At 36.3% G+C, this 72089-nt stretch overlaps 2 protein-coding genes and 2 long non-coding RNA genes across 7 annotated transcripts; 2 read left to right on the forward strand and 2 right to left on the reverse strand.

Annotated features, from left to right (window-relative positions):
• Nucleotides 1-14867: 14867 nt before the first annotated feature.
• LOC122001282 lies at nt 14868-39492 on the reverse strand. 3 transcript variants are annotated; one of them, XR_006117305.1, is made up of 4 exons: nt 39319-39490; nt 39140-39199; nt 29013-29518; nt 28845-28935 (listed from the first exon to the last, which is right to left on the reverse strand). It is a non-coding gene; the product is annotated as an uncharacterized LOC122001282 (long non-coding RNA). The 3 variants fall into 3 exon arrangements; XR_006117306.1 differs by lacking the exons at nt 28845-28935; nt 29013-29518 and adding an exon at nt 14868-14998 and having other exon boundaries at nt 39319-39492; XR_006117307.1 differs by lacking the exons at nt 28845-28935; nt 29013-29518 and adding an exon at nt 35718-36787 and having other exon boundaries at nt 39319-39492.
• On the forward strand, nt 27166-30769 carry LOC122001281 (L-ascorbate oxidase-like). Its single transcript, XM_042555945.1, has 5 exons — nt 27166-27510; nt 27723-27815; nt 27900-28112; nt 29290-29475; nt 29702-30769. The coding sequence occupies exons 1-5, from the start codon at nt 27241-27243 to the stop codon at nt 30659-30661; spliced, it is 1722 nt and encodes a 573-aa protein (XP_042411879.1). The 5' UTR covers nt 27166-27240; the 3' UTR covers nt 30662-30769.
• Nucleotides 39493-40292: 800 nt separating the features above from the next.
• Nucleotides 40293-52768, reverse strand: LOC122001284 (transmembrane 9 superfamily member 7-like). Of its 2 annotated transcripts, none has more exons than XM_042555946.1 (7): nt 52500-52768; nt 44913-45077; nt 44685-44794; nt 44345-44438; nt 44157-44269; nt 41821-41968; nt 40293-41694 (listed from the first exon to the last, which is right to left on the reverse strand). In XM_042555946.1, the coding sequence occupies exons 1-7, from the start codon at nt 52614-52616 to the stop codon at nt 40537-40539; spliced, it is 1905 nt and encodes a 634-aa protein (XP_042411880.1). In that variant the 5' UTR covers nt 52617-52768; the 3' UTR covers nt 40293-40536. The 2 variants fall into 2 exon arrangements, with proteins under 2 accessions (XP_042411880.1, XP_042411881.1); XM_042555947.1 differs by lacking the exon at nt 52500-52768 and adding an exon at nt 48802-48900.
• LOC122001285 lies at nt 50585-54469 on the forward strand. Its single transcript, XR_006117308.1, has 3 exons — nt 50585-50702; nt 53546-54145; nt 54286-54469. It is a non-coding gene; the product is annotated as an uncharacterized LOC122001285 (long non-coding RNA).
• The last annotated feature ends 17620 nt before the right edge of the window (nt 54470-72089 follow it).

Here is a 72089-nt window from a genome sequence, read left to right on the forward strand (position 1 = left end):
TGGCTTCTTGCCAGAAGCCCTATCCAGATGACCAAAGAGTTCTTTGAGATTGTTCATAATATCATAAGTCGTTGGTTTGATGTCGATGTTGCAATACATTTGACATTGAAGCCAAAATGTAACACCGCCATCTCATCAACTTTACCCATTTCCTATGATATTCAATCTACTCTTGGGTTGATTCACGAGGTGCTTGTGCAAGCCTCGATCAAGATAAATTTATAGCCCTCTAGAAGAAGAACAATGTCCAGGTTTCTTTTCCAATTTATGTAATTTGGTCCAGTAAGTCTATTCTGTTGAAGTATGATGGACAGTGGGTTGAAAGTCATCCTAAGAATCACAAATAACTTTTGGTCAGAACTCTAAATTTAGAATAATATTGATTCCTCAAATAATACTATTTTAAATTAACCAATACCTCAAAACACCGTGAATTTTGTATGCCACGTTAGTGTGGACGTATACAAATTCAACATTTGTAAAAGGAGGGTTTTAATCCATTAATTTTATTATCTTGTCAACCTAACTTTTTGACAAATAAAATTAATAGTTAATGTCTTTTAATCACACAAATAATAGCAGTGACTCTGATGGGGAGGATACTATTAGATGTGTCTAAGTGTATACCATTACTTGACACTAAGTCCATTAATAAGATTATGCCCCTTCCGTTGGGGAAGATCACACGCTCTTAATTAACTTCCTATAGTCATCCAAAAATGGAAGTCTGTTCTAGTGATCCACAAACAAGCTCATCCGTTATGGAGGAAGGCACTCAGAGCCAACGCGCAAGCTTGTTTGCATCACTTACAAACCAATAATGGAGACCATGGGATTTACTTAAAAATCCCTCTCCCACTTAGTTATTTATAAATGAGGAATTTTAACTATGCTAGCCTACTAAACATGTAAACTATCATACACACACAGCACAATATAAAAGCAATAAATAGAAAATCTAATTTTCAACTATTATGGCTTTTATTTCAAGTTGTCCTCCGTGTGTTGTCATCCCAAGCTGCTGCCATGTCTAGCTGTCGCATCCATCTTGCTCCTAGTTCCGCTGCGCCTCTGGTCCTTAGAAGGTTCCACGCTTTGCAAGATTCGATCCGCGACGTAAATAGAATTTTACATTTTTGATCCTATATTCCATAAAAGGAATGTACATGTATCTAGATCAAAAATAAAATCCTAATAAAACTAAATACAGCTCCTGCTGTATTTTTAATACAATCATGCACACACATATAAATGCCCTTGGCATGTCCAAGGGTCCAATCACACACATAATAACTAAAAGTCATAATAGTTGGATCCTGCATCCAGAAAGTTTGCACATCCTACTATTATCCTGCCTAAATTATGTATGACATGTGCATAATTAAACTAATACCAACTACACAGAGGCAAAATCCTAGCTCTGATACCAATTGTTGGTTGCTACTCGGAAAACCTAGAGGTTCCACTGTACAAAAATTTTGTACAAACGTCTGAACCTTTTCCTAGCTACCATGTGTTCTTTTAAATTAAATTTTGGATCGCCTGCGGAACTTAACACGTTTGATCCAAAACTTAATCTATTCGTTCTTTTAGGTTTTGATTTGGGTCTCCTGCGGAACTTAACACGTTCGACCCAAATCACCTTAAGTTATTAATTCCATTAAATATTAATTTCCATAATTGGTTCCCAGTACTGACGTGGCGAGGCACATGGCCTTCTTGGATATGGGAGCAACCACCACCGACTAGACAAAACCTTTTATAGAAAGCTAATATTTAATTTCCTAAAATAACTTTAGGTTAACCGAAAAGAACAATCAAATCACAAGAAAAAATAAAACAAAAGAACACAACATCGAAAAATATATTCGAAATACTAGAATCGTAAGCATCTTGTATTTGGTATTATTTCCATAAATAACTAACATGATGCGGAAAGGAAAAATTACTAGTTATACCTTCTAGAAAGACCTCTTGATCTTCTACCGTATCCTCTTCTAACCTCGGACGTTGTGTGGGAAACGATCTTTCGAGATGAGAAACCACCAATCACCTTCTTCTCCTCCTAGCTAGGTTCGGCCACAAAGAAGCTTTACCAAGGATGAAGAACAAAACATCAACCAAGCTCCAAGAGACGCAAGCTTTCTCTCCTTCTTCTTCTTCTTCTCCAAATAGTATCCGGCCGCCGCAAGAGCTCCAAGGGGAGAGAGAGGTTCGACCACCACAAGAGGAAGAGAGGGAGAGGATGATGATGATGATGGCCGGCCACACCAAGGAACAAAAGAGGGAGAGAAATAATAGAGGTTGTATCTCATGAAGGCACCCCCACCCCTTCTTTTATATTCCTTGGCCTAGGCAAATTAGGAAATTTAATTACAATAAAATTTCCTTAATTTCCTTGACATGATTTAATTGAGAAAAATAAAATAAAATTTTCCAATTTAATCTATATTGGCCGACCACATCAAGGGGAAACAAATTAGACAAGTTTTAATCAACAAATTAAAACTTCCTAATTTGTTTCCGGAAATTTTAAAAAATAAAATTTCTCTTCAAAAATCTCTTCATGGTTGATAAAAGGAAATTTCTATAATTTTAATTTTACAACATGTGAATAATTTTTAAAGAGAAAATAAAATATCTCACCAATCTACAAATAAGGAAAGAGATCTCTTTCTTTAATCTTTTGTAGATCTTTTACAAGAGAGATATTTTAATTTTAATTCTCTTTAATAAATTATATCTTCCACATAATAAAAATTAAAATTAAAATCCTTTTTTAATTTAATATGGTCGGCCCCTCTAGCTTGGGTTCAAGCTAGGGCCGGCCACCCCAACTTATGCTTAGGCCGGCCCTAGCTTGGTTCCCAAGCTAGCTTGGCCGGCCCCCTTTAGGTGGGTATAGAAGGTGGGTATAGGTGGGTATAGTACTCTATAAATAAGAGGTTATGATAGGGACCGAGAGGAGGAATTGGTTTTGGTCTCCCGATAAAATTAAGAATCCCGTGTTCGCCCCGAACACACAACTTAATTTTATCAATAATAATTCATTCCACTAGAGAACTATTATTGAACTACCGCACCAATCCCAAATTACATTTTTGGGCTCCTTCTTATTATGAGTGTGTTAGTCTCCCTGTGTTTAAGATATCGAATGTCCACTAATTAAGTGAGTTACTGACAACTCATTTAATTAATATCTTAGTCCAAGAGTAGTACCACTCGACCTTATCATCATGTCGGACTAGGTCCACCTGCAGGGTTTAACATGGCAATCCTTATGAGCTCCTCTTGAGGAAATTATCAACCTAGTATCTCTAGGACACAGTTTCCTTCTATAATCAACAACACACACTATAAGTGATACCATTTCCCAACTTATCGGGCTTATTGATTCATCGAACTAAATCTCACCCATTGATAAATTAAAGAAATAAATATCAAATATATGTGCTTGTTATTATATTAGGATTAAGAGCACACACTTCCATAATAACCGAGGTCTTTGTTTCTTTATAAAGTCAGTATAAAAGAAACGACCTCAAATGGTCCTACTCAATACACTCTAAGTGTACTAGTGTAATTATACAGTCAAGATAAACTGATACCTAATTACACTACGACCTTCTAATGGTTTATTCCTTTCCATTTTGGTCGTGAGCTACTGTTTATAATTTATAAGGTACTGATAACATCATCTTCTGCATGTGGCACCACATACTATGTTATCTACAGTATAAATTAATTGAACAACTACAACTAAATGTAGACAATTTGACCAAATGTGATTCTTTATTCATAATGAATGTTTACAAAGCTTAGGCTTTCAGTATACACTCCAACAATGGCTACACTCACAAGCACACATGAAAAGGAATACAATCTCTGAACGTGCCGATGACCACAACTGTTAAGCTACCGCAGTAAGTTTCTGATTAAATTTTCTTGGTTTATGACTACAAAGTGCAATTATATTGTTATCTTACCTAGTTTTGTCCCTCGAGCTTACATTTAGGCCAACTAGCTGCGGATCTAGAAAGAGCCAACAGAGTTCTGAAAGATAAAGTGAAGGAATTACAGACCACTCCCAGTCTTCCTAATGATGAACTCATTCAATTACGAGGAAAAGTAAATTTATAAGCTGAGCTTCATTGCTAGCCTAGAGAAGGCTTTACAAGATTATCGTCACTTGGTAAATCCCAAGAAGAAGAAAAGAAAATTTTGGAGCTCCTATTACAACGAAGGGTCCCAACTTCAAGTAGAGAAAGCTCTAAGGGGGTGTTTGGTTAGGGGTTATCGTTGATAACCTTGATAGGTTATCAATAAAAACATTGTTTGGTTTGGGTAATCAGGGATTCCTGGTAATAAGTGATTCCCACCACATCAGCAAAGTCGGCATGCAACCCGGAATTGCATTACCTCCGAAATATAAGGTTTTGGATGATTCCGGGGTTATCATTTTTTTTTCCGAAAATTACCCTCCACAATTCTCTCCCCTCTCTCCTCTTTGCCCGAAGCCATAAAGATAACAGAATTAATTCTGTTTTCCTTCGTCTTTGACTCTACTGCTAGCCTTCTTCTTTGATGGGAGCAGCAGGCTTGGACGACAAGCCAGGCTGGAAGAGGGTAGCTTCTTTAGAGGAGGAGGAGCAGCTTAGAAAGCTCTTCTTTGGCCGGCGGCTAGAAGAGGGCAACTTCTTTAGAAAGCTCTTCTTTGGTCAGCGGCTAGAAGAGGGCAGCCCCTTCCTTTCCTTGGTGTTGCGTGGCGACGACAACCACTGCTGGTGTGGCTGGTCGGCGGCAACAAGAAGAAAAAGGGGAAGCCCCTTTTCCCCTTTTTCTATTCAGCGGCAGCAGCGAAGAGGGGAAGAAGAGAAGTCACGTGTTGTGTGGCTGGTCGGCGGCGACAAGAATAAAAAGGGGAAGCCCCTTTTCCCCTTTTTCTGTTCAGCGGCAGCAGCGAAGAGGGGGAGAAGAGAAGTCACGTGTTGTGTGGCCTCGGCGGCGACAAGAAGAAAAAGGGGAAGCCCATTTTCCCCTTCTTCTGTTCAGCGACGGCAGCGAAGAGGGGGAGAAGAGAAGTCACGGGAGAGAAGAGAGAATAAGGTTTTTATTTAATTAAATTAATTAAAAGGGTCAATGGGTAAATTAGTAAATGTAAAATTAAGTGGTTGCATAACCTAAGTTAAACCAAACACTTAATAGGTTATGTTTTATTTCTGATCACCTTTGTTATGTGATTACTTGGTAATCACATAACCAAGGTTATACATGATGACTTGAACCAAACGCACCCTAAAAGATAAAGCTCTTTTAGATTTATCTCATAAAACTACTCTTTTGGAAAGACGAGTTATCTCACGACTCCGGATCTCCTGAATTGATTTCCAAATTTGCTTTCAAAAACTTTACATTACTACAGCAACAAGAGGAAACAAAAGCCCAAGATTCACAGATAACCTTACTGTTAGAAGAACTAGAACATTCTAAGGCAGACAGGCTATCCTTAAGGGTGAGAGAGACAACCTGCAATCTGAACTTTAGACATATAAGGCAGATGAGGATGAGCGCTGGCAAAGCAAATGCAGATCTTATTTGGACTCCCCCCAATTTGGAGAGGAATATGTCCGGCTCATCATAGGAACTTTCACCCATTCTGCTGAAGGGGTTGTTCAATAATTAAGGGAGGGAGGTTATTTATCCAGGGAACCTTCTCCTCTCTTCATAAATCATCGGTGGCTCAACAAGGAGCTTCCGAAAGATTTTCTAAGCAGATTTGAATGAAATTGTAATCTTGTATTTATACCCTCACATTATCTACTCATTACCTCAAACTACTTACTGCGTATCAAATACTAGTAAGAATTAGTAATTACCTGTCCTTCACTATCTCGTGTGATTTTCCATATCTTCGGAACCATGCATGTACCCATATAAATTGAATTCTTCAGTATACCTTAATGATCTTCGAGCCTCAATGATAAGCTAAGCGCCCTGATTATGTAATGGACCCTCGACTTATCCCATAAACTGATCTGGTATACATCCCCGGGTGAGATAAGTAAGTCGGATATAATATAGTTGTTTCATACAAAATCTCTAGCATGTATGATAGATGGGGCGACCATATGCTTCCAAGTAGAATAAAAAGGCCAAATATAATATGTAAGTCTTTCATAATGAATTTCCAAACTGTATGATGAATCGATTGGCCATGTACTCTTAAATAGAATAAATAGGCTAAGTATAAGAATTCCATATGCCTAATAAATCAGCCAGCCATACACTTCCGAGCAGAATAAACAAGCTAAATATAAGTCTTTCATAATGAATTTTCAGACTGCATTATAAACCGATCGGGCATATATTCCTGAGAAAAATAAACAGGCTGAATATAATATCCACAACCCATAATGAACCTCCAATCTGAATAATGAGTCGATCGAGCATGTATTCCCAAACGAAATAAGATAGGATGAATATAATATAGGTAGAACCAATGTTAAACCTTTTGATCAACTTGTTGAAAGTTTAAAGTCTCCGGTCACCCCTTAAGGGAGCATATCCAGTCACCCCTAAGGTTTTCAATCGACTAATAAGGTTTAAAGTCTTTGGTCACCCCTTAAGGGAGCCTGTCTGGTCACCCCTTAAGGTCGTTGATTGACTGAGAAGGTTTAAAGTCTCCGGTCGCCCCTTAAGGGAGCCTGCCTGGCCACCCCTTAAGGTCGCCAATCGATTAAGAAAGTTTAAAGTCTCCGGTCGCCCCTTAAGGGAGCCTACTTGGTCATCCCTTAAGGTCGTCGATCAACTATTGAAGAAGAACCAATCCACTCGCTCGGGAAAATGTGTATATTTTTTCAAATAATATTACCTGCGCTTTTCATTAACTATACAAAAAAGTTGGGCACAATATATGAATGAGTTAGTTACAAGCGTACTTGTTCGATTCGATAAGGTTGTAAATGGTTAGCACTCCAAGGCCGCTTGAGATCTCTCCCTTCTATATCCTCAGGTGGCATTGCTGCGATTTTTTTCCTGTCTAGCAGATGGAAGTTCTCATTGCACTTAGTCGGACATTTAAGGTCGCCCGACCGATAGTGGTAAGATTCCTGCTTGTGGCTCAGTCGCCCAGTACTCCAGTTTGTGCGGGCTATTTTGCCTTGGATATTGTCGGCAATTTGGAGCTGGAGAACGACGACGATATTGATAATTACAAGCTTGTTGATTCCTCGTAGTATAATAATTTTCTATAATATGAGTATTTGTTTGATGATATGTGCACCATCTTCATAGAGCTTCTTGAGGGACCCCCATATGTTGCACAGCTTGAGGTCGTAGTTCAGGATGATGATGTGGAGGAATTGCACAAGGCTCTCTGGGTGGCTGAGCAGACACCACTGGACGATCCGTATTTGGAGAAAGGTGGGAACAATTTCTTTCCTTCAAGCAGCTTGAGATTCCTCTACATTAATGAACTCAGTTGCTCGCTCAATCAACAGATAAAATTTGGTGGAAGGATTTCTGACCAGATCTTTAAAGAAATTATTATCATTAAATCCTTGAGAAAAGGCACTTACCAAGATCTCCGTAGTAGCCATAGTCACATCTATAGCTACTTGATTAAATCTCTTAATATAAGCTCCCTGCTTGATTGAAAAAAGACTCCAGGGAGTTTTGTGATACCACTGGTTACTAAAGAAATGATGAAGAAATATCTTACAGAAATTCTTAAAATGATGAATATAATTGTTTGGCAACCGCTTAAACCATCTTTGAGCTGCCCCTCCAAATGTAGTGAGGAACATCCAGCATTTAACACCATCAGTAAATTGTTGCAGGAGAGTAGCGTTTTCAAATTTGAGAAGATGATCCTCTGGGTCAATTGTCCCTGAGTATTCTCCGATATTTAAGTTTTGATAATGCTTCGGCAAAGGATAATCCAATATTCGTTGAGAGAACGGAGTAATAATCCGCTCAGGGGAGCTATCGCTGGCTACGATCTTTCCTTTACGCTTGTCTCATATAGGTGCTTCTCTAGAAGATTCTTGGAGGGCTTCCTTTCATCCTCCTTGTTCAAAAGGTGTGCGAAAAAATGCTCGAGAACATCAAGTTGGAGAGAGACGAGCAGGGAGCAAGCAAGCAGGATCATCCTCGTCGATTCCTCTTTCCCTTTGATGAGCGGTTATCGATATTGCCAAATTTAGAGCTACGGGCAACGTGCCACCGGTATTAGCTCATTGTTGTTGTTGTAATAGTTACTGCACTCTAGCGTTGATGAGCAACTCTAGATCTTTCTGCGTCAATGTTACGGTGTTAAGCTTTCCAACTTCTTCCATTTCATAGCTTCATATCCAGGTGAAGATTCCCATAGACGGCGCTAAATTTGATCCTGTCTGAAATCTGTGAGAAGGCGTGCTAGATCCGATGAACGGTGGCTCCGAGGAAGATGAACTTCTCGAGATCTGGAGGAGCTTCTCAACGATCCTGCGCACAGCGAGACGAGCCAACAAAATGTTAGCGATCTAAGACTAGGGTGGGAATCCCTGACTAAGCCCTCCGACACTCAAGTCAGTTCTCTCTCTTCAAAATGGAAGAAGTAGAAGTACAGTAATGAAAGTATGAAGAAGTAGAGTTTCATATGCCAGGGTTTATGAGCGTTAGCATACCTTGCCATCGGAGAGGACTCCCCTTTTTATACTACCTCATATAACCTTTGCAATCATGAGGTGGTCCTCGGTTTGTTAGAGTTTGTTAGAAGATGGAGAAAGTACAACCTGGACCTCTCCCAAAAATTCTTCAAGGAATCTTTTTCATACCCCAGATGTATCTCTTTTGTCATTTATGACACCTCATTTTAATGAAATATACAGAAGAATGTACCCCTGCAACTGAAGAAGCTTCGAGAGAGTATTTCCCGCCAAACTTGCTAAGCAACGTGTATTTTGACCAGACATTCAAGTCGGCAACATATTAAGAATACCTTTTGTGAAGCATATCTCGACCGATCATTTAAGCCGATTATATATTAAGAATACCCCTAAACTCGATTGGGCTTTGCTTGACCGAGCGCATACAAGAACGTTTGTGCTCATTCGACTTTCGCTCGATCATTCATATATTAGAAGCTTTATAGGGTCGAGCACCTCTAAGCTCGGTCGGGCTTTGCCCGTCCGAGCACATGCTAGCATGCTTGTGCTCATTCAGCCTTCGCTCGGTCATTCATATACTAGAAGCTTTATAAGGCCGAGCGCCTCTAAGCTCGGTTGGGATTTTCCCGTCCGAGCACATACAAACACGTTTGTGCTTGTTCAGCCTTCGCTCGATCATTCATATACTAGAAGCTTTATAAGGCCGAGCGTCTCTAAGCTCGGTCGGGCTTTGCTCATCCGAGCGCATACAAGCACGTTTGTGTTCATTCGGCCTTCGCTCAGTCATTCATATACAAGAAGCTTTATAAGGTCAAGCGCCTCTAAGCTTAGTCAGGCTTTGCCCGTTCGAGCACCTTTAAGCTCAGTCGGGCTTTGCCCATCCGAGCACATACAAGCACGTTTGTGCTCATTCGGCCTTCGGTCAGTCATTCATATACTAAAAGCTTTATAAGGCTGAGTGTCTCTAATCTCAGTCGGTCTTTTCCCGTTCGAGCGCATACGATCACTTTTGTACTTGTTCGGCCTTCGCTCGGTCTTTTATATGCTAGAAACTTTATAAGTCAGAGCGCCTCTAGGCTCGGTCTGGCGGGCAAGTGCATTCAGAGAGCCTTTTATTCGGTCTACCTTTGCCCTACTGATCATACATTCGACTAGCTATGAGCATCCCCTTCTTCCTCTCATTCTTGGCTTCCACTTCGAGGGGTTGGCTTATCATAACCCATATTAGCTGACAACAGAGAATCAGTCAACTGATATAGGTGTATCAATCAATTGATACTCTAAAACATAGAAGGAAGGCAAGTCGTTTGCCTATTCTATTCGTCTGATGGCATCAGTTGATTAATAGTTGACATTAGTTGATTGATGTTGATCAAAAATCAAATAGAGGCAAGTCAATTCACTTGTTCGATTTGATTGATGACATCAGTCAATTAATGTTGATCAAAAATCAAACAAGATCAAGTCAATTTGCCTATTCGATTCGACTGATGGCATCAGTCAATTGATAGTTGACATCAGATGATTGATGTAGATCATGATTTGAATAGAAGCAAATTGATTCGACTATGATATTCATCTGATTGCTATCAGTCGATTGGTTGGATGAAATAGTCGATTGATGTTTAAATTATCGACAAAATCAAACAAATTTTAGAAGGTTTAGAAGTAATTCAATGACATGAATAGTTATCGTAGACTCTATCAATCGACTGATGGCGTGCATCAGTTGACTAATTATTAGTGTTGGATGCACAATATTTAACCCAGAGTTTTGATATATGACTAAGGTTAATATTAAATTTGTTAGTGGTATAATAATTTAGTGTCAAATATGAAAATACAGGTTCCTTTACAGTTACAAAGTCTTGGTGAGTGAAGTCAGACAATGAAAAACTCTAGTGAGTAAAGCTAGACAATAATAAAGTCCTAGAGTCAGGCAAAAGCTAAGTCTTGGTTGGGAACCAAGTAAGGAAGTCCTAGCTGTGAGCTAGGTGAATCAAGTCCAAATGTATGAAATCGAATAGAAGTTGATTACTTGGCACAAGTCTAAGTGTATGGAATCAACTATGAGCTGATTTCTTGGCAAACAAGTCCAAGTGTATGGAATTAACATAGAGTTGATTGCTTGGCCACCCAAACTAGATGGATTAAAATTTAGTAAAGTAAATGTGAGTAGCATTAGATTCTATATCCTAGTCATTACGTGTAACAACTATAGGGAAGTGATTTGATGGTTCTAGACAACCGAAAGGAGTTCAGGGCAACTTGTTGGTGATAACTCTGGACGAAGTATTTTGGAGGCTCCATGTGATCGTAGCTGGGTCGGGGTGACCGAAGCTTATGTACAATCGAATTGGCTTCTAAGCAACCGGGAGATGGTGTTTATCAGCAATCCGAGCAAGTTGAGTCAAGATCAAATTTGATCTCCAGGTGATCAAAGGGTTTATGGGCGACCAAAAAAGCTTCGTTAACATTATCTCACGGATATAAGTTGTAGCCACGTCAACACAAATACAAGCACCCGGAGAGCATCTAGGCGATCGAGAGAGTGAAATAAAAGGAGATTTGAGGCAGAGCTTGAAAAACACCAATTTACGATCATTCTTCTATGTTCTTGTGCTCTCTTGTGCTTTTTGTGCTACGACTCGCTACAACTGTAGGACCCTTGGCAACCGACTAGAGGGGGGATGAATAGTCCTGCAAGGAAAAAGAACATTCCTCTAATTTTATAGCTTATTAATTATCAACACTTGCATAAAAATAATTAAAAGACTGAAAAAGACGAGGCACAAAGAAATTACTTGGTTACAACCGGGGAGGTTGTTAATCTAAGGAAGATGTAGAGCTTACTAAAATTCTCCTCTGGGCGGAAAAACCTCTTATAACAGTTAAATCTCACAACTAGAAAGCTAAACTGAAACTGAATCAATTACAAGTATTATTTCTCTCTTTTTCTTGTTATTGTTGGCTTTTGGGAGCAGGGTTACTTTTATAGCCCTGCTCAGGGTGCCTGGAAGGGTTCTAGACGCCTGGAATGAGATAAAAGTTTATCCTCGATGCAGCAGGATGTGTCACGTCGTAAATGGCTAAACTTCTGTTCCGGGCGCCCAGAGGGGTTCCGGGCGCCCGGACCGTCTTGGCACCTGGACTCGGTTTAGGCGCCCTGACCAAGTCAACTTGCAAGCTGACTTTTTGGTCCAGGCCTTCCTCTCCAGTTCTTCCGTTCCAGCTCCACTCGCTTGGGTGATTTTGGCCATCCAGAATAGGGCTCACCCGAGGCCAACTTTCAGCCTTCTCGAGCAAGCTTCCACTCCAGCTTCAGAAATGTCGTGCGCCTCCTTCTCGTCCGCCCGCGTACTCTTCCACAACACCTCGTCCCTCTGATGCACCTAACCTGTCAGTTCTCTCTGGTGTCGTCCTTCTTGCTAGCTACGTCTTTTGCTCGACTTCATGTGCTCCTAAGTTCCTGCACACTTAGACACAGGGGTTAAAACCAACAAGACCTAACTTGACTTGGTTGATCACATCAAAACTACCTTGGAGTACTAACAATCTTTCCATTTTTGATGTGATCAAACCCAAGTTAAGTTGGGTAAACCATAAACAAATAGTTATAATTTTTGCAACAAAAAATTATAAGTACAAAAATAAAAAAGATTAAAATTGTACTACCTCCCCCTAGACTTAGTCTTTACTACTTCTCCTCTTGATCACATTAAAAATGGGATATGTTAAATATATTACTTGGAAGGTCTAAAAAGTCTAAGGGAAAAAAACTAAAAAATATGAAAAAGTTAAGTTTCAAAAACTTTGATTTAAAAAAACTCCTTTAATAATAAAAACTTTAGTAGGGGTTGAACAGAAAAAATTTCACAAAAAGTTAAATTTTTGACAAAATTAAACAAAAACTATTTTGATCACTAGTTCATAAAATTTTCTAACAAAAAAAAAATCAAAATATTGTTTAGATTAACTTAAATAAATTTTAATGATTAGATCTTTTTAAATAAATTTTTCTAGCAAAAAATTTAAAGCATTAGTTGAATGTTTCACAGTAAGTCAATTAAACATTTAATTCAGTAATTGGCTTTCAAGCTGTGGTAAATCACTAAGCCTTCTTGGTTATTGGAGCATCAACCACTTATAGACAAAGACTCTTAAAGAATTTAAACATTTAACTTTCTTTCTGAAAGCCCTAAGAAAGTAATTAATCTAAATATGACTTTGGAACCCAAAATAGGTTCCTTCCTAGAGGATTAATCAGAAATTTCTTAGGAATATATTTTTATGATATTTTCTTAATTTGACCCTTATGGTATCTAAAATATCAGTTTAAATTATTTTATCTCCTAATATTTTGATTATTTTAGCATGCACAATTTTTTAAATATTTAATTTCTATTTTCAGTTTGTCATTTTCTATTTTTAAATTATCAAACAAACCTAAGGAGCATGCATTGGCTAATTATCTTTTCAAGTCTATATTTTCTTTTCTAATTGTACTAAATCTTTGGAAAGAATCTTAATAAATTGAAATGACTTTTTAGGAGATAAGGCATGTACCTGACTTACCTCATATTATGATTCTCCCCTTTCATCGTAGCTTTCCTCTGATGATCCTCCCCCTTTATCGATGCTCATCTCTGAGTTGCTTTCATCTTCTTTTTGATAGTTTGCCATTAGGGCTAGTCCAACGTAGGCTTTGATTTTAGATTCAGATGACGTGTTGTCCCACGTCGCCTTTAGATTATGCTTGGATCGGGCTGGCTTCTTGTTCTTCTCCTTGTCCTTATTCTTCAATTTTGGGAAGTCATCCTTGATGTATCCTTCTTCATTGTAGTTGTCACATCGAACCTTCCTTTTGTTCCGATAATTCTTTCCCATCTGCAATTTAAATTTATTAGATTTAATAAATTTATTAAATTTTCTTACTAATAGCGCTGCTTCATCTTCGTTGATTGACGCTCTGAGTCTGGATTATCCATTCTTGCCTTTAGGGCAGTGTTCTGACTAGGCTTCCTTTTCATCTCTGCACATCTAGATTCATGAAGTTTAAAGGTGGAAAAAAGATTTTTTTTAATGAACTAACTTCTAGGTCTTTAGATATGTAAAATGAGTCGACTATAAAGGTCCACTCAGGTGTCCTAGGGAATGAATTTAAAGTATACCTTAATAAATCTCGGTTCATTGCCTTTTCTTCAAGATTCGTGAGTCCGGTAATGAGTTCTTTGATCCTTGAGTGCAAATGTGCGATTGTTTCACTTTCTTCCTTCTAGAGGTTCGTTAGTTGATTCTGGAGCAAATCTCGTCTCGCGAGCTTTGCTTCGGAAGTCCCTTCTGTTGGGGTTACAAGATTGCAAACATAGTCTCACATTGAAAATACATGAGAAAGATCATGGGTTTATAAGAAAAATGATATCTCCATTGACATGAGACATTTTGGGTAGAGCCCAAAAGGAAAACCATGAGGGCTTAGACCCAAAGTGGATAATATCATACCATTGTGGAGATATCTAAATTCTTTTCGATCCTACAATTGGTATTAGAGCGAGGTCGCTCTTCACCAAACTAACCGCTGGAAGAAGCACGAGCCAGAGCCATGATCCAAGATTGAACCATGTGGGTGAAAACCTTGAACAAAGTAAGGGAGGCCCTGAGCAGGTCAAAGTGACCAGATGCTCGAGGGGAGGTCCTGAGCAAATCAAGAGTGACTCGATGCTTGAGGAGGACGACCCTTTGGTCCTTTATTTGAGGGGGGATTATTGGGATTGTAAGGTTACAAATATAGTCCCACATTGAAAACACATGGGAAAGATCATGGGTTTATAAGAAAAAAGATATCTCCATTGTCATGAGGCCTTAGGTAGAGCCCAAGAGCAAAATCATGAGGCCTTAGGCCCAAAGTGGATAATATCATACCATTGTGGAGATATCTAAATTCTTTTCAATCATACACCTTCGTGTAGTTCTAGGAACTTCTCTCAAAGTTCCTTTGCTTATTCATAATTTTTTATCTTATTTACTTCCTAGGGTGGAAGTACGCTGAGTAGGTGGATAAAGTCTGCTTGCTCCTTCTTGCTCCATTGGTATTCTTTCTTATCATTTCCTTATTAGTCTTTGAGAGCTACCAAACAATATTTAATTATCAGAAGAATTTCAAAATTAGTTTTAAAAAATACCTCCATGTGCTTTTTCCATAACGCAAATTCTCCCTCAAACTTCGACGGGCAAATGCTCGGTCAGGTCATCGTCTCGGTGCTTCAGTCGACGATTTGTTCTTCTGAGGCATTCTGGCTCTGATACCACTTGTACGACCCTTGGCGGCTGGCTAGAGGGGGTGAATAGACCTGCAAGGAAAAAGAACCTTTCTCGAACTTTATAACTTAATAATTATCAATACTTGTATAAAAATAATTAAAAGACTAAAAAAGACGAGACATAAAGAAATTACTTGGTTACAACCGAGGAGGTTGTTAATCCAAAGAAGATGTAGAGCTCACTAAAATTCTCCTCTGGGCGGAGAAACCTCTTACAGCAGTTAAATCTTACTACTAGAAAACTAAACTGAAACTGAATCAATTACAAGTGTTGTTTCTCTCTTTTTCTTGTTGTTGTTAGCTTCTGGGAGCTGGGCTACTTTTATAGCCCTGCTCAGGACGCCTGAAAGGGTTCCAGGTGCCTAAAATAAGATAAAAGTTTATCCCCGATGCAGTGGGACATGCCACGTCACAAATGACTAAATCTTCTGTTCTGGGCGCCCGAAGGGGTTCTAAGCGCTCGTACCGTCTGACACATGGACTCAGTCCAGTCGCTTGGACCAAGCCAACTTGTCAGTTGACTTTTCGATTTGGGTTTTCCACTCCAGTTCTTCTACTCTGGCTCCGATCGCTTGGGTGATTTTAGTCGTCCGGAATAGGGTTCGCCTGAACCCAACTTCCAGCTTTCTCGAGCAAGTTTTCGCTCTGGCTTCGAAAACGCTGCGCGCCTCCTTCTCATTCCTCAGACACACCGAGTCCGTTGGCTCTCTCCCGTGCCGTTCTTCTCGCTAGCTACATCTTTTGCTCGACTTTTTATACTCCTAAGTTCCTACACACTTAAACACAGTGGTTAAAAATCAATAGGACCTAACCTGACTTGGTTGATCACATCAAAACTACATTGGGGTACTAACAACTCTGCGCTTAACTTTGACAACAACATCTAGAGTATATTTTTATTTCTATTGGGTTGCCTCATTTTATAAATTGTACTTAATTTTTATATTCTTTTTTTTTTTTTGTAAGGTTTCTCCATTTATGAAAAATTAGAAAAAAAGAATCATATTTTTTTTATTATTGTTGTGTATGTCTATTTTCTGCTTTGTTGTAATTGTGCTCAATTTGTGTTTCTGATTTAAATTGATAAACTATTGGATTAATATTTATTTTTTTTGTGTTATTACTCTATTTGTCTATTATTTCTTTAATTATTAGTTTATAAAATTCGTAACATTATTCACCCCCTAGCATCGAGTTCGATCCTACACTAGTACCTGAAATGAACCTTGTAGTTCAATTAGATTCAAGCACTCATATAAAAGGAAAAAAGGATTCTGTTTCAAGGTAGAACTCTCATCTCAAGCCAAAGTTTTCGTGCTAACTCCTTGGTGAGAGGTTTTTGAGCTTAACCTCCATCCTTGGTATAGGCATTTGAAGAAGAAGCCAACATCCCTTAAGAAATCATTGTAACTTATTCTTGCTTCATCTCTTTTTGTTTTATGTTATAACACTGCTGTAGAAAATCTCTCCGCCTTCGGATTTGGCTCAAGAAGGAGAAACTCAATAGAGATGGTGGAACTTTAGGTCAGCCTTGGACATAGTCACCTCGGCGAGGTGGTGAATCAAGTAAAATCGACTTATTAGTGTTGTGGTTGTGCTCGGTTGCTTTTTGCTTTGAAGTTTCCGCTATTTGAAACTCGACTAATCAACTTGACTAATGACAATTAATCAATTGATAGAGAGAAACATTCGACTATTTCAGTATTGTAGTGAACAAAGCGTTCTGAAATCGACTATGTGACTCAACTATTTGGATAGCAATCAATTGATTGTTGTCGTCAAAGCTGAGTTAGAAAGAGTTGTTTTGCAAATGCAATGTTTAAATTCAATGGAACAATCAATTGATGGATACTATCAATTGACTATTGATAGAAATCAATCACGACCTGAAAACTATAAAAGAAGGGGTCATAGTGGATTTTGAGCCAATTCTTAAAGGATTTTAAGGAGAGTGTTGCTGTATTTTCAGACTTTTAATAGGCAATCTAAAGCAACTACAATTTGGGATTCATTTGTGTAAATTATTGTTTACATTTTTATTTTTATTTTTTTATTTGTGTTGCTTGTAAGGAATAGAAAATTATAAAAGATTTCTTCCCCTCCGGGAAGTATCCAACCAAGACAAAGATAATGTGCTATCGCTAAAATAGTAAGATAGATCATGGCGTAAGAACTAAAGGTTCCGAACAACGAAAAAATAATTTATCTCTTATGTTTGTTACGCTGTGTATTTGATTTGTGTTTTCAACTGCATTTATGTTTTTTTTAGACGAGCATGATAAACGATAAATACTATTAAAATTGTGAATCACTATTCACCTCTTTTCTAGCGAACTCATTGATGACCACATGCGGTGGATAAACCGTAAACAATTATGAAGCCAAATAAAAACATGTCCAATAAATATTCAACTGAATATTTCAACACTTAAATATATTATATGGCACATCAATATTTTGTCGCACTTTCTAAAGAACGATGCACAATGATTTCTTTTAGAACCATGCAAAACATTTTCTCCATACTCTTCATATTTTAAAATCAAACAATCGGAAAAAAAAAAAAAGAACATAAGAATATTCCTTTTCCTACAATAATTAATCTCAACAAATTGTGGGAATCTAATGGCAACCTAATCATTCAATTCGATCAACTTTCATTCTCTAAAACTTGAATTTTTTTCTTGATTCGATGTAGATACATAAGGTATAATAATTATATTTTTAAACAACAGAGATGAGCATAGTTATAAGTAAAATAAAATTCCAATATTAATAGGGTTTAAACTTTTTAAATCTAAAATAATTTATAAGAATAAAATTAAATTAAATTAAATGATTAGTGTAAATTTCGATTAGTTTTTTTTTCCATTTTAAGAATGAATTCCTGGTTCATTCTTGCTTAGGCCATAGTATGAATGAAAAAATTGAGCATCTTGATGCATTAGACCAAGAACTTTCAAAAAAAAAAAAAAAGTAGATCCGCTATTTTAGCGGTCCCCTAGTGCCGGCCCCACGGATATGGAGGGAGGTTCATACAGGTACACAGGCCATAGGCGCATGGCGGGGTAAACCTCAGGTCGTCAGTTCCTGAGAATCGACCCCTGGCCATTACATCAAAGATATCATACGCCCACCGTCTGCGCTACGCCCTGGGGGCAGACCAAGAACTTTCAAAGATATTATTGTGAGGGGCCAAAAAAATGAATACGATTGATGTTATGTTTAGTTTTCAGTCATATAATACAACTTAAAACAAGTCAATCAAAGTTGATTTGTTAAACTTGTCTATCAAAATTAAGATGAGCTGGACTGAGCTTAACCTTAATCCAATTGGGAAATTAGTATTTACATAGTTATTTGATTATTAAATTTATAGCATGCAAGCGAAGAGAGCATGTGCTCATAGTAAAGCAAAAGATTATTTATGGTGGATCAACTTTAAACAATCATGTAGCCAAATATACTTACAATACATAATTATCCTATCCTTTGTCGAGAGTTTACTCCGGTAAACTTACCAGAGATCGAGGTTGTGTTGATGATCAATAGAGTAGGAGACAAACTCGATATTTGGAATAAGAAGAGGCCCAAAGAGACGACACGACGGACACTTTGAGATCTTGTCTCTTGGCCAACGAGCATAATTGACACGAGAAGTGTCGGATAAGCTCGGTGAGAATGAACGATCGTAATGCATCAACAACTCACTATCCTACTTTTGCATTTGTCGCGAAAGATCAATTCCACGCCAAAAATATTTATTTGCATCGTGCTGGTTTTCAGAGGGGTGTTTGATTGCAAGGTCATTTTGTGAGCAAGGACGTGAAACATGTGAGCAATTGCAGTGACTTTGTCAAGATATGAATGGTTTTGAGATTAAGTGAATTTCTAACATTATTTTTTTTTTCTTTTCTTTTTTATTAGAAAAAAAACAAAGAAGAAGATTTAATGTGGTTTTGATTTAATTTAAAATTATAAGAATTATATTAATCTACATAAGATTTGTTATTTAATTTAAATATTTGCACGTTATAAACAATGGGATTTAAATAATGTAAAAAAATCTAGATTTTTTTAGTTTCATAGTTCTTTTTTATTTTGCATCATTATTTATATAGTTTTTGGCTTTTTGCTCAGTGAAACACGTGAACATTGTCGCCTTTTTCAGACAATAATTTTGGAACTAGTCATCGTGTAGATCTTATTCCTTGAGTAAAGTTTTGTAAGTCTCTTCGGGACCCGTTTAAAGGCTAATGTATAAAATATTGTCATCATAAAATTTAGGGTTTAAATTTTGATAAAATTGAAGTAAATATCTTTCTTATGTATTAGTCTCTATTCCAAAGGCTAGTAGCCGCCCGTGATTTACCTCCTCCGTGTTAGCCCTGGGACGAGTTGGTAGGGGCGCTGGGAGCAAACGTATTCACCTTTTACCACCTTGAGTAAATTTTTTTGACCAGGGTTAATTTATTTGATATTTGTATTTTTGTTTTATTGCTATCCGATAAAGATGAGGAGTCTCACTAAAGATGGGTCAAAATAAAAAGGACCAGTTAACGTAGAAAAGCTGAGCGGATCGGATACAATCAAATGGATCAGGTGAACAGATCAGATGTTGTCGAGCGGATGGTATTAACTAGAGAGAAGCAAACCGGGCTTTGCCCAGTCGAATAAAATTACCCTCCGACTACAAAGAAAGATAAGTAGTACCTGGTCTCGTCAACCTAGCACCACGCCCAATCAGACCGAGATAACTGAGGACAGTTAGGAAGCAGGGAAAGGGACGAGCCAACAGGCCTATGGACACTATCAAGCAAAAGAAGCCCGGCTGAGTGAATGTCAGTCAGCCGCGCATGATCCCGCTAAATATATTATCATATTCTTGTGGGAGTTTGTGCCGTTGAAAGCAGGATATGTTCCGCAGATACAACATACTTTAGAAGTTTTCAAACTGTTGTGTCATAAGAATGCATTGACATGTCCCCTCCTAGGACACTTAGAAAGATGTACTTATGCCTTGAGAGACGTGCACGAGCACCATATTGATACTATAAAAGAGGATTCCATTTATAAGAACTTCGTCTTCTACATCATTTAGCTACAGTTATTCATTTTTTAAGATCATCGGAGACTAATTTGAATATTGAAAGATTAATATCAGGAACCCCTTCTCGGTACAGTACGAATATTTTTATATCACAGGACTATGTAGAATCTTTACCATATCAACTTCAAAGTCGCATCACATTCCTAATTTGTCATTTTCACTGTTTTTGGCAGGATCCGTTGCTAAAATATAATCTCTCTATTTTAATAACAAAATAAAAATTATTTAAAACATATTAACAAAATATTGAACTTTTTTTTTAAAAAAATAAACATTTAATTTATCTTTTTATTTAATCATTAATATAATTAGTTTGTTACTTTTCATGACATTTAAATAAATTAATATTGTTAATCATAAAGAGGTACGATAAAAAAAAAGTTAAAAACTTGAAAAGCACTGATTTTGTTTTTTTTTTCACTAAAATAAATCCACATCTCCAACAGTTCGTTTCGCGTCATTCCCAATGAAACTCGCAAAATTTCAAAGGGTGCATTAAGAGTTTTGTTTTTTTCAATGAGTATCCCATTCCAATGAGTATGAAATTCCAAAGGGTGCATTAAGTGTTTTGTTTTTTTTTTTTCCAAAATGAGTCTGCACTAAATTTTATTTTAAGAATTTTCAAATCATGCCATACATTTTTATTTATAATAATACTAAATAATTAGAATTTGATCTATCAAAATATACCTTGTAAGTCATTATTAAAAATATTTTAATAATATCATCTCTATTTATTAATTACATGTATACATGATCCAGATTACTAGGTAGATTTACATTATTTAGTTTTATGAAAATACATATTTTTTATTTTCAAAATAACTTTTTCCTTTATTGAATAGAATTAAAGTAAATAAAAAAAGGACAATATTAAATGATTAGAGTTAATAAGTCAAAATATATATTTTTTAATCATTATTAAAGATATTTTAATAATATCATCACTATATATTAATTATATGCATCATTATAATTCAATTTGATGAATCTTATTTTGATCAAATAAATTTACTGATAAAAAAATAAAAACTTAATATTTCTTCGAGCACTTTCGTGATGATTTAAAATTTTCATATTTATATTTATGTCAAATTAATATTACATACTCTTAACGATAAAATCATTAATTATCATAATGATTACATTGTTAGTGATCTTTTGAATTTATCCCTTTTTTATTTTTAATTTTAGAATCTTAATAAAAAAATCTTTAAAAAATATTTTTTTAATAATTAATTATAAGAGAAAAAATAAAATAAAACTAATATTTTTTAAAAAATGTTGAACTTGTTAAGTTCATTGATAAATTTTGACCAAAAAAAACACTAATAGTTAATCTTAGATTTTTCTATTTTATGTTTAAATTTGGAGCCATCATAAATAAAAAATTATAAAAAAATGTTAATAAAAAAGTTTAAAAAATCTAAAAAGTGTATTTTTTTAACTAATTAGAAAGAGAAACAAAACTAATAAAAATAAGACTAAAAATAGAAAAATACAAAAGCAAAAAACAATATCTTTGAAAAAAGATACCAACAAGATAACATCAAACATGGGTAATCCATCTACAAAAATGTCTTAGAGCTTAAGACTCAATGATGGATCTACTTTAATACCACTTAATCAAAATGGCTCAAGTAACTCTAAAGATGGAAGATCATTTTTTTTCAAGTTACACTTGATATACTAGTTATGTCAATCAAAATGAAAGTTTTATATTGATCATCGAGATAAATTAAAAAGTGCTCACAGTAGAATAGTTTATCAGTCTAACATTCTCAAGTCAGTCGCTCATTAAGAAAAAGAAACTTGATCATTCTGTGTATAAAAAATTAAGAAGGCATCCTACTCCACTAGGCCTAGGTTACAATTTCCCACTCTTGTGGCATGTGGTAAAAGACGATTCGCTCGCCTCCAGTATCTTCGCTAATCCCTCCCTAAGTCAATACGCAAGAGGTAAATTGTGGATGACCCCACTCTTAATTCATTATCCTTATCCTTTTGAAAAAATTATTCAAAAAATATTTTTTTTTCTTTTGACATAATATCATATTGGTAATTAGATACCTCTGGTTCAATTTATGGCAATACTAACAAATTTCTTGTGCTTTCTTAATTTTATATATGCTAAAGTTTCGAATTTTAAAAACGTTTAAGTTATTAATGAATTATAATTAAATTCAATCCAAATCTAATTTAATAGGTTCTTTTTAGTCTCATCCTACTCAAAAAGTTTATTAGTTTAGAAAAATTATTCTAAAAACTTATTATTATTATTATTATTATTATTATTATTTACTTTTGGATATCATTTTATTTTTTCCAAAACATGTTTCATGATGAATTTCAATCACATAAAGCAAGATACCTTAAAATAAAAAATTGTTTGTTAATTTACCTATTATAAAAACAAATAGTCTGTGAAAATTTTCAAAATTTAATTTGCTAAAATAAAATAATATACAGAGAAATTTTCTAAAAAATCTCAGAAATAGATATATAAAATGATAGGATCCATAAAAATAAAAATGATAGATCATTAATTTATATGTCTATCACTAAACTTATTTTCTAAGATTTTTTCACTCAATCATTACATTTATTAAAAATAGAGAAAAATTAAAATATCTGTATCTTTAGAGTTTTATACTTTTCCATATAATAATTTTCATTGTTAAACCATATAAGGTTGTATAGTCGTTCAAAAAAAAATAGATAAATCGGAATATATAGAAATGTCAAAATAAATAATAATTTAGACCCTCCTAAAACTCACTGTATTTTATTATTTTTATTCGAGTTCGTTCTTTAAGATTATCTAACAATTTTGATTACATGAACTTACAAATTTTACAAATAAGTAATCTACTGTACTTCTCAAAACTTTTTTTTTATTCTATACCTTCATTTTTAATGTTGACCATTTTTTTTATTGGTTAAAAAAGGAAGATCTTTTTATTATATTCTTTAGAGTCTTTTAAGTAATTCTAAAAGTATCATATAGGTCTAAACGATTAAAAAAATATATATTTAAAAAAGAAACCCTTTGTGTATTCTTTGGAACCATTAATGTTATTTTAAACAATCTTTTTCATGTGTTCTCTAAAACTTCTAAAGTCTTAATTTCTAGGTTGTTATTTTTTTTTAAAGTGTTCTAATATTCATATCAATTTCTCTATAATATTTTTAAAATTTAAAATAAATCATCCATCTCATTAAATATAAACAATCATTTTTTACTACACACTACATCTATCCTAAAATTTTCATTATTTTTATTTTTTAATTATTTTCTTCTCTCTTCCATTTTTTTATTATTTTTTTTACTCTATATGTGTAATATCTACTTTTTATTACCAATTTATTCTTTTTTTCTCTCGCAAATTAAATAATATTTTAATATTTAAAGAATAAATTTTATTCCCTAAATTTAGCAAAATACTATTCATAAAATATAAATTTAGAAAATAGATAGGGTAGCTGATATAAAGATTTTTTATATAAAATATAAAATTTAAGGTAAAATTTTGTGTTTAAGAAAGTTGATATGAATGCTCTCAATTTCCATATAATATTTTTAAAATTTAGGATAAATTGTCCATTTTATTAAAATTCATTTTTTACTACATACAACATCAACTACCCTAAAATTCTCATTATCTTTATTTTTTTTATTTTCTTCTCTCTTCCATTTTTTTTATTTTTTCTCTCTCTCCATATAGAATATCTATTTTTCATTATCCAATTCATTCCTTTTTTATTTTTCTCTCTCAAATTAAATAATATTTTAATATTTATAGAATAAATTTCATTCTCTAAATTTAGATAAGTACTATTCATTAAATCTAAATTTAAAAAATAGATAGAATAGATGTAATGATTTTTTATATAAAATATAAAAATTAAGAAAAAATTCATATTTAGAGAAGTTGATGTAAATGCTCTTAGAAGATCATATAATAAATTTGACCAAAATTATAATATAGATCTAAACCAACCAAATTTTAAAAATGAACACCCTATTATGTTCACTAAAACTTCATAAAGTCATTCTATTCTCTTTTATATTCCCTAAAACTTCTTAAAGTTATTCTATGTTCTCACAATAAATTTTGAAATCAATTTCCAGTAAATATAAAATATTTCATTTGGTGTCTAATCTCCCAATGACCACTGCACTAGGATAAATACCTTTATGATTTATCCCCTTCCAAAAAATATCCCCTTCCAAAAAATATGGAGTCATTTTAGAAGGGTTGTTAAGGTGACGATTTTACCTTTTTCTCTAATAGAAGGACATGTAACGATTTGAGTTAAAAACTACTATTTACACCTAAAATAGTTTTAAAAATTAAAAAAATCCTTTAGCTTTTAAATTCAAGGCTAATGTGCTCACCTTGCATTATATGTACATATGTAAGTAGCAATTTTGGTCAAAATTGTCACAATGATCCGTAACTTTAAACCCTAAATCTTGAATACAAAATATTTTAAAATTAATCAAAATCATTTTAATATTAATTAAAATACTTCTAAATTAGTCAAAATTATTAGAATATAGTATTGAATAATATTAACCAACATGAATGATTTTAACTAACATAAAATAATTTTAACTAATGTTAGAACAATTTTAACTAATGTTAGAACAATTTTAACTAACATTAAAGTACTTCTAAGATTTAGGATTATAGATATGTTATCGCAATTTTGATACAAACTATTACATGTGTAACAATTTATAATATATTTGACCAAAAATATTACAATAATATCAAAATAATTTTGTTCAAGTTAAAATAATTTTAATCAACTTGCAACAATTTTAACTAATGTTATTAGACTAATCTTAGGATTTAGAGTTGGGCCAAAAGTATTATAACAATATTTACTCAACCATGTATATAAGTTTATAAAATATCCATTTTACTTTAAGTAGAGAAGTTTCAAAATATAATCAAATCACATATCTATTTCTGATTTTACTCTTATCGGTCGACTGTGTTATGGAGTAGTCGAATCGATTTGGTTCTTTATCGAAACGTCGAATTTTTAATTAAATCAGTCGAATGAGTTTTGAAATCAATAGTTAAAATTAAAATTATTTTTAGATTAAATTGGTTAATAGACCAAATGACCTCAGATTGATATAAAACTAATTCTTATTTATTCATCTATCTCTCTTGATTATATTCATGTCTTCAAATGTCAATTTAACGTTTGGTACATTAACCGATTTTAGACAAAATCAGCTGATGGATCAAATGACCTCAGATTGACATGAAACACGTTCTTATATGTTCGTCTACCTCTCTTTATTATATTCATGCCCTCAAATTTTAATTTGACTCAATATATTGAGAACAATATTTTTTTAACATGAATTGAATTTTTCAAATATATTCGTGTTCAAAAAATTATTGCTCTCAGTCAAATTGAAATTTGAGGACATAGATATAATCAAGAGAGTTAAACGAATATATAAGAACGTGTTTCATGTCAATCTGAGGTCATTTGGTTCATCAACCAATTTTGAACACAAATTAATTTTTTTAAAATATTTTTTATTTTAAAAATTATTGCTCTCAATATATTGGATTAAATTGATATTTGAGGACATGAATATAATCAAAAGAACTAGTCGACCACATAGAATCTAGTTTAATGTCAATCCGAGGTCATTGATCTATTAGTTGATTTTACCCAAAATCGACTGATTGATCAAATGACCTCGGATTAACATGAAGCAAAATCGGCTAATGGACAAAATGACCTCAAATTAACATGAAATTAGATTTTATGTGTTTGACTAGTTATCATAATTATATTCATACCCTCAAATATCAATTTAACCAAATATATTGAGAGCAATAATTTTTTTAAATAAAAAAATAATTAAAAAAATTTAATTTGTGTTCAAAAGCGGCTAATAGATCAAACGACCTCGAATTGACATGATAGATCCTACATATTCGGCTAGTTCTCCTGATTATATCCATGCCCTCAAACTTCAACTTGACCTAATATATTGAGAACAATAATTTTATGAACACGAATTAAATTTTTCAAATATATATATTCGTGTTCAAAAAATTATTATTCTCAATATATTTGGTCAAATTAAAGTTTGAGAGCGTGGATATAATCAGGAGAGGTAGACGAACATATAAGAATCTATTTTATATCAATCTGAGGTCATTGGTTCATCAGTCAATTTTAGGTAAAATTGACTGATGTACCAAATGTCAAATTAACATTTGAGAATAGGGATATAATCAAGAGAGATAGATGAACACATAAAAACTAGTTTCATATCAATCCGAGATCGTTTAATCTATCAACTAATTTAATCTAAAATTAATTTTAATTTTAAAAACCAAATTAAAATTAAAAAACAAATCAATTCGACTGATTTCAAAACTCATTCGACTGATACATAATCAAATCAATTCAACTGCTCCATAACACTAGTTGATAAGGGTAAAATCAAAAATAGATACATAATTTGATCATTTTAAAACTTCCCTACATTAAATGGGTATTTTACAAATTTGTGTACATGGATGGTTCAGTGAAAAAAACCATTATAACAATGTGGAACAAGATATTTTTGAATAAGAAATAAAATGCAAGGGCCTTTTAGTTTTTTTTGTTTTTCAAACCCTCCTTTTGACAATAATAAAAATAAGTCATCTACTTTTTTTATCGACATTATATATCCAATTTATATCGACTAATTTTAAAAATAATTAATTTAATCTCATAAAATTTTTTTTATCAACTATTAAGATAATCAAAAAATATTAACAATGAACAACCCATCAATACAGTATTTAAGTAAACTGTTCATTAAGAAAAACTTGTCTATTAAATTGTTAAAGTTGAGACCCAATTCCTAGATATCTGGAAACTCAGACAAGATTCTATTGCACTATCATCCTGGGAGTAAAAAAATAAATGAATAAAATCAACCTTTTGATTTTGCCCACAAAAAAATTTACCCACGACCAAATCTCACAATATTCTGGTGATACTATAGTGCGCTCCCTTACCTTTTTCCTTTTCCTCCCCTATAAAAAAAGGGCCTGTCCTGCTCACTTCAAACCAGACTTTTCTTCTTCTCTTCTTCACACTTTTTTGATTTCCCTCCCAACCACAAATGCATATGGCGAAGACCTCCCTCTTGTTCATCGCTTGCATCGTTTCACTTCTTTCGCACACCGCCTGCCAAGCCAAGGTCTGGCAATTCGAATGGGAGGTGGGTTATGTATACGCATCGCCGGACTGCGAAGAGAAACTCGTGATGGCAATCAACGGCCAGTTCCCAGGGCCGACCATCCGCGCCAAGGCCGGCGACACGATCCATCTCAAGCTCAAGAATACTCTCGACACCGAAGGAGTTGTCATCCACTGGCACGGTATCAGACAGGTAGTCCATGCTTACTTAACCAGCAGCATCCCCAACTCAAACTCACCACTAAAGAGTCTAAAGCTAAATAACACGCTTACGTTAAAAGGTCCACTAGGGAGTTGTTATACAGAAAGAAGAAACCGGCCACTTTGACATGGACAAGGCTACAAACTAATTTTCCACTACACCTCGAGAAATTTCATTCCTCGTTTTCTTTGTGTTCATAACAGCAAGGAACACCTTGGGCTGATGGCACTGCCTCCATCTCACAATGCGCAATCAATCCTGAGGAGACTTTTAACTACACATTCGAAGTCGACAAGGTTATACTTTTTTTCTATTAGAGAAAGTGGAATGACAAATGCAACTATTGATGCACTTTTTTTCCTTTCCGGACTTGGACGCAGGCTGGCACATATTTCTACCATGGACATTATGGGATGCAGAGAGCTGCAGGGCTGTATGGTTCTCTCATAGTTGATGTGGCTGATGGTGAAGAGGAGCCATTCCACTATAATGGAGAGTTCAATCTACTTCTCAGTGATTGGTATCATAAGAGCATTTATGATCAGATGGTTGGACTCTCTTCCAGACCCATGAAATGGATTGGAGAACCCCAAGTAAGTGATGAGCTCAAGTTTCTTTTGTTTCAACATTAGGACAGCACCATAGGTTTCTAAGGACAGAGGGAAAAGAAATAGTTGTGCTATAAATAAAAAAATTATATTAGGTTTGAAATTATGTAGTAAGATACTGAATTTATTAAGTAACCGTTTTAATATATATATATATATATAGTACATGAAAAAGAACTAATGCTTAGAAAAGGGTAAAAAAGATTGAGGAGGCTAACCACGAGTTTCTGTCTCCTTTACTAATTTTCTTCAATTGTAAGAACTTAAAAATCACATAGAACGAACAGCACTGTGACCAAACTCTTCCTACTAAAGAGTTAGCTCCTACTTTAACCAGACATGGAGAAGTGATCATCCACTAGGCCACAAGTCTCAAGGAAGGGAGGAAATGACTTTAGTAGAGAATATCCATTTTGATAAATTTCATGCATCCAGTGTACCGAAGTGGACGTTAGTATTAATTAGATAAAATAAAAAGGGTAATTTGAACAAGTAGGTTACTGGTCCACCATTCTACCTAGTGAGTCGTGACAACTTCACGCTCCCTTTAAAATCAGGTTACAATAACAGGTTTCCATGGCTGGCACGTTGTCATGTTGTAGCCTCGTTAACAGTGCTCAGAAAAAGAACACAACAAGAAAAAAAAACAGTAATTTGCAATACTGTTCTGACTAGTTCTTTCTTAAAGAAAAGAAGAAGCTATCCGTTTTATCACAAGAAGGTACTCTATATATGTTAAAACATATATATATATATGTATATATGAAAGCAGCTAGCTAGAGCTTCTCCAGCTGTCCAGATATGGAATCTACCAACAATAAGATTGGCAATAGTTTAATGAACAAATGCATGTGGCCACTTAAATATATTCTTAAGCTTACGCACCGGTAATTGCTCCGGTAATCTGAAGACAAGATGTCAAAGATAGATGCAACCAAGAAATAGGCATCAAGAAAAGGTCACATGGGATGAATAACTTGGAAGAAAGAGAACGAACTGTCCTATAAAAATAAATAAATAAATCAGAGTAGTTCCTGTATTTGTGGCCTGAGCTAGCTACAAGAAGGAGAAAAAAAAGTTTTAAAGTAAACTATAAAAGTTTCCAGCACAAAATCATGTGACTTGTGTCCATCCCTAATTTTGGCTTCTTGTTTGGGTGCAGAGTCTATTGATCAATGGCAGAGGGCAGTACAACTGTTCCCTGGCCGCACATCTTATCCAAGGATCCAGCACATGCAAGTTAACAAAAGACTGTGAACCTGTTGTGCTCCAAGTTCTTCCAAACAAGACATACAGGCTGCGAATTGCAAGCACTACCTCACTGGCTTCACTAAACCTGGCCATTGGAGTAAGTAACTATCTAGAATCATCTGGGTGATTAATTTCCATCTCTTTGTTCATTTGAAATTTCATGGCGAAGCCACCGATTAGCAAGAAAAAGCAGCTGATTAGTAGAAACACCACTTCATAAAGGACATAATTGGATATAGTAATCAAAAATGTGTAGGAAATTATTGTGATTCAAACTCATCTGTCATATTCCATGTCACAGTTGGCATTTTTCTTGTTTTCAGAATCACAAGATGACAGTGGTGGAAGCAGATGGCAATTATGTGGAACCATTCAGTGTGGATGATATGGACATATATTCGGGTGAAAGCTACTCAGTACTCATCACTACAGACCAGAACCCATCATCAAATTACTGGCTTTCTGTCGGAGTTAGGGGAAGAAAACCCAATACACAACCTGCTTTAGCTATCATAAACTACCTTCCTAATTCCCCGTCAAAATTACCAGAATCTAGTCCCCCAGTCACACCGGTATGGAATGACTATGCCCATAGCAAATCATTCACGTACAAGATTCTCGCCAAGGAAGGCACACCAAGGCCCCCTCAAAAGCATAATAAGAGAATTGCTTTGCTCAACACACAAAACAAATTGGATGGTTATACTAAGTGGGCTATCAACAACGTCTCTTTAGCACTTCCTACCACCCCTTATTTAGGAGCCATGAAATTTCAAATAAAGCATGCATTTGATCCTCAACCACCACCAGAGAACTTCTCCTCAGATTATGATGTGATGAAACCGGCCAAGAATCCAAATACAACGCAGAGTACCAATGCATATGTCTTCCAACTTAACAGCACAGTTGACGTAATCCTTCAAAATGCAAATGCCATAGCAGAGAACGTGAGTGAAATACATCCATGGCATTTGCACGGGCATGATTTCTGGGTGCTAGGGTATGGGGATGGAAGATTCCAAGAGAAGGATGTTTCCACGTTTAACCTCAAGAATCCTCCGCTCAGAAACACAGTAGTGATTTTCCCTTATGGTTGGACAGCATTAAGGTTTGTGACAGACAATCCTGGAGTTTGGGCATTTCACTGCCATATAGAACCACATCTGCATATGGGCATGGGTGTAATATTTGCAGAAGGTATTGAATATGTCGGGAAAATTCCAAGAGATGCTATAACTTGTGGGCTGACTGGAAAGATGTTAATCAACAACCATCTCCCTTAATTAATGCACCCTGATCCAGTCATTCGTCTATGAGGCTGATCAATCAAGTTGTTTCTTATTAGTATGTCACTTTTTAAGAAGAGCAACTAGGAAATGATTGGGACCAAAGCTGTCAGATTATGAACTTGTATGGAATATGGTTTTGATAACTCACTAACCTTGAATTAATAATGTAATCAGATGATAAGGCAGAGTTTAAATTTTAAGAGAAAATATAATAAACTGATTACATCAATCAGGTAGGTCTCCATCAATTGGATATTTAGTCCTATAGGTATGATTGCTTTATATGAATCCATTTTGCAGTAGAAGTACCTCTTATATTGGTCTAGCCTACCAACATAGGGATGTAACTTTCCAATAAAATTAATTGTTTGTTTGAATCAACTGAAATAGATTGAAAATGATCAGAAGATCATAAGACTAATGAATATGAAATATATGAATGTAATCCAAAAGATTTCTGTTTCTTTGTTGCAGATCAAATACCTTTAGTTCCAAAGGTACCAATTGGGTGATGTTATAACACTAACAAACATAGCTTCCATTGAATCTATCTGGATTTGATCCGCACAAAAACAAAGAATGTAAGAGCAACTTTTTTTTAAGTGATCAATATCAAGAAAGTCAAAATTTGTTTAGCTGATTGATTTGTCTTTAATTCTTGGCTAACTTCATGTAAACCCAAGGAATCTATTTGATCATCCATGTGAAGTAGCAAAGGTTGTTAGAGATGCATAAAGTTGTCACCTACTAGGAAATGTACCTATAGAGAAGGTTATGCATGTCATCTATGATCTACCACCCAGTATTCTTGTTTCTTCTATAGTTCAACAACAACAACAACAACCAAGTTTTATCCCATTAAGCGGGGTCGGCTATATGGATCATTTTATGCTATCGAGATCTATCTCCTACTATATCATCATCTATACTTAAATAAATTTTATCATGTTTTATTGTTGCTAACCAAGTCTTTTTTGGTCTTCCTCTTCCTCATTTGATATGTGTGTTTGTCATAGTTTCACATCGCCTAACTGGAGCATTTATTGATCGTCTAAGTACATGTTTGTACCATCTTAAACGTGTCTCTCGGAGTTTTCCCTCAATAGATACAACTCCGACTTTCTTTCTAATGCTCTCATTTCTTATTCTGTTCATTCTCATATGTTCACACATTCATCTTAATATTCTCATCTTTGCAACTCGCATCATCTGGTCATGTGCTCAAGTCAGTTCAACATTCAGCTTTAAACAATATAGCAGTCTAACTGTGATTTTGTAGAACTTTCCTTTAAGTTTTAAAGGTACTTTACAGTCAAATAAAACACCTAACGCTCATCTCCATTTTAATCATCATGCTTGTATTCTATGTAAGACATCTCTTTCAATCTCTCCATCGTTTTGCAAAAATGATTCTAAATATTTAAACCTCTCGATTTCGGATAACTCGTCATCTCCTATCTTAACAATTGTTTCATTACGTCTAATATTACTAAACTTAAATTCCATATATTCTGTCTCTATTCTACTAAGCCTAAAGTCTTTCTCTTCTAGTGTTTCCTGTCAAGATTCTAGTTTAGCATTTACTCATTCACATATTTCATCTATCAAAATAATATCATCTGCAAACAACATGCACCACAGTACTATGTCTTGAATGTGTACAGTGAATTTGTCCATAATTAGTGTAAAAAAATAGGGATTTAGAGCTGATCCTTGATGAAATCCTATTTTTATTAAAAATGCTTCAGTTACTCTACCTGAAGTCTTTACTCTAGTCATTACATCCTCGTACATATCCTTAATTAGTTTAATATATATTACGCTAATACCTCTTTTTTCTAAAATTCTTCATATAATTTATGAGACTATCATAAGTTTTTTCTAAGTCAATGAATACTGTTGGTGCAATTTCCAATAGGTCAAGGTTAACCTAGTTGACCAAGCGTAAACCTTGGTCATGGTTTCGATGTTTGACAATACAGAAAGACATGTAGACATGGACAATGCAGGTGCAGTTGTCCATGCGGAGAGATACTAATCAGGGTCTGATCAGGTTGGATGAAGAAGAGTCAAGTAGGTCAAGGTTGACCGAATACTTGACAGGAAGCCAGGCAGTGGGAAAGTCTGGTGAGTGAAGCGAGCGGAAAGTCCCTGAGTGAAGTCCCAGTCCCGTGTGAGGCAAGGGGAAATCGATGAGTGAAGCCGGTGAAAATCCTAGTGAGTGAAGCTAGGTGAAAGTGAAAGTCCCGGTGAGTGAAGCCATTGGAGAAAGTCCTAGTGAGTGAAGCTAGGCGGTTGTGAGTGAAGGCAAGGAAAGTCCTGAAGGGAAAGTCAGTGAAGCCGGTAGTTAAGTCCCGTGAGTGAAGCTGGAAATCCAGATGGGTCAAGGTTGACGGACATCTGGTGAAATCATGGAGCTTGGCGCGGAAAAGTCCAAGTATGGAGACTTGGCACGAGAAGACCAAGATGGAGACTTGGCACGGAAAGTCGGAGAGGGCTCGATCTCTGGACCGGACAAAGTCGGAGAGGGCTCGGTAGCTCGTTCTCCTGACTAGGTCAAGAGAGGGCTCGGTAGCTCGTTCGGGACCATTTAGGGTTTGGGCTCGGATCGATCGGTGACCCGATACCTTTATATCGATCGGTCGATAACCGATCGATAACAAATGAAGGGTTCTAGTCATCGATCGAGACCGATCAGGAGTCGATCGGTCTCCACGATCGATCGAGACGCGACCACCTCTCTTCAGAGGTGGGATCGACCGACGATCGGTCTGGATCGGTTCTTTCGATCGGTCAGCGCCACGGCTAGTCTTCTTCTCTTCGCAGTGCGGTGCGGGTTAAGTGAGTTATAAAAGGAGTTCAAGGGCTGCTCTTCTTCTTCCTACTCCTGACCGTGATCAAGCTTTGCTGAGCTCTTAGCTTACTGAACTTCGTGTGAGCTCCTTCTTGAAGCTTCGGTGAGCTTTCCTCGACTGTTTCCTGAAGTTGCTGCTTCGGGTTCCAGTCGACAAGAACAGTAGGCAAGCTTTGTTTTGTACATTCATATTGTCTTATGTTTTGTGCTGTATTTTTGTACACCTTTCTTGCTGTTGCAAGAAGTTTCTGTGGCGAGGTTTCTCCACCCAGAAGGAGTGTTCTTATTAGCCGGTTTTCCGGGGACTCATCCACCGACGGATTGATAGGCTTCGTCCACCTTACGGACACGCCGAGGAGTAGGAGTTTCATCTCCGAACCTCGTTACATCGACGAGTTTGAGGTTTGTCTTCTTCCTTTTCGTTTCTACGGTTTCATTTCCGCTGCGCTAACCCTAATCGTAGGAAGAAAAACGAAGAATTTGGGGCGGCTATTCACACCCCCCCTCTCTAGCCGAGTACGACGATCCTAACAAATACCATGTGTAGATCTTGTTTTTGCTATGATATTTTTCAATTAGTTGTCTAAGAAGATGTATAGCTTCTATTGTCAACCTTCCAGGCATGAACCCAAATTTATTTTCGATCACCGTGGTCACCTTCCTTAATCTTTTTTCTATTATTTTTTTTCCAAAGTTTCATGGTATGACTAATTAGTCTAATACCCTTATAGTTTGCACAATTTTATACATCTTCCTTGTTTTTATATAAGGGAACTAGAGTACTTACCCTCCATTGATCATATATTTTTTCCATTTTTAATATTATGTTAATTAATTTATAAGACATTCAATACCTTGTTTCCTTAGACACTTCCATATATCTATCGGAATATCATATGGTTCAACGGCTTTTCCATTCTGCATCTCATTTAAAGTTTGTTCTACTTTTGAAGTTGAAATTCTATGATAAAAATTTAAATTTCTATACTTATTTGACCTACTTAAATTACCTAATTTAATTCAACCCTCATTAAAAAGTTGATACAAATATCCACCGCCCTTTTATTTCTCCATCGTTTACTAGTACCTTATTATATTCATCTTTAATACATTTATTTACATAAGATCTTAACTAATCTATAAATGTCTCTTTCCCGTTCTTTTGTATCCAATTTTTGATATAATCATTCAAAAGTTTCATTCTTTACTTCATTCACTAGTTTCTTAGCCTCTTTCTTGGCTATTGTATATTTTTTTAAGTTTTCCTCATTCTTACAAATATATAATTCCTTATAAGTGGTTCGTTTTTCCTTAACTTTCTCTTGTATTTTCTCATTCCACCACCAAGATTCCTTACTTAGTAGTGCATATCTCTTTGACTCATCGAGTACACTTTTAGCTACTATTTTCAACTTTGATATCATCTTATCCCATATTGTATTAGAGTCACCATATATTTCACCTAATGTTGGTACTCTTACCTTCTCCTTAAATATATTTTACTTCACATCCTTTAACTTCCACTTAATTGTATGAGTCGTATATATTTTCTTTCTATTGATACTAATACTTGAGACGCATATCCAACACTACTAATCTATTGGGTAGTTAAGTTTTCTCCGGGATGACCTTACAATCTTTACAAATCTTTTTATCTTTTTTTAACCATAAGAAAGTCAATTTACGATTTATTATTTCCACTTTTGAACATGACTAAGTGTTCTTCTTTTTTCTTAAAAAACGTATTAGCTAACATAAGGTCATATGCTATCACAAAATCTAATATAGTTTTCCCTTCTTCATTTCTTGTTCCAAACCCATAACCTCATGTACCCTCTCATATTTCTCATTTTTCACTTGGGCATGCTCATTTAGATCACCTCCTATTAAAATCATTCATTTGACAAAATGTTTTATAATAATTCATCCCTAGCGCATCACTTCAAGTTATCCAGTACACAATGTCTAAAAACGGATGACGAGATCCAAGAGATGTCAAAGGTTCCTTATGTCAGTGCAGTTGGTTGTCTGATGTATGTCATGGTGAGCACGAGATCAAATTTGGCGCAAGCAGTTAGTATGGTAAGCAAGTTTCTCTCAAATCCTAGTCGACCACATTGGGATGCAGTGAAGTGGATTTTCAGATACTTGAAAAATACAACTGATTATGGCATTATGTTCAGTAGACAACCGGAAGATGCTTCAGTTGCTGGGTACGTAGATGCGGACTATGCAAGAGATTTAGATAACAGGAGGTCTACTACAAGATACATGTTCACTGTGGCAGGAGAACCTATTTGTTGGAAATCTATGATACAATCTATTGTTGCATTGTCTACTACGGAGTCGGAGTACATGGCAGTAGTTGAAGCAGCGAAGGAAGCTTTATGGCTTACAAGTTGGTCAGAGAATTGGGTGTTCAGCAATATGGAGTCAAGTTGTTATGCGATAGTCAGAGTGTTATCTATTGGACGAAGAATCAGGTGTATCATGCGAAAACCAAACACATTGATGTGAGGTTTCACAAGATCAGAGAGTTGATTGCTTTCAGGGAAATTCAACTTGAGAAGGTTCACACTGCAGACAATGTTATAGACATGCTGACAAAGCCAATAACCACAGAGAAGTTTTGCTTGAACTTAATCCATATCTCTAGATGTTAGAGGAAGGGAGCCCAGGCCCAGAAATCCAAATGAGACTTTATTCAGATACTCTGTTCTTTGAAGGGGTGAATATTCGTTAAGGTGGAGATTGTTGACGAGTGACTCATATTTAGATGAATGCCAATGCGATGGATGCTATGAAAGAAAAATCTGTTAAGATTTTTCGTAATAAAATTCTGTTACGATTTTATATAACAAAATTCTATTATGGGTTTTCATAATAAAATTCTGTTGCGATTTTTCATAATAAAATTCTGTTACAATTTTACCGAGTCTGAGGTTTATGTATTATTTTTAAAGATCATTGTAAACCTATTGTATAACAACAACAATCACAAGAATTATTTAATGTAATTCTTTTGTGTAGAGAGAATTCTAATAAAGCTTCGGCCACTTTTGTGGAGTAGGCACGTCGCTGAACCACAGTAACTCTTCTTCTTTCTCTTCTTCTTCTCCTTTCTCGTGTTTGCTTTCCTTTTGTGCATCTTTGTCTTGTTGCTCCGCGTGATCTCTTTTTCTCTTTCTCTTCTTCCACACGTTAGAGGTTGAGAGGTGTTGCCCCCTCTTTGCGCAACAGTATAGTATGCAGAACTGTACACCTACCTGTGTCAAGAGGTGACAAGTTCAGCATGCAGCAATGTGTTTGAACTTAAAATAAAGGAGATGGAACAATTCTCATATGCGTCGGCAGTGGGAAGTCTCATGTATGCATAAGTTTGTACTTGACCAGATATAGCATTTATAGTGGAAATGTTAGGCAGATATGTTAGCAACCCAAGACCATCACACTGGAAAGCGGTTAAGAGAGTGATGCGGTATTTGCAAAGAATTAAAGGACATATGCTCACGTATCGGAGATCAGATCACTTGGAGGTGATTAGATATTCAGACTCTGATTTTGCTGAATGCTTGGATAGCAGGAGGTTCACTTCAGGCTATGTTTTCATGTTGGCTAGAGGAACTATATTTTGGAAGACTGTCAAGCAGACGATAATAGCTACTTCTACTATGGAGGCAGAGTTAATGGAATACTACGAAGTATCCAATCATGGGATTTGGCTGCGGAACTTAATCACAGCATTACAAATCGTTGATGGCATTGACTGACCACTGAAGATCTACTGTAATAATAAAGCCGCAGAACTTTATACCAAGAACAACCGCAGTTTCTCGAAGTCCAAGCACATCGTCATCAAGTTTCTAGAGGTTAAAGAAAGAGTTCAAAGTTGTCAAATCATGGTAGAGCACATCAACACATATTCCATGTTGGCCGATCCACTCACTAAAGGTTTGATGTCTTAGGTGTTTCATATGCATGTTGTGGATATAGGAAACGTTATAGAAGAAAAACTCATCTAGTGGAAGTTTGTATTTATTTCTCTATATTTGATAATAAAGACAAATATTTTATTTTGATTATTATACGTACTTAAAGTTCAAAACATTAATAGGATTTTATTTGTTTGTTGGACACTCTGAAATACAATATCATGATTTACTGTTAATGTTTAACATTTGATATTTGTAAATATGATATAGATTCCATTTAGGAATCATAAGGTTTAAATCATAATTTGCTATTGCAGTTTAGCATATAGTATTTGCAAATATGATCAAATAATTTTGGGTCTCTTAGGACCAGTTGAAAATTGGCATGTATTGATCACATTTCATGTAATTTCTACACATCCACGCCTTGATCTATGTCATTAATGGCATTGGTATTGTGATTACTGTTGGGGCTTATTACGATCATATACAGTGGTTATAACCTCTTTAGTCTTATACCAATGAAGTTAATGGGCCAAATTGTTTAAGGGGTATCTTGTACCCATAAAGTATGATATCAACTAAAGTTGCATTCGTGTCTATAATCACATATAGCCCAAGTAGGAAATTGTTGGATTTAATATCCCTTAAGATGGGCTCACATGTGATTTAAGAGACTTGCGATTCCGAAATTCATTAAGTGATCTAACTTAAGGTTATTGGGTTTCGGGTTATTGGATATAAATTTATGTATAGAACCCTTTAGCCCAATCCATTATTATCTATGGGCTGATAACGGATTAGATTCCTATATAAAGGAGAGGCCCCGAAGAGTTTAGGGTATCATCTTGACCTAATTTCTTGTTCCCCGTTGATAAGAAACTCTGTTTGCTTCCGTTTCTTCTTCCTCGGGATCTTCTAAATGATGTTAAAGGACAAAGACATAGCTCTTCAATCAAGTTCTTTAACATTATATTTATGTATTTACTTTCTTATGTCATGTTCTCGATGAAACAAAAATTTATGCTCATATGTTCTTATCTTTTCTCTATTCGAGTTCTTATTTCGTTCCTAAAATTTATGAGATTAAGAGAAAAGTCATGTTCTATCAGAACGTTCACAACACTTGTTACTGGGACAAAAAAAACTAAGATGAAAATAAGAAGAAATAAAATTATTGATGTCAGTGTTCAGTTCAAAAGTAATAGAGAAGAGGAAGGAATTTAATTTCCTTCATTCCCCCTACTTATGCATGCTCAAATTGGGCTGAAAAGAACCTTAAACACGAACAAGTGAGAATATTTCTCTTCTTTCATTTTCCATTAAAGTAAAAAATAATAATAATAAATGAAATAGAATGGGAAAAAAAATACCAATTTCACTTAAACTATTTCATTTCCCTTGTTTTTCCTTTTGTTTTTCCTTTCTTGGGGAAGATGTTGCGAGTGTATTTAATCTTAAATCTCAGCCAAACAAAGAGATCAGAGAAACAGAAAAACTGTAAGCAAGAAGAAGAAATAAAGCCAGTCTCTCCAACTCAATACAACTTAAGACGTAAAAAATATGCAAATATCCAACAAGACTTTGAACTAAAACGCCAAAAGAAATATAAGACGATCAGCGGTAAGCAACAACCTGTTGAATAGCAATTCTTCAAAATAACAAGAAAAGAAAGAAGATGCATACCTCAAAAATTCTCCGTCCCGTACGAATGGAGGATCGAGAAGACACAGCTCAGCCCTAGTTCTTCGACCCAAAACACGAAAGCGTAGAGAAACTTCACTTAACATTTACGGATCGAACGAAAACAAAATCCAAAAGTAAGGCTGCTAGAAGGGTACATTAGAAGAACTCCAGAAACTAACCCCGGGAAAAGTTGAGGTGCCGCAGCAGCATCCATGTGGCACTTTGTCGGGGTGGTCGAATTTCCCGGCCATCTGGTAGGCGGGCAGATGGCGAGAGGAGAGCGTCAGAAGGAGCGGAATTGAATAAGAAAGCAATGCTTCGGAGGCTCAGCGGACAGATTACTCGAGAGTAGTACCGCGACTTGAATGCAGTACGCGTAGTACAGGTGAGATTATCACATATCATAAAATATGATTTATCTCCGCTGTAGCACATGTAAATTTTGGTATCTCGACATTCTTCGCGGAAAATTTTACTTTGAGAAAATTTCAATATTTCTTTTGGAATGAAGTATTGTTTGTTTATAAGTTTTATTAAAATGTTTCTATGATTTCTTTATTGTTTTAATTTTTCCATTTTATTATTAATATAAATGTTGATATTAACAAATAAATCAACAATACTTATAAAAATATAAAAAAATAACAATACGGAACTATATATATAATTATTCCTATTTTTAATCAGACAAAATAATCTGTAATGTTTCCCCAATATCATCTGGCTAAGTTGACCATGAATACGTCCGTCCCCTGAGGATTACAATGGTATATTGTCATATAAAATCTTGGATCCTCGGGATTACAATGGTATTTTGTCATATGAAATCTTGGGTCAAAATTTGATATATTTGAATATACATTCTCTTTTATCTTAGTCATCTACACTAATAACTAATAATCACCGAACAGCAAATTACCTTGGCCTGACACTAATAGCTAGTAATCACCGAACCAGCAAATTACCTTAGCCTGACGTCTAACCAGTCAATCTTGTTAGTCACGTTTCATCCCATTGAATCAGTCAAAAAATATAATTCAACTGAACACTTACTTCAATCCGGTTAGATGACTACTAAATCAATGTGAATGATCCTAGAGCAATAAAGAAAATGTCATAATCCACAATGAAACGTTGAAATGAGAATAATGCATTCTTCAAAAGTGCTTTAATTCATTCAATATAGATGGATTCTGAGTGAACAAAGATACAAAGAACACGTCCAAAAATAATAAGAGTGGAATACAATAAGCAAAGTCCTACACCATGCTATATTTGCCTTAAAGCACTACCGGTAGCCTGTTCTGTTGTGACGAAGATCTTTTACCACAACTAAATATGATAACTTCCCAAATGCTGACAAGACTGCTTCAAACGCCTGTTTTCCAACACCCTGATCAGTCAATTTTCACAGATGAGTATATCTTGCGGACAAACCAGAAGCAAGCATAGAAACCCATTGTGCCAGTCAATACGAAAAATGAGTAAGATGCAATCAGCATGTAGCCAAAGTAGAGAACTCCTGAAACAAATTTGGTTATCTCCAACTTTGTGAAGAAATAGAATGCTGAATATGCAAAGAGGTAGAGAGCAGAAGATCCTGCAGTCAAATAGGCTCTCCACCACCAGTGATAGTCCTCACTGCAGAGCTGGAAGTAGCAAAGAACAATTGTAATTTCAGCACAAGTTATGATGAGAATGAGGAAGACCAAGAAAAGGAAGCCAAAGATATAGTAGAACTGGTTCAGCCATATTGAGGTCAGGATGAAGAAGAGCTCAATGAAAACAGCACCAAATGGAAGAATCCCACCAATTAGTATAGAGAATACAGGCTGCATGTACCAAGCTTGCTCAGGTATCTGCCGGGGGATCTTGTTTGTCTTAACGGGATCTTCGAGAGCTGGCCTCTTGTAGCCAATGTAGCTACCGACAAAAACCAGAGGAACAGATATGCCAAACCATAAAAACACCAAAGCAAACATGGTTCCAAAGGGAACAGCACCCGATGACTTCTCACCCCATATCAGAGCATTCAGCACAAAGAAAATGGCAAATACAATACCAGGAAACATGAAAGCAGTTTTCAAGGTGATCCTCTTCCATTCTGAACCTTTGAACATTTTATAGAGACGGGCAGAAGAATATCCAGCAAATAGCCCCATGAAAACCCAGAGTAGAACCATAGCAGTCATCAGGCCCCCACGGTTGGAGGGAGAAAGGAAACCCAACAATGCAAAAATCATAGTAACCAACGTCATTCCAAAGAATTGAACTCCGGTTCCTATGTACACACAAAGAAGCCCAGAGTTAAGCGGTGGTCTGAAGATGTCCCCATGAACTAATTTCCATCCTGTTTCTTCCTGGGCCTCATCCTGTGACTCTAGCTGGTTGTAGTTGGCTATATCTCTGTAAAGAGTCCTCAGCATAATCATGGCGACCATGCCCGATAAAAAGAGAACTATCATTAAAGAGTTAATGATAGAAAACCAGTGGATTTGATCATCATTCATGAGAAGGTAAGTGTCCCAACGAGAAGCCCATTTGATCTCACTGGGCTGCAATAAACATATATCATGATACAACATAAGATAGAGATGTATGAGAAATACTTGAACAATATACATGGCATATCAAGGAAGAAAAGTATTTTACAACATAAGCTCCAGAAAGACGCTACACACCTGGAAGGTAACATCATAAGAAAAAACAACAAATGAGTCAGCAGTTACTTCTTGAGGTGGATTGCCACCAGGGGATATTTTGCTCTCAGAGGTGCATGTGGTAACTTTAAGGTTCTTATCACCCAATTCAGTGTATGTATGCTTCACACTGTTGGTAAAAAGCAAGAGAGAGGTAAGCAAGCAAATTATAATTTATCTATCATGATACAAAATTAAGTATGAGATAATGCATGTAACCAAAAACTTCAAATAAATTGGACTGCTGAAGCTACTTTGATGGTCCTTTTACTAGTATAAAGGATCTTGAAAACCTTAATTGGACAAGACCAAACACTTTGAATGAAAGCCAAGTTTGTCACAACTATTTAGTGTTAGTTACATAAAACTTATCCTTTCATTAAATTTTATTGAAGGCTATAAATTAGTAGTAATATTCAAAATTGACTAAATCACTTTTTCCATATATTTGAATAATAATTTTTTATGACATGTTTCCTTATATATTTCAATCTAATAATAGATTCAAATCTACTAGCTATAGGATTTATAGGTAGTGCTAACTCATATTTATATCATCTCAACCTAGTTTCTTCAATTTTATTATTTGTTAGAGCCATGGCTTTAAATATGGCCCAGTGCTAGAGTTTTGATCACCCAGTATCGTGTGTCAACACCCGACGTGCATCAAATCTTGCAGAGACAGACTTAAATGAGTGTCAATCTAATAAAATGGTTCAACTTCAAGTACCATATTGTGTCCACTTAGCTTGTTTACCTCAAAATATAAATCTATGACAATTCAAAATTTTAAATAAATTTTTGGAACAACAAATGACAATTAAGTGTTTCAACTAATACTAAGTGTGAAGCATGAGATGGAATCTAGGTTATTGTAACATCTTACTGCACATTTTCCACAACCTAAAGGATTTTTGGTATTTGAACTAATTTTTAGACATGCCCATAAATATATCTCAACTAATTACTTCAAGTTAGACTCAGATTGGAACATCAGAATTGGCTAGGCACAAGTACAAGATATGGATACAAGTAGCATCAAAATAGATAAGTGTGGGAAATGAATTACTCTTTCAATAATAGTTAATATAGGGAGGCATCAGAATCATTGATAAGAATGTGAGAAATATTAAGTTAAAAATAAGAATTGAACAGGATACTGATACAGGCATCTAGAGTAAAGCAACCTATTTAAAAGGTGCAATTTACAATTCCAAATAAATTTCTCTTTCTTTAATATGGAAAGCATGGCTACTACTTATTGCTATCAAAATCTCCTCCTTTATCCTGACATTCCATAAGTAGCTTAAGTCTCAAATATTTGGGGTTGGCCATATGAATCTTACTGCTTTATCACAATCCATGCTCGTTGTTAAGAAATTTTTGATGTTGATCATCAAGGTGATACAACAATCAATTTTTTCCTCTGGACAAGAATGTCAAAGAACTTAATAAAATGACTACCATGTGCAAAAATTAAAGGACAATATTTTTGTTTGCAGAAAGTTGATAGCTGTAGTTACTAAGTTCTTACTGATGCTTACTAATGTATATTGAGCTGTTAGTACAGCCTCCGCGCTCATAGAGTAACTTTGAAGTAAGATTATTGTAAATTTGACTTGCTAATGTATATCCTTTTTAATCAAACTTTCTGATTTTATATTGTAAGTTTATTCCACTATGCATTATAAAAATCTCTGTAAAAAATAAAAATACCTCCACCCATATATTGAACTCAATCATTTTTGTTTTATGTCTAGCTTAAACATGGAGAGGAAATGAACAAGAAGAGAAAACCCAACTTAATGGATTGTTCACCTCAGGATCTCCATAAGAAAAAAGTTCAGAAATGCATAGTTGCCTAGTCTTTGTTTATACGTGGTTAAACAGTCATAGTAAGCATACTCCCGCAAAATGGGAAATCACAGTTACTAGACATCACTGAATAACAAATGATCTGATGATCAAAAAACAATAGTTGGATTCTAGACTAGCAAACTTTCAAAAGTGTATCATAATAAACTACGGAAAAAGATTGCACCGAAGCTAAAGATGAGGATTAGATTAACAACACTTTTCCTCTTACATAAATTACCAAAAAAATTGAACCTTTCTTCTTTATTATCTCCGTATAGTCACAAAACAGGCATTGATAACAGAAGAAAAGCAAATTCTTAACCATTCCAAACTACTATGTAGCACAGACAAATTACACAATAATCACATGCTGCATTATTAGCAATCAGATGCCGACACAAATATAGGTGTTTGCTAACAATAAGATCTGGATCAAATAGAAGCTTATTAAACAACAGTACCTGCTTGGAATAACTTCAAAACCAACAATCCTAGCTTCATCAGACTCCACATCCTTATGGTACATGACTTTGAAACTAAGATGGTTACTGAGGTAATATTTATTGTCCCTCCCCTAATAACAGAAATTGCATATTACTATATAATAAACAAATTCCAGAAAGTTTACATGATGTAGTAAATAACTTACCTTGTATCCAACACGGAAACCATTTTCGATGATAGTAGCTTGACTTCCATCTCTCCGCTGCCTAACAACTGCAAGGGGTAGATTGTCCAGAATCCTAGAGTGTAACACATTGGCCAAGATAATTATAAATATTATTGTTATAAGATGTGGAAAAAAAAAAAAACTTGATGTTTACAAGAAAACTATAGATCGTCAGGAATCCTAAAAAGTGTACAACTTTGACCAAGATAATTAAAAATATGAATTTTATAAGATGTGGGGAAAAAACTTGATAACTGCAACAAGAAAACTAGTGCAATTGCAATATATAATAAGTGGCTGAGTGGAATAAATTGCATACATGTTTACACGATACTCATCATCAATCTTCTCCTTGAAGTTCTTAGCAGTTTCTGAGTTGAGTTTTACTGGACAAGCTACCTTGCAACCCTCATCAACTCTCATTTTAAACTGAGATTAAAAGCCAAAATGAAAAAAGAGAGGTTGAGCAGGTTTTAATTGGTCCACAAGTACAAACGTCAAGTAACCAAATCTTATTGAGGAAGACATGCAACAAATCAATACTCACTGTGTAAACAGAATTTTCTATGCGATCACCACGAAGGACCTCCCCCAAATTTTCAGCATTGTTCATTATTTTCGAAGGTTTGCAGTAATCCAAGAAATAGTAATCATATGGAAGCTGTGTCTTAGTGGAGGAAAGTTTATTCACTTTAACTTGTAATTCATCACCCTGGGAAAAAAGAATAGCCAATGTCAATAATTGGACCAGGTGATAATTAAACAAAAGATTAGATCAGAAATAAATATTAAAATAAAACATAAAAAAAGACACAAAGTAGATAAATGCTGAACTACATCCATGAACACAGATAATACCATGCTTTGATCAGAAACTGACATGTTAACATCCAAGATAGCAGTTGAGCATCAACTATTTACGACTAACAGTCACTGGACATCTAGAATAATAAACATCCAAGATCCCACCCTCTGAGAAGATTTGTCCTCTCAATAAGATATAACTCCACAAACACTAAGGTATATTTGGTTTGTGAAATTCTTTGCTCTCCTTTTCCAATGAAATTAAAATTTTGAAAAATGAAAAGAAAAGGTAAAGTACAAGTGGTATCACCTTTTTAATAGAAAAATCAAGTTTTGCACAGAGGAAAATTGACGATTCCCACAAATGAGCGAAAAAATAATGTTTTGATTGAGCCTATTTTCCTGATAATTTCTCAGTGTGCACATTTCTCACAACACTTCTCCTTTTGTTTTGAGATTTTTTATTGAAAAGAAAAAGAAAAAGAACTCTTTCCTAAACAAGTTATTTGCACATAACTTTTAGAATGGCAATGAGAACTTTAGCTTTTGACAATAAGTCGTTCATTGAGCGCGCCTCACTAAATTAATAGATGCATACTATAATCCAAAAACAAGTCAAACATAAAAAGGACAGCCCAATACACGAAGCTCTCGTCAATGCGGGGTCTCGAAGAAGGTTTAGACCGCATTGGGTCTATTCGACTCGAACCCATAACCATAAGGTCACACGGTAACAACTTTACTATTGCGTCAAGTCTCTCCTTAAAAACGAGTCAAACATAGAAGTTTAAAATAAAAATATAGACTCTGACTGCGTGCACACTTCTAAATGTGAGTCGCCAAACCCTTATTTCAGAAAAATATCCTATAAATATTCTACAAAGAGAAAATTTCCTTTTTCCCTTGTCTTCCATAGTTTACCTACTTTTCAATTTACCCTCCAAAGTTTAGAATATTACATTTTAACTCCTTAGAGTTTGCAAAATACAATCCTTAAGTTTTGGCTGCTTTTCAAAATGCCTCAAGTTTTCAATATTATCAAATGCCCCCCAAGTTTTAACTAATTTTCAAAAAGCATGTAATCTTAATTCAAAACTCCACTCTATGTTATCTTTTAATAGAGAAGTAAAGAATTGAGGTTATGTGTCTGTCACATGTGAACATTTAGAGTGGATTTTATAAAGGTAAAATATTGTAGCCACAAGTTTAGTTTTTAACTAGCAGCACATTTGTAAATTTCTTGGTCTATCATTAGAGGTTGCTCACTCATCTTCTTCCTTATGAAATGGTTTACTCTTACACCAATAGTTGCTTGCTCATCTTCTTTCTTATGAAACTGTCCACTCTTTTTTTTTTTCAGCAATGACTACTCACTCATCTTCCTCCACATAAAAAGTTTGCTCCTTCACCAATAGCCACTCAATCATGTCCTTCCCCGTAAAGTTGCTCAATCTTTCACGATCTCTTACAAACCCCACCATTGCATCTTCTTCCTCCCATCACTCGCTCCTCACTATCTTTGTCATTGTGAAGTTGTTAGCTGCTCTATGCAAGATTTAAGGTTTAGTGTTGTGATGGGAAGATGTGGTAATGAGGGCTTATGAGAGATCGTGAAGGAACAACCGATTTCATGAGGAAAAATATGAGTCAGTTTCGGTGAAAGGGTAAGCAACTATTGGTGAAAGTAGCTATTAGAAAAAGCAACTATTGGTGAGTGTGGAAATTATGATTCCGAAAACATTTCATAAATTATGGGATATGGTTGTTTAGCTAGTCTCTATAAATGTCTATTTAGTTTTATAGATATGTATGTTAGAATTTTTCAGGTTTTTTATTATAACAGTCTCTTATGAATAATAAGTCATTGTTAAAAAAGGGTTAGGATCTCATGAATTTGACAAATTTTGAGTTAATACAATTTTCAACAATAAATAAACAACTACCAATATTTATATGCTTATCGAAGTTGTTTTTGAATTTTGAAGTAGAAATTGGGTTTGGAGTTAATATTTCCAGTGGTGTTTTTAACTGTGAACAGAAATCAGTGTGAGCAGTGATTGCCATTTTTGGACGAATATAGGCACTTTGGAAGGGTGTTTTCCTCATATTTGCTTCTCATCTGTGAACCTCACCTATTAGGAATCAACAAGACCCATATGTCTTGTTGTTCAAGCTTTACCATGACTATTTCAAGTCTTATAACGAGGTTTCAGTAGATCTTGTTGGTTTTACAAGTTTAAATCACAAGACAGTTTCATCCCCTTCCTTAGATAGTTACCTTTCTAGAGACTTTATACTCGGATAAGGTCTGAGAATTCTTGAAGAAAAAGGAGATGAAAATAGAGTCTTCCCTTAGGCCTAGAAAATTTTATTAAGCTGCCATAGGCATTTTAAGGGAAAACATACAAACTAGGAAATTACAAGCATACAAACTAATTTGGGCAGTAGCTAATTACAAGCTTATGTGCTAATTACAAGCTTACATAAGAAAATTAAAATAGTAAGGACATTACTGGAGCATACTTACACGAAACTGAATCACACTTGTGCTAAAGCACACTAGCACACTTACTCGTTCTATCTTGCTTCATCTGCTTTAGCTGAGATGGTTTTTTATGGGGTGTGTTGGTTGTGAGGATTGCTTAGAAGAGAAGGAAAGAAGACAATGAGTTGTCTTCATAGTGGAGAAGAAAGAGGGGGACAAGAGTGGTGGGAAGGAGTTGTCTTCGTGAGTAGAGAATAAAGAAGGGAGGCAGCACGAAGTGAAGGATGAGTTATAGCCGATAATGGAGAATCCACGGAGTAAAAGTTTCTGGTAGAGAAATAATGATAATTGACGTCACCACTTACGTTTGTTGCTATGACTCCATCATGTTGTCAAAGATTATGTTGGCCCACTGAGTTTAAAGACGGAGCTATGGTGCTGGTAACTTGAGTTGGGGTGTTGGCTCTGTTTAGAGCATGCCTGTAGGATATTATTGATCTTGTTGAGCTAACTAATTTCTTTGTTGCCCACCTTTCAACCTTCTTCTAATAATGTTGGTAGAAGGTCATATGTTGGGTTGAAAAATCAAACGGAATAAATCTGATTCCCATCTCTTGGCTAATAGATCTTTTCAATGTATGTTTCTCCGACTAGTATGTAATTGTCTAGATCTTCATGTTGATCCCATAACCAATTGCTTCCTTAATTGAAACACACCAATGCTTAAGTTGATGTGCTGGAAGTGTTGCCCATCAGGATAGGAGGGATATTCTTCAATTTCTAATTGAAAACAATTTATCTCATAGATGTTTATCTTGATTAAGTGTCTGGCTGGTTCTATCTTTAGATTTATCTACTCTAGCGAGAAGCTTTCAAATATGCAGATAACAAATGTTTCTTCTTCTTCAAGGGCGTGAACTATAATGTTGTCCAATTTCTTTGGGAAGTCTTTAACGGAATCCAAATTGTGTACTAAAGTTTGTGTAGAAGTCCATAATCCATTAAAGTAAATAGAGTAATAAGTTTTCCTCTGAAATTTCTTCGGACATATTTTTCAAAGTTAATATTGGTTTTTCTGAAGGAGTTAAGTAGTTGGCATTAGAGTTTAAAATATCATTCTGTGCCAGGCGAAATGAGTGAAACTTACTGTTCCGCCCGCAAATTGAAATCGACATCGGAGCTTCCAAGCCCCTTGGAATTCATCATGCAAGCCCCACGGCGACGGACTCATTGCGCAAGACCCGTGGCGACGGCGGGCTCATTGCACGAGCCTTGCAGTGGCGGCGAACTCGTCGTGCAAGCGGCGGATTCGTCCCGAGAGCCCCACGGCCACGGCAAACTTATCATGCAACAGGTGTCAAGGAATAGTAAAATTAAATAAACGCATACTAATTTCAATCAATTCCTAGCTATAGTAGGGATGTTTTAAATAGGCTTAACTAAACTCTAATAAAATTATCCCATTAATTATATATATATTAAAAAAAATATATATTTTGTAGTTTAAATATTTAGATTAATTTCTATTCTTAATTAATATATTTTATATTTAAAGTTTTAAGATCCATGACCAAAATCTCGACATGGCCAAGATTTTAAACCTTGGTTGGCATTGACAACCATATTTGTCTAGTCTACACAAGCTATGGAGACCTTTTGACATTTCAATCTATAGTCAGCATTCAGCTTCGTAGATAATTATCATACCTTTGGGAGGGTTTGTATGGAATGTCTTGAGTATTTCACATAAGTCAAGGAACGTTTGGAAAGTTAATTTTTTTACCATACTTCAAATATATGTGGATATGACTTCTGAGATAGTAGTCGGGAAACCCAAGAACATTGATTCCAACGTTCCAATTCTTCAGAATCAATGTTCTTGGGTTTCCCGACTACTATCACATATCCACATATATTCGAAGTATGATAGAAAGATCTTCCAAATGTTCCTTGACTTATATGTGAAATACTTAAGACATTCCATACAAACCCTCCGAGAGGTACGACAATTATCTACGAAGCTGAATTCAGTTATAAACTCAAATGTCAAAAACTCTCCAAAGCCTGTGGAGACTCAAACAAATATGGTTGTTAATGTCAACTACTTTACTCCTTCAGAAAAGACAATATTGACTTTGAAAAATATGCCCCCAGAAATTTCAGAGGAAGGTTTATTGACTTTGGGCAGCATTATAGCTCACACCCTTGAAGAAGAAACATTTGTTATCTACACATTTGAAAGCTCCCGCCAGAGTGGATAAATCTAAAGATAGAACCAGCTAGCCATTGAAGAATATCCCTTCGATCCTAATCTAGAGTGGTAGCACTTCCAACACCGGGAAATCAATTTAAGCATTGGCATGCTTCGATCCAAGGAAACAATTAGTTATGAGATCAGACAATTACATACTAGTTGAAAAAACATACACCGAAAAGATCTACGAGCCAAGAGACATGGGCACCAAATTTATTCCGTTTAATTTTTCTACCCAACATATGACCCTCTAGCAATATTAAAGGTGGGCAACAAAGAAACTCGCCAACACAGCAATATCCTATAAGCGTGCTCTAAACAGAACCAACACTCCAACTCAAGCTACCAGCCCTAGAGCCCCGTCTTGAGACTCAATGGGTGAACATAATCTTGACAACATGATGGAGTCATAGCAACAGACGTAAGCCGTGACTTCAGCTCACATCAATTCGTAAGTCATGACGTCAACTAGCATTATTTCTCTACCTACAGAAAATTTTACTAAGTGGATTCTCCACTACCTGCTACAACTAATCCTCCACTACCTAATGCCTCCCTTCTTTTTCCTCCACTCACGAAGACAGCTCCTTCCCACCACTCTGCGTCCCCCTCTTTCTTCTCGACTATAAAGAGGGATCATTGTCCTCTTTCCTTCTCTTCTAAACAATCCTCACAACCAACACGCCCTATAAAAGACCATCTCAGCTAGAGCAAACGAAGCAAGAGAGAACAAGTAAGTGTGCTACTGTGTGCAAGTGTGCTAGTGTGTGCAAGTGTGATTTCAGTTTCTACAAGTATGCTCCTATAATGTCCTTACTATTTTAATTTTCTTATGCAAGTTTGTAATTAGCTACTGTCCAAATTAGTTTGTATGCTTGTAACTTCCTAGTCTGCATGTTTTCCGTAAAATGTCTATGGCAACTTAATAAAATTTTCTAGGCCTAAGGAAAGACTTTGTTTTCGTCTCCTTTGTCTTCAAGAATTCTCAGACCTTATCTAAGTACATATGTAGAAAGATAACTATCTAAGGAAGAGGATGAAACTGTCTTGAGGTTTAAGCTTGTAAAACCATTGCTGACTAAATTGGACAGCAAGAGCTACGAGCTCATTATAAAACCTGAAAAAAACGGAGTAAAGTTTGAACAAGACATATGGTTCTTGTTACATCCTAATAGGTGAGGCTCACTGATGAGAAGCAAATATGAGGAAAACACCCTTCCAAAGTGCTGAGATTCATCCTAAGACCCAAACCCACCAATCACAATCACTGTGCACACTGATCACTGTTCCAGTTAAAAACTGAAAAACACCACCGAAAATATTAACTCCAAACCCAACTTCTACTTCAAAATTTAAAAACATTTTGGACACGAAGCATATCAATATTGGTGTTGAGCTAGTGGTCATTGCTGAAGAAATGGATGATTTCAAAAGAAAGAAGATGTACGAGCAACCTCTAATGGATGAAATTAGAAACTTGCAAATGCCCATAGTTAAAACTCAACATACAATTCCATTTTTTTCACCCTTATGAAATTCCACCAAAATGATCATGTGTGACAAATGACCCCAATTCTTAAACTCTTCATTGAGAGATAACAAAAGGGGTATTTGAAATAGCATTAAAAAACTTGAGATATTTTTAAAATAATAAAATATTGAAGATCATTAAAGAAGTAGCCAATACTTAGGGATATTTTGACAATATTAAAAGCTTGGAGCATTCTAAAAAGTAACAAGAACTTGAGGGCATCTTGTTGCTATTTTGCAAACTATAGGGATAAAATGTAATATTCTGAACATTGAGTGACAAAATGAAAAAGTAAACTAGGGGGTAAAATAAAATTTCATCTTCTACTAAGAAGAAACAGCCATGTGTTCACATTAATCATATTCTTTCAACTTATCAGGGATAATAAATCAACGTCCCCTAATTCTAAGTAAGAAGATAATCAACTTCTAACCACCACCTAAATCAATGACTACTTAGCCTGATAATTTGATTTCAATCTAATTTAATTCTTATACATCTAGAGGGAAAAATAAACGAGCAATGAATACAAAGTTGAGCCTACGAACATATATGAATCAATCAGAACCTCCTTTGAAAAGCAGGAGAAAAACATCGAGTGAATCATTGTTTTAACATCTCACCATGAAACTAATACCAGTCATCTCTATTGGAAATGCAACAATAATACAGAATGCAAGTCAGTTGAAAGACAAATCCCGTGCACTCAAGTAATAAAGAATAAATCGAGTCAATGGCAACTTGTGATTAACGAGCAAGAAAATTTTAACATCTTAAGACTGAACCGTCTTCTAGGTTTAGATTTAATCGAAATAGCGCCAAGTTAGATGACAGCTCGGGATTAGGGGCCTATAGATCAGATCCTACATGAAGATTCATCAACAGTAACATCAAACGAAAATTTCTACCAGAAGAAGCGACAAGATCAAAAGACTGGAAGCTCAGATCTAGCGAAATATAAGATGCACAAACACAAAACAAACCCGGATCTCGTGAAATCGGAGAAAAATCCAGATCCTCACCCAGATCAACAAAGGGATCAAAGCATAAAACGGATCACCTTACGGAAATCGCGGGGAGCGACGCCGGGGAGGTAGAAGGCGCGGGCGGAGGGCAACAAGACGAGCAGAAGTGCTAGGAGTAGGCACGCGGCGACCTCGCCGCTCGCCTTAGCCATTGCGCGAGGCGAGGAGGAAGGAGATAAGAGAGAGAGATCGCGGGGCGATCCCGGAGAAGAAAGAGCGAAACGACCGATTCGATGGGGGAAGAGGGAGAAAGAAGCAAAGCTCGAATGGAGAAGGATGAAACTGGAATTGTAATTTAATCTCGCCTGAGCAATTGAACCGATGAAATTTGACTTCAAACGAAGCGGACGCCGAAAACGACTCAGGTGTGTATACCTTCGTTAAGGGGTTGGAATTTTTTTCCGTGGGAACCAATTGGATAGCCGCAAAGGTTTTTTATGGGTTGGTGTTCTCTTGGGTGCGTTTGCTGGTATACGTTGGTTCGGATGGTGCAGGCGGTGAACGATCTGGTAGGCTGGGACGCCGTGGTCCCCGGGCGAGAGCTTGGTTCCCAAGCAAATGCTGTGGGAGAGCGTACGTGATCGACTGGTCAACTGATTTTATGGCTTTGGTTTTTAATATTAAAATTCATACACGAAAGCCGAAGCAGACCGGCTTGGTGTTAAAGATTTTATAAAGAGAAATAATTTTATCCATAATTTTTAATCGAGATGTTTAAAAGAGAAATAATTTTAATAATTTCAAATTAGTTCGGAATATTAAACATTTGAGAATTTACTTGAGTGCCTTATCGATAGGGACATAGTTATGAAAACTTTACTATAATGTTTGATTCAATTTATAAAAATGGACTAGATTTGAGCCGATTCAATTATCCAAAAAAATAAAATTGAACTAGGAAAAACTAAGGTAAAAATAAAAAATAGCTCTTATTTTTTAAAAGTCATCATATGAGCCCTTGTTTTTTATTTTTATCATAAAAATATCCACCCATCAATCTCCTATCAAAAATCACAATTGATTCGTAAGTATATTATTAAATATTATTATTTTTTATCTCACATATTAAATCTTGAATCAGTCAAACATGTTGATCCGGTGATAATCCAAGAGGGCCCACATCCAAGGAAGTTCAACGCTTAGGTGGTCGTCAAAGTTAAGAGGTGGTCAGCTAAGGGACTAGCTAAGCCGAAGTCCCTACAAGTCGGTCGGCCAGAAGAGTTCAGCGATCGGCCAGAAGAGTTCGCTGAAGGTGGGTCAAGCCTACAACCCGATCGGCCGGAAGAATTCAAGAAGGGTTGGTTGAGCCTACAACGCACTGAGACCAAAGGCACTCACGTCACTCGGCTTATATATACTCGTAAGAGGTTAGGGAATTGGCTGGCCAGGTCGATCAAGGGAAGTTCAATCAGACTAACGGCCGACAAATCAGACGGGGGATACGTGCCAACATCCTTTTGGGAGTCTATGCCGCTGGCTGACGGCGTTGATGAACAGAAAATCGTACGGGAGAAGATTCCGCCGCCTTGACAGGGATGCGTTCGCCCCGTTATAGTAAGATGTCAGGGACCATTTCTCGATGTTAGCTTTTGGGGAAAGTTTGGGATTGCGCGTTTGCCCAGGAAGTGTGCAGTCAGCCCGCCGAAGCTCTATATAAGGAGGGAGGTGGTCATCCGCGGAGGTACACGCAGACGTCTTTTGGCACCACTATTCACTTCTTTACTTGCTCTATTTTCTCCTTCTGCTGTTGTGTGACTTGACCGTCGGAGGGCCGTCATCGGGAACCCTTCCCGGCTTGGCACTAACGACTTGTGATTGCAGGAGCAGAGCGCCTTCACCGCAGACGAAGACCTACATCAGCGTTATTTCCTGGTGGCCATCTACTCAGCTTCAGAGTAGGGTCACATGTTATAGAAATTATTGTAGGACCATTGCGGCCGGCTAGAAGGGGTTGTTGGTTAGTCCTGTAAAGACAAAAGGCAAACAACCCTTCTCAAAATCTTTAAGCTAACACTTGCATAAATAATAAGCAGAAAGTAAATAGAACATTAAAAAGAACGAGGCACAGAGATTTACTTGGTTACAACCGATGTAGTTGTTAATCTAAGGAAGATTAAGCACTAAAACTCCTTCAGGCGGAGAAGCCTCTTACAACGTTGAAGCGCAAAAACATAAGCTTAACTACAACTAAAGCGTACAAGTGTTTGGAAATGAAATGCTCGTGATAGTTGAAAAGCTTCTGGACCAAGGCTATATTTATAGCCTTGGTCAAGGCGCCCCGAAGGGTTCCGGGCGCCCTGGGGGATAAACTTTATCCCCCAACGATCAGATCGAGTCAAAACTCGATCCTGGTCAAAAGGCTGGTTCGGGCGCCCAGAAGGGTTCCGGGCGCCCCGGAGGGGTCCGGGCGCTCGGAAGGGTTCCAGGCGCCCCGGAGGGGTCCGGGCGCCTCGGTCATCTCCGGGTGCCCCGGACCCCGAAAGTAAACTCTGGTTGACTTTTTCATCCGGGACCTCTACTCTGTTTTAGTCCCGTCTCGGTTCGGGTCTTCTGCTCCGGATCCTCTTACTTGGGTGATCTCTACCATCCAGAAATGGGCTCGCTCGAATCCAACTCCCGGTCTTCTCGAGCAGGCTTCCGCTCTAGCTCCTCGTCCCTCGGAGTCGTCGCATGGTTCCTTCTCGTCCGCCAGCGTACTCGTCCGCAGTCTTCGTCCCTCAGTCGCACCGAGCCCGTCGGCTCTCTCCCGTGCCGACCTTCTCGCTAGCTGCGTCTCTTGCTCCCCGAGCAATCTTCCGCTCCGGCTTCTAGTCCCTCAGACCCAGCGCACGCTTCCTTCTCGTCCACCGGGGTACTCTTCCACGGCACCTCATCCCTCGGACACACCGAGCCCGTCGGCTCTCTCCCCATGCCGTCCTTCTCGCTAGCTGCGTCTTCCGCTCGAGTACTTGTGCTCCTAAGCCCCTGCACACTTAGACACAAGGTTGAAACAACACAGGACCTAACTGTTGGATCGTGAAACGTCGATAGAGGGGGGGTGAATATCGATTCAAAAAAATCGCGTTAATAAGAGTTAAGCGCAGCGGAATAATAAAAAACTTAGGCAAACTGAACAAGGTATTTTTTACTTCGTTCGGAGCCTGTGACGACTCCTACTCGAAGGCCCGTACTCCTTGAGTACTTTCGTTGGGCAATTCACTAGCAATTCGAAATACTATTACAAATTAAGGTACAGAAATGCTAATGGAAATAAAGTGATACCGACAAGAAAATTAACCAAAGAAGAAGGAGCACTTTGTCGGGGCTTTATTAGCGTCGCAGGAGCGTAGAGCAGCAGAGCAAGCAGTCGAAGAGTTCTCAGTTGTTTTTGAAGCTCCACCCCTGGGGCTTCTTTTATATGCTGCTCCGGGCGCCTGGATCCCTTCCGGGCGCCCTGGTGCGACGTGGCAGGTCTAATCAGCGAACTCCACGTGGCGACGACTCGGCCTGGATAAAATTCACCTCCGGGCGTCTGGATCCCTTTCGGGCGCCCGGACCTCCTATTTCCATAAACTTCCTTTCCTGCAAAACAGAGTTAGTCCGAGGCAAATATATATTCTGCAAAACAGATTGTTAGCACAACTAAAGTAATATGATTTAACAAGAAAAGAGTATGACTTAGATTCCGTCTTTCCGAGACCGGAATCTAGTCACGATCTCGACTTAGATATCCGAAATGGATCTAAGTCGGATCGACGCCTAATGTTCCCTTCCTGGGAATGCGTCCTCGCAGTCACTCCCCTCCAGTGACTTACCTCACTTACCTGCCAGACGTCCGATCAGCCCGTCGACCCGTCTGGACTTCGTGCCAGCTATCCGGTCAGCCCGTCGACCTAGCTGGGGTTCGTGCTTAAGCGTCCGGTCAGGCCGTCGACCCGCTTGGACTTCGTGCCAGCTATCTGGTCAGCCCGTCGACCTAGCTGGGCTTCGTGCACATCCGCCACCCGTCGACTGTTGCGGACTTATCCTGCACACTCGATCAGAGTGTTAGATCAACAATAAACCTAACTTAACCTATTTGTCATTCATCAAAACCTGGGTTAAATCGTTAGTGCTAACCGCACCAACAATCTCCCCCTTTTTGATGGAATGACAACCTGGTTAAGTTAGTGAAGACATTTGCAAAAAACAGATAACATCATTATGTGGATGTTTTTTAAGTTAGTTTGTATTTTCAATTGGTTTGGCTAACTTAACCCACCTAACCCTCCCCCTTTGACATTCATCAAAAATAAGCATGTTTAAAGTAATAATAAAAAAAAAATATAGACTTCAGACAAAGTAAGGAATCATGTCAAGTTAATCTGGGGGAGTTAAACTTAGTAATTTATCTTTTGTAAAAGAGCTAAGTTTTGAGACAAGTTTAAAAGATCTATTTTTCAAAACTAGGTAAAATTGATTTTCTAAAACTGAGTTGGTAAAGGATTCAACTTTCAATACTTAAGTACATAAAAGACTTGATTTTTTAAAGCTAGTTTTCAAAAATAGAGGTATATATAAAAAAATCCAGATTTAAAGGCTAAGTTTTGTGAAAAATAGCTAATTTTTCAAGTATAGCATCTAAGGTTAAGGTTTAAGAATAAGTTCTAAATTTCAAGAAAAATAATTTTTTAAAACAGGTTTCAACTCTTTTCAAACATAAGCAAAATTTAAATACTAAGTTTTAAAATATATTTCAAGATTGATTGAAGTTTAATTTTCAACACTAAGTTTGCGCTTAGTTTACAAAAATTAATTTTTGTAGAATTAAGTAGAATTAAGTAATCAGAACTAGATTTTTAAATTCAATTTTCAAAACTACGTTAAATCTAATTTTGAAATTCAATAACTTAGTTTTCAAAAATAGGTTTAAGAAATTTTTAATAAAAATGTTTTGAAAAACCGAAAAAATTTTAATTGATTCCTCCCCCTGGACCTGACATTAAATCAAATGTCTAACCAGTTAGTTACTGACTGACTTATCAAAAGATAGCAGCTTTCACTTGGTTAGTCAAGTTAAGGTCAATCTTAACTTGATTAATATATATTTTGTTTTTAACGCCCAGACTTATGTCGATGCACTGAAATAAGCATATTAAGTCTTAGGCAAGTGGCCTATGCATCTCACCCCATTTTATTGTTCGGCAAACACAAGCAAGGTAAGCCTAAGGTTTTGGTGAGATGCTCAAAACTAGTCCTATGGGTGCATGTTCTCTAAGGATTTTGAACTAGTCTAAGGCTAAAAGTTTATTTAAAAATCTAAAAATAGGAAGGTTTTAAAAACTGACACATGTTTGAACCTATAAGTTGAAAGCAATAATTTTGAAAGTATTTTGAAATTCGAAATTCCTAGTCTATTAGGCACATTCCTAGTTTTCTATGTAAATGGCTAAATTCATTTTCAGGGAGTGGTTTAGTGAATATGTCAGCTAAGTTTGACTTGGACTCAACGTATTTGAGCTCAATGTCACCCTTAGTAACATGATCCCTGATAAAGTGGTGCCTGAGTTCAATGTGTTTGGTTCTTGAATGATGCATTGGATTTTTTGTTAAATCTATTGAGCTAATATTGTCAATTAAGACTTTTACATTTGTGATTTTTAAGTTAAAATCTTTTAAGGCGTGCATCATCCATAATAATTGGGCTACACATTCTCCTATGGCTATGTATTCTGACTCAGTTGTAGATAGTGTAACACAATGTTGCTTTCTACTAAACCAGCTAACAAGTGATGGGCCTAGTAGTTGACATCCACCACTTGTGCTTTTACGGTCTAATTTGCACCCAGCATAATCTGAGTCAAAATATCCTATTAATTCAAACTCACTGGTCCTAGGATACCAGATTCCTACGTTTGTTGTTCCCTTAAGATATCTAAAAATCCTTTTGACTTGAGTCAAATGGGATTCTTTAGCACAGGTTTGGTATCTTGCACACATACTAACTGCAAATAAGATATCAGGTCGGCTTGCAATTAGGTAGAGTAGACTGCCTATTGCACTTCTATAGTACTTCAGATCTACTGATTTTCCATTTGGGTCATTGTCTAAGATTGTGTTTACTGCCATGGTTGTTTTTATTTCTTTTGTATTTTCCATTCTGAATTTTTTAAGTAATTCTTTAGTGTATTTGTATTGATAAATGTAATTTCCTTTATTTGTTTGTTTGATTTGTAATCCTAGGAAATAGGTCAATTTTCCTACTAAGCTCATTTCAAATTCTTGTTCCATTAGATTAATAAATTCTTCTAGAAAGTCTGAGTTAGTTGAACCAAATATTATATCATCTACATATATTTGTGCTATAAATATGTCGTTATTTAGTAATTTAACAAACAAGGTTGGATCAATTTGACCTTGGTTGAATCCTTTGGATGTTAAGTAAGATGTTAGCCTTTCATACCATGCCCTGGGTGCTTGTTTAAGTCCATATAATGCTTTCTTCAACTTAAAGACATAATCAGGATGTTCTATATTTTCAAACCAGGAGGTTGACTTACATACACTTCTTCTTTTATTAGTCCATTGAGAAAGGCTGACTTAACATCCATTTGATATAGTCTGAATCCCTTATGGGCTGCATAACTTAGTAACATTCTAATGGATTCTAGTCTGGCTACTGGGGCATAGGTCTCATCGTAGTCAAGTCCTTCAACTTGACTGAACTCTTTGGCAACTAGCCTAGCCTTATTCCTAGTAATTTCCCCAGTTTCACTTAATTTGTTTCTAAATACCCATTTTGTTTCTATTACTTTCTTATCTTTAGGTGGTGGCACTAGATCCCAAACTTCATTACGCTCAAATTGAGCTAGTTATTCTTGCATAGCGATGATCCAATCTGGATCAAGTAGGGATTCAACTACAGTTTTGGGTTCAATTTTTGAAATCAGGGAGATTTGACTCAGGTTCCTAAAAGATGATCTGGTTTGAACCCTTAGGTCTGGGTCACTAATTATTTGATCAGTTGGATGGTTAGGATTTACTTTTATAGTTCTAGGGGGTTCATTTTCTTGAGTGTGTTCATCTTCTTCATAGTCTAGGGATTAATTGGTTTCTTCAGAATTATTAATTTCAGTAGGTTGAAGTTGAGTTTGTCCTTGGGTTTCTTCAAATTTTACATTTGTGGTTTCCTCGATTTTTAGCGTAATTTTATTATATATTCTGTAACCCCTACTGTTTAGAGAATATCCTACAAAAATTCCATTTTCTACTTTAGAGGTGAATTTTCCTAAATGTTCTCTAGTATTTAGGATGAAGGCTGGACACCCAAATACTTTAAAATATTTTATGTTAGGTTGTTTGTTATAAAATATTTCAAAGAAGGTTTTATTATGTCTTTTATTTAATGTTGTTCTATTTTGCACATAGCAGGTTATGCTAACAGCTTCTGCCCAGAAATATTTAGGTAGGTTATATTCATTTAACATAGTTCTAGAGGCTTCTAGTAAGGTTCTATTTTTTCCTTCTTCTTTTTTTTTTTTACATTAAGATTTGGAGATTAGGTTTAAAATTAATTTTTAAGTTTTTAAAATTAAAATTTTGAAATTAATTTTTAAGTTTAAAATTAAAATTTTGAAATTAATTTTTAAGTTTAAAATTTAAAATTTTGAAATTAATTTTTAAGTTTAAAATTAAAATTTTGAAATTAATTTTTAAGTTTTTTTTTTAAATTAAAATTTTGAAATTAATTTTTACGTTTAAAATTAAAATTTTGAAATTAATTTATAATTTTAAAATTAAAAATTTGAAATTAATTTTTAAGTTTAAAATTAAACTTTTGAAATTAATTTTTAAGTTTAAAATTAAGTTTAAAATTAAAATTTTGAGATTAATTTTTAAGTTTAAAATTAAAATTTTGAAATTAATTTTAAGTTTAAAATTAAAATTTTGAAATTAATTTTTATGTTTTAAAATTAAAATTTTGAAATTAATTTTTAAGTTTAAAATTAAAATTTTGAAATTAATTTTTAAGTTAAAAATTAAAATTTTGAAATTAATTTTTAAGTTTAAAATTTTGAAATTAATTTTTAAGTTTAAAATTAAAATTTTGAAATTAATTTTTAAGTTTTAAATTAAAATTTTGAAATTAATTTTTAAGTTTTAAAATTAAAATTTTGAAATTAATTTTTAAGTTTAAAATTAAAATTTTGAAATTAATTTTTAAGTTTAAAATTAAATTTTTGAAATTAATTTTTAAGTTTAAAATTAAAAATTTGAGATTAATTTTTATGTTTTAAAATTAAAATTTTGAAATTAATTTTTAAGTTTAAAATTAAAATTTTGAAATTAATTTTTAGTTTAAAATTAAAATTTTGAAATTAATTTTTAAGTTTGAAATTGAAATTTTGAAAGTAATTTTAATTAAACAAATTTAAGCCTTATTCATCTCACCCGATCTATATTGTCAATCAAGGAATCCTATGATTTTGTGAGATAAAATTAGATTTTTAATTTTGGAGTTTTGGTTTAACTTGTGTTAAGTTCAGATTTAGCTTTGGTCTCCACAAATAGGTAATTTTCGGATAAACTTCTAAGCTTGGTGAGTCACATGGACGTCATTAGTAGTAACCAACCTTTCGAGGTTTTCCTAATAGTCCTATCCACGGAGCTTAGTACTAAATTTTGGTCTAACTGGTTAGGATTCATTTAAGGGTAGCTTCGGTCAGTTCCAGTTGGCCAAATGCACCAGATCGAAACCATATCTTTCTAGACATGCGATGCCCAAGCTTCCCTAACGTACTATCATCCAAAAACTTCACCAGTACCATGATTCAAGTTAAACTTGGTCTCTTTTTAACTAATCCTAATCACCCTGTCGGGTTAGTTTGTTTGGGTTACCCTGTCGGGTAAGTTAGTTTTGGAGGTGCCAGCTATTCTGGAGCCTCCCCTGAATCATTGGTCTTTAATTTAAGATTTTTGTATAATTAGAGTTGGTTTTAGTTAAGTTTTAATGTTTAATTTGTAATTTAAATTTAAATTTTTTATTTTGAATTAATTAAATTGGTCAAATTATCTTTCTTTAAGAGAGTGTATTTAATATTTGAATGTTCTTTCAATTTCAATTTTATTGGGTTAATTGAATTATCTTTCTTTAATAGCTTTTTATTAATTGTTAATTTTGAAATTAATATGTTATCTTTAACATTTAATTTTAAGTTTGTTAAATTCCATTTTGATTTTATCAAAGTGTTTGATTTTATCCTTACATTTTCTTTGCCTTTTAAATTGATATGGTTAATTGAATTTATTAAATTAGTTTTATCTTTAAAGTTTAATTTTTTATTAATTAAATTATCTTGGTTTTGGATAGCATTTTCTAGACTGATTTTATCTTGATTACTAAATATTTTATCAAGGTATTTATTGATTTTATCCATTTTCTCGTTTTTAGCATTTAAATTCAAATTTATTTTAATGTTTGACTTATTTATGTCTAAATGCTCACCTAGTTTTAAATTTTCTGAATTGATTAAATTATTTGAATTGATTTGGTCATTGTTCTGTTTGACCAAGTCAAGGTTGATGCCAAATTGATCAGAGTCTTGATTGACTTGATCAGAGTCTAGATTATTTTATGATTTTGAATCTAAATCATTTAAATCTAGATTATCATGCACCATACTTGGACTAATTTCATACCTATCATCATGCTGATTATTTAAACTACTATTAGCAGGGGTATTTTGATAAATATTACTAACCTTGAGCGCAACCCCTAATTCAGTAGGCTTCTCTGTTGGATTTGACTCGAGTCCATATTTGACTTTAACTTGATCTTCTAGCTCCATTGGCGTCTCGTGAAGCTTGATCAACTGGGTCCACAGCTCATATGCATTCTTGTACTTTTCTAATCTGCATAAAGTATTGTTAGGTAAAACATTACAAATAATGTTACTTACCTTTTTGTTCAGTTCCGAGTTTTGAGAATGTTTCCTCAAAATTAGCATATAATCGATGTCTACGCTTCCTAAGAAGCATTCCATTAATCGCTTCCAGTAGTTGAAGTCTTCATGATCGTATGGTGGTGGTTCGCAGGGGTTCCGTCCTTCTAAAAGAGTCATAATTTCCCAACAAGAGAAATAAACAAAAAATCCCAAGACTTGGTCTTGGATTAGCAGTGCTGGAAAAGGAATATAATATTGCACTAATTTCGAAAAATAATAAAATATTAATAAAATATTAATAAAAAAATATTATTCCAAAATTTTGAAAATGTAATATTTTATCAATACTAAGCAACGGTGAAAAGATGATGATGTGTTTTTCAAAAACGGTTTTGGAGGGAAAAAAACGAAAGGCGTACCTGCTCTGATATCTAAAAGACAAACAATATCAGAGCGTTACCTGCTCTGATACCACTTGTTGGATCGTGAAACGTCGATAGAGGGGGGGGGGGTGAATATCGATTCGAAAAATAACGAGTATAAACGCAGCGGAATAAAAATTGGACACAATGAATTTTACTTCGTTCGGAGCCTGTGACGACTCCTACTCGAAGGCCCGTACTCCTTGAGTACTTTCGTTGGGCAATTCACTAGCAATTCGAAATACTATTACAAATTAAGGTACAGAAATGCTAATGGAAATAAAGTGATACCGACAAGAAAATTAACCAAAGAAGAAGGAGCACTTTGTCGGGGCTTTGTTAGCGTCGCAGGAGCGTAGAGCAGCAGAGCAAGTAGTCGAAGAGTTCTCAGTTGTTTTTGAAGCTCCACCCCTGGGGCTTCTTTTATATGCTGCTCCGGGCGCCTGGATCCCTTCCGGGCGCCCTGGTGCGACGTGGCAGGTCTAATCAGCGAACTCCACGTGGCGACGACTTGGCCTGGATAAAATTCACCTCCGGGTGCCCGGATCCCTTTCGGGCGCCCGGACCTCCTATTTCCAGAAACTTCCTTTCCTGCAAAACAGAGTTAGTCCGAGGCAAATATATATTCTGCAAAATAGATTGTTAGCACAACTAAAGTAATATGATTTAACAAGAAAAGAGTATGACTTAGATTCCGTCTTTTCGAGACCGGAATCTAGTCACGATCTCGACTTAGATATCCAAAATGGATCTAAGCCGGATCGACGCCTAATGTTCCCTTCCTGGGAACGCGTCCTCGCAGTCACTCCCCTCCAGTGACTTACCTCACTTACCTGCCAGACGTCGGGTCAGCCCGTCGACCCGTCTGGACTTCGTGCTAGCTATCCTGTCAGCCCATCGACCTAGCTGGGCTTCGTGCCTAAGCGTCCGGTCAGCCCGTCGACCCGCTTGGACTTCGTGCCAGCTATCTGGTCAGCCCGTCGACCTAGCTGGGCTTCGTGCCAGACATCCGGTCAGCCCGTCGACCTGTCTGGACTTATCCTGCACACTCAATCAGAGTGTTAGATCAACAATAAACCTAACTTAACCTATTTTTCATTCATTAAAACCTTGGTTAAATCGTTAGTGCTAACCGCACCAACACTAACTTAACTTGTTGATCACACCAAAACAACATTGGGGTTCCAACAATTATGAAATTATAAATGTTATAAATATTATAGTAATTATAGTTTCATAATTGTTACAATTGAGATTTTTTTCTATTCAACATCTACGTTGTAACCATTTCATCAAAAAAATATGAGGTTCACATGTCACATATATATTATATTAACACCTTTATTCTTTCATATTCATTTTAACATTATCACTCATTATTATGGGGTCCACATGCCACATATATACGATATTAATATATTCATTCTCTCACGTAAATATACTACTAATTTAATTTAATTTATTAGTTTTAAATTTTAAAATTTTAAATTAAATTTTATTTGTTGATTTTTAATTTTAAAATTAAATTTTAAATTTTTTAAAGAGAAATGATACTCGTCGCGATATATTACCGTGAAAACTTTCCGCGGCCCCGTGGGCAGTCCGCGTGGCCAACTCCACCTCAGCCCTCTCTCTCCGTCGCGAATGAAGTCCTCTCGCGTCACAATGTTCGATTTTTTTTGCGTGCCCTAACTCTCTGAGCCTCTTCCCCCTTGCAAAGCAGCAACTTCTCCCTCCCCTACCCTAATCCTCCCCCCAGCAAAATTAGTCACGTGCCCTAACTTCTTCAAAAGCACTGTCGCGTCTTCTCCTTCCGTTTTCTTCCTCCTCCCAGCGAGCCTCGGCTTCCTCCTCCTAGCGTTCTCGAAGAGAGGAGCATTCTCCCTCACTGTTCTCCCTCAGCGAGGCTTGGCTCCATCAACGTTTTCCAAGGATTCGAAGAAGCACATCAAGTTATAATAGAAAGGAGCAGTGACTTTGAGTACTCTTTGAGGTAATTAACTTCTTGTTCTAATCTTTTCTTTCTTCAATTCGTGGTAACCCAATCCTAACTCATCCACACCTCCTCCTTCTTTTTCTTCTTCTTCTTCCCTCTCTCTTCCAAGGAATCGAAGAAGCACATCAAGTTATAGCATCAAGGAGCAGTGACTTTGAGTTTGAGTACTCTTTGAGGTAATCAACTTATTCTTCTTCTCTTCTTATTTAATTTTCAAGTTGGTAGGTGGGATTAAAATGTTCAGGTTCTTGAAGAACCTACCTTTTTTATTCAATCTCTAACTAATCAATCTGTATACTATTATTTTCTAAGTTGTACCTCTCGTATAGAGTTTACCATGTTAAAGATGATCCCTCTTGTAAATTAAACTGATGAAGGTGTTGGGGTTGCAAGGTTGTAAACATAGTCCCATATTGGAATACACATGGGAAAGATCATGGGGTTTATAAGAGAAAAGATATCTCCATTGGCATGAGGCCTTTTGGGGAGATCCCAAGAGCAAAGCCATGAGAGCTTAGGCCCAAAGTGGACAATATTATGTCATTGTGGAGATATCTAAATTCTTTTCGATCCTACAATTGGTATCAAATCTAGGATTTTGCCTCTGTGTATTTGGTATTAGTTTAATTATGCACATGTCATACATAATTTAGGCAGGTTAATAGTAGGATGTGCTAACTTTGTGGATGCAGGATCCAACTATTGTGACTTATAGTTATTATGTGTGTGATTGGACCCTTGGACATGTCAAGAGCATTTATTATGTGTGCATGATTGTATTATAAAATACAGCAGGAGCTGTATTTAGTTTTATTAGGATTTTATTTTTTGATCTAGATACATGTACATTCCTATTATGGAATATAGGATCGATGTATGTAAATTTTATTTTATGTTCGATCTAGTTTACATATACATTCCTTCGAGGAATATAGGATCGAAAAATATAAAATTCTATTTATGTCGCGGATCAAATCTTGCAAGGCGTGGAACCTTTTGAGGATCAGAGTGGCACAGCGGAACAAGGAGCAAGATGGATGCGACAACTAGACCCGGTGACGATGGCCAAAGATGGCAGCAGCTAGGGATGACGACACACGGAGGACAACAATAGATAAAAGCCATAATAGTTGAAAATTAGTTTTTCTATTTATTGCTTTTGTATTGTGTTGTGTGTGAATGTTAGTGTACATGTTTAGTAGGCTAGCATCATCAAAATTCCTCACTTTAAATAACTAAGTGGGAGAGGAATTTATTTTAGTAAATTTCACGATCTCCATTACTAGTTTGTAAGTGATGCAAACAAACTTGCGCGTTGGCTCTGAGTGCCTTCCTCCATATCGGATGAGTTTGTTTGCGGATCACTAGACCAAACTTTCATTTCGGATGACTATAGGAAATTAATTAAGAGCGTGTGATCTTCCCCATCGGAAGGGGCACAATCTTACTAATGGACTTAGTGTCAAGTAATGGTATACACTTAGGCACGTCTAATAGTATCCTCTCCATCGGAGTCACTGCTATTATTTGTGTGACCGAAGGAAACCAACTATTAATTTTATTTGTCAAAAAGTTAGGTTGACAAGATAATAAAATTAATGGGATATACCCTCCTTTTACAAATGTTGAATTTGTATACGTCCACACTATCGTGGCATACAAAATTCACGGTGTTTTAAGGTGTTGGTTAATTTAAAATAGTATTGTTTGAGGAATCAATATTATTCTAAATTTAGAGTTCTGACCAAAATTTATTTTGTGATTCTTAGGATGACTTTCAACCCACTGGTCATTATTCTAAAAGAAAACAGACTTACTGGTCCCAACTATATAGATTGGAAAAGAAACCTAGAATTGTTTAAACTGCTGAGGGCTATAAGTTTGTACTGTCAAAGGAATGTCCAGAAACACCTAGCAATGATTCTACCCCAGAGGAGATTCAACATCATAGTAAATGGGTAAAAGCTGATGAGATGGCGCGGTGTTACATCTTGGCTTCGATGTCAAATGTATTGCAACATCAGCATCAGGACTTACCAACAGCCTATGATATAATGAACAATCTCAAGGAACTCTTCGGACATCAGAATCGGGCTGCTAGGCAAGAGGCAATGAGAAAACTGATGACAACCACCATGACTGAGGGGACTCCCGTGAGGGATCATATTCTCAAGATGATTGCTTACTTAAATGAAATACAAGTTCTTGGAGGGGAAATTGATGGGGAAACCCAGGTCGATATCATCCTCCAAACGCTGCCCAGAAGTTTTGAGCATTTTCGCCTGAACTATAATATGAATAAAAGGATGTATTCATTGGCGAAACTTCTGACAGAACTTCAGGCAACCGAAGGGTTGTTTCGTCAACATTCTCAAATTCACTATGCTGAAAATGGTTCTACTTCTAAGCCGAAAGGCAAGAAGAAGAAGAAACAAAATGACTCAGTAAAGAAGGTGAATAAACCTCAAGGTGCAGGACAAAAAGTTGGAATAAAGAAGCCGAAGGGCAAGTGCTTTATTTGCAAGTAGACTGGACATTGGAAGGCGGACTGTCCTCATAGGAAACAGAATAATAATGGTATATCTGATACTCTAGTAGTTGCAACATGTTTAGCGGTGTTATCTACCAACACCTGGTGTGTAGATACGGGAGCCATTGATCATGTCTGCAATTCTTTGCAGAGGTTCCAGGAAACCCGGCGACTATTTGATAGAGAGATAACTGTCTACATGGGCAATGCTACTAAGGTGGCGGCTGTTGCAGTGGGAGACGTCTACTTATCATTTGATAGGAATAGGAAATTGGTTTTAAGGAGTTGTCTTTATGTACCCAGTTTTAGAAAGAATTTAATTTCAGTTTCTAAACTGTATTTGGATGGATATTCAGTTTCCTTTAGTAACAATGTGGTTATAAAGAGAAATAAAGTGATTATCTGTTCTGGTGCATTGGTTGGCAATTTATATACTTTAAATCCAATTTCTCACACAAAGCAAAATATAGAAATTAATAACACATCTTCTAACTCTAATAAGAGAAAAGAACCTTCGGAAATGAACAAAACACATCTTTGGCATCTAAGACTTGGTCATATTAACTTAAGTAGGATTCAAAGGCTTGTAGCCGATGGACTCTTGGGTCCATTAGAGTTGGAAAACTTTCCAACGTGTGAATCCTACTTGGAAGGTAAGATGACCAAGAGACCTTTTAAGGCCAAGGGGTATAGAGCCAAAGAAGCGTTAGAATTGGTTCATTCTGATTTGTGTGGTCCTATGTCTATCCAGGCTAGAGGTGGCTTTGAATATTTTATCTCTTTTATAGACGATTATTCAAGATATGGATACATTTACCTAATGCGCCGCAAGTTTGAGTGCTTTGATAAGTTCAAAGAGTACAAGGCTGATGTGGAGAAACGTCTAGGTAAAAGTATCAAGACACTACGGTCTGATCGTGGTGGCGAATACCTCTTAGGAGAGTTTAGGAATTACTTATCAGAGGCCGGGATTCAATCCCAATCATCCGCACCTGGTACACCCCAACAGAATGGTGTGGCAGAATGAAGGAATAGGACCCTTATGGAGATCGTTAGATCAATGATGAGTTATTCAGAATTACCAAATTCGTTTTGGGGATACGCTCTGGAAACAGCAGCGCACATTCTGAACTTAGTACCTTCTAAATCAGTATCTTCTACTCCCACAGAATTATGGAATGGGCGGAAGCCCAGTTTAAGACATATTCGGATTTGGGGTAGTCCAACACATGTGCTGAAACAAGATACTGATAAGTTAGAATCTCGTACAGAAGTTCGTATGTTTGTGGGGTATCCCAAAGGAACGAAAGGCGGTTTATTTTATAGTCCTAAAGATCAGAAGGTCATTGTTAGCACCAATGCCTAGTTTTTAGAAGAAGACTATATAATGGATCACAAGCCCAGTAGTAAAATTGTTCTAGAAGAACTTAGAGAGGACACGTCTACTTCAGTACCAACAGTACAAGATGAAGTACCATAAGAGACTGCAACACGTGTCACACATGATACACAACCACAGACGGTGCCTCGTCGTAGTGGGAGGGTTGTAAGGCAGCCCGAGAGATTCATGTTTTTGGGTGAGTCTTCGGACTTGATCTCATGCAAACATGAACCAGATCCCCAGACATATGATGAAGCACTCCAAGATATAGATGCAGTATCTTGGCAAAAGGCAATGAATTCTGAAATAGAATCTATGTATTCTAATAAGGTATGGGAGCTTGTAGAACCACCTAATTGTTAATACAGTCTGACCTAGCTGTTGTTTTGATGCTGACACTGATTTAAGTTTGTATCAGATATTAATTAAACTCAGACTGATTAATGATCAAGGTTGATCATGTGGAGAGGAAAAGTCCAAGTACGGATACTTGGCACGCGAAGTCGGAGAGGGCTCGGTAGCTCGTTCTCTGGACCGGACGAAGTCAGAGAGGGCTCGGCAGCTTGTTCTCCAGACTATGTCAGAGAGGGCTCGGTAGCTCGTTCTCTGACCCAGACATGGAAGTCGGAGAGGGCTCGGTAGCTCGTTCTCCGGACTAGGTCAGAGAGGGCTCGGTAGCTTGTTCTCTGGACCGGACGAAGTCGGAGAAGGCTCGGCAGCTTGTTCTCCAGACTAGGTCAGAGAGGGCTCGGTAGCTCATTCTCTGACCCGGACGTGGAAGTCAGAGAGGGCTTGGTAGCTCGTTCTCCGGACTAGGTCAGAGAGGGCTCGGTAGCTCGTTCTCCAGACTAGGTCAGAGAGGGCTCGGTAGCTCGTTCTCTGGACCAGGAAGACGTTAGGGTTTAGGGCTGGGAAGCTCTAAAACCAACAGAGGTATGGATCGGTGCATTGACCGATCTAGTGATATTTGGTCGTTCGGATCGTGCATCCGGACCGATCCATGATACTATTATAGTTATCGATCGGTCTCGTGATCCGTCGTAACTCAGGGCTCTCATGGGTTATCCGACGGTCCGTGACCGATCGGAAGCGATGTGATTGAGAACAATAGGGGATCGGTGGACCGATCTATAGGCCGTCGGTCCAGGACCGATCAGATCATCTGCATCGATCGGGATGTGTCGATCGATCCGAGCTATGGATCGGTCGCTGACCGATCCACAACGATGTCGTTTGTCTTCGCTATTTTCTCGTGATTTCTGATTCATCTGATCTAACCATCTGCTGTAAGCTTTTTGAGTTACAGGTTGCAGGTGTCGTGCCAATGCTTAAATTCAAATTAAGCTCCATCAGAAGAATAAGATCAAGTGCTCTTTCTGCTGTGTTTCGCTGCAAATGGTGCAATTGGAGCGTCAACGTTCACTGGTTGCGATCAGTTGGCAACAGCTTGACTCTTGCTTATTGGTTCAAGCTCAGAGACACTAGTGAAGACCATGGATGGTATTGGTGTGAGTTCAGAGAACCAGATGAGGAGGAAGAGTGATTGGCGACACCTGAGTTGGTCGCAGTGATTCGATACAGGTGACAGTGATTCGGCTCTGGCTGAAGACAGTGAAAAAGTAGAGGAATAAGAAGAAGGAAGAAGAGAGGTTTGGAAGAGGATTTTCAAAAACTCTCTGTCGATCAAGCAAGAGTGCTGTGTTTTTGAGCTCTTGGCTGAGGAACTTCTTCTGTCTTTGCGCTTTGCTTTCATCGTGGTTGTAAGTTTATTGTTCATTCCTTTTAGCCACTAAACTCTATAAGTCTTGTGCTTCATTTCAAATCTTTTCTGAGACTTTGTGGAGAGGTTACTCCACTGAGAAGGAGAAATACTTAGCCGGAATCTGTCCGGGGTGTGATCTACCGAAAGATCAAGGGATCGTCCACCTTACGGATACACCGAGGAGTAGGGGCAAGTTATCCCCGAACCTCGTACATCCTTGTTGTGTTAGTGGTGGGTTGTTTCTTTTCCTTGCATCAGTTTTCCTTTTGCTTATTTCCGCTGTGCTAACAAACTTTTTGTGAGGAGATTAATTGAGTTTTTTTGAGGAGGCTATTCACACCCCCCCCCTCTCTAGCCATCCGAAGGTCCTAACAAGTGGTATCAGAGCAAGGCGCTCTTCATCCGGATTAACACCCTAAAGAGCAAGAAGATGGCTATGAAGGAAGGTTTTAGCACCAATCGTCCACCCTACTTCGACGGAGTGGACTTCTAATATTGGAAGAGCCGTATGGAGTATTATCTCAAGCCCGACATCTCCATGTGGTTCTCGGTCAAGGAAGGGTTCACACCTCCGAAGGACGAAGAAGGTAAGGAACTAGAGTCGTCAAGGTGGTCCGCCGAGCAAACTCGCAAAGGACAAGCCGATGCCAAGGCGGTGGTCACTCTACAATGTGGGATAGCCAAAGATCAACTTGTCAAGGTAGGTCCATTTGTGAGCACAAAAGATTTGTGGAACAAGCTCATCGAGCTCCAAGAAGGAACCCGAGACTCTCGGATCGCCAAGAGAGACTTGTTCCTAAACCAACTACAAAATCTCACCATGAAGGAGAACGAAACGGTAGGTGAACTACACGGAAGGTTCAAAGAGATCATCAATGGTCTTCATTCCGTAGATGAACGCGTAGAGAATCGCGATCTTGTAAGGTACGCTCTCAAAGTCTTTCCGAGGAATGCCTTGTGGTCATCTATGGTAGATGCCTACAAGGTCTCCAAGGATCTTTCAATTGTTAAATTAGATGAATTCTTTTGTGAAATGGAACTTCATGAACTTGCTAACAAGGGTCAAAAAGAGAAAAGTATTGCCTTAGTTGCAGGAGAAAAGAGCAAGGATGGAAGAAGGAAGAAAGAAAAGAAGAAGGAGAAAGAGATTCCTACATCCTCATCCTCCTCCGAGTCCGATGATGAAGGTGGATCATCATCAAGCGAGATGGCCAACTTCGTAAGGAGAATCATGAGAAGGAGCCAGAGATACAAAGGGAAAGGTAAGTCTATTGATCAAAATGTTGATAAGACTAATATTACGTGTTATGAGTGTAGCAAGAAATGACACTATCGGAGCGAGTGTCCAAAACTCAAGAAGAAGGAGGAAAGGGCCAAGAAGAAGAAAGCTCTCAAAGCTACTTGGGATGAATCCTCCTCAAGCTCATCGGAGGAAGAGAAGAAGGAGAAAAGCACTCGTCAATTAGCGCTCATGGCAAGGGAGGAATCGGATTCCGGAAGTGATACATCAGCCACGACTTCATCATCTTCGGATGATGAAGAGGTAACTTCTCCTCACTTAGAAAAATGCTATAAAACTATTGCACATTTATCTACTTTGCTTAAGAAATCAAAAACTGAAATCAAATCATT

This window comes from Zingiber officinale, chromosome 7A, assembly GCF_018446385.1.
Source record: "Zingiber officinale cultivar Zhangliang chromosome 7A, Zo_v1.1, whole genome shotgun sequence".
Taxonomy (NCBI): domain Eukaryota; kingdom Viridiplantae; phylum Streptophyta; class Magnoliopsida; order Zingiberales; family Zingiberaceae; genus Zingiber; species Zingiber officinale.

What these genes read in the sequence shown, in the direction of transcription:
- LOC122001281 (XM_042555945.1), top strand. Translation starts at nt 27,241, where the DNA reads ATGCATATGGCGAAGACCTCCCTCTTGTTCATCGCTTGCATCGTTTCA. An exon ending in ACACATTCGAAGTCGACAAG is followed by an intron (nt 27,816 to 27,899) that starts GTTATACTTTTT and finishes ACTTGGACGCAG; the next exon opens with GCTGGCACATATTTCTACCA. An exon ending in AATGGATTGGAGAACCCCAA is followed by an intron (nt 28,113 to 29,289) that starts GTAAGTGATGAG and finishes GTTTGGGTGCAG; the next exon opens with AGTCTATTGATCAATGGCAG.
- LOC122001284 (XM_042555946.1), bottom strand. Translation starts at nt 52,616, where the DNA reads ATGGCTAAGGCGAGCGGCGAGGTCGCCGCGTGCCTACTCCTAGCACTT. An exon ending in CTCCCCGCGATTTCCGTAAG is followed by an intron (nt 45,078 to 52,499) that starts GTGATCCGTTTT and finishes CTTTTTTCCCAG; the next exon opens with GGTGATGAATTACAAGTTAA. An exon ending in TTTGAAGTTATTCCAAGCAG is followed by an intron (nt 41,969 to 44,156) that starts GTACTGTTGTTT and finishes TTTTACCAACAG; the next exon opens with TGTGAAGCATACATACACTG.